The following is a 71593-nucleotide window of genomic DNA, read 5'->3' as shown; positions in this document are numbered from 1 at the left end:
GCTGATGCTGCTGAGGTGGACGCTGGTTCTGCCTGAACTGCTGAGGTTGATTGCCTGAGAAACGAGGACGATTGCTGCTTCCAGGCTGGGGTCCACTGATCTTGCGCTTACGATCCTCCATCTCCTTATGCTTCATCTCTGTCATGATTGCTCTGTCAATCAGGTGTTGAAATGTCGGGAAGGTGTGATTCATCAGTTGATAGTGCAGAGGGTCAACCAAGCCTCTCAGGAAACGGTACTGCCGCTTGGCGTCGGTGTTGACATCTTCAGGAGCATAGCGAGACAACTGCAGAAACCTGTCCCAGTACTCACTGACAGACGATGGCCCTTGCTTGAGAGCCAGGAACTCCTCCTTCTTCACTTTCATCAGACCTGCAGGCACATGGTACTGACGAAAGCTTCCTCTGAACTCTTCCCAGGTGATGGCGTCAGGGTGGGCATGGGTGGCGAGGTAAGACTGCCACCATGACTGAGCTGCTCCTCTCAACAGACAAGGACCATACAAGACTTTTTCCCTGTCATCGCACTGAGCGGTATGCAATTCCCGCTCCACAGTGCGCAGCCAGTCTTCAGCAACCATGGGGTCAGAAGAGTGAGCGAACGTTGCTGGATGACCTCTCATGAATTCAGCATGCTTGTCCCTGGGCATCTGAGGCATCTGAGGCTGAAGTGGTGCCTGCTGCTGTTGCTGCTGCTGCTGCTGAATGGCGGCCAGAGTCTGACCGATGGCTTGAACTGCCTGAGTCTGCATCAGAAACATCTGCTCGATCGACATCGGGGGCGGGGGTGGTAGATGCTGTTGCTGGGGCACCTCTTCCTGCTGAGCGGCTCGCTCCTGCTGAGCACGCCTTCCTCCTCTGCGCCTGTTCTCTGACATCTGCAGAATGCAACCACACATCAGAACTGATCTAGCAAATCTTGCAGCATAAGAAAAGAGTATAGAATCCTTCAACAACACTGAACAGATGAGCATCTTCACTGATCTCCAACACAGACCACACAACTTCTCAGATAAAGAGGAAAATGGAATAAAAGGTTTCCCAACTATATAACTAACTCCTTTAACATATAACAGGTAAACCAAAATGCAGGGGATACCCACATTCTGGTGACAGTCATTACAAAGATCCAAACCAAGCATAGTTCATCATGACAAACATAAATGCACATGATATAGCAAACTACCCTGTCTAACTAAGACTAACTAAGAGCGAGACTAACGCTAAGACTGAAGCTTCTACGTATATATATTTTGTATTAATTACAAGATCCAACTCTAACGATCTATGGTTCTAGATTTATCTTGGTCTTGCAGTCGGGATTGCCATAAGGCTGGTGTCCACGCCGAGGTGAGCGGTACGGGTGCTGAGTCCCAATGGGAGCGGGGGAACCATCGTCTAGGTGACGACGTTCCGCGCGCTCAGCCCGCAGCAGGGCGATCTCACCACGAGCCCTACTCAGCTCGTCTAATGCATGGTCCAGCTCCGTGTTTAGCACGGCGGCTAGGTTGACTGTGCTGCTCAACCTAGGATTGTCCTCACCGACGGGTGAGACAATCACGCCTCCTGTGCTGCCAGATGGACGGCGGGGGTAATACTTCAGGTCGAGACCGTCAGCTACCCCACCGAGAACCGAGCAGTAGTGCGAAAGCGCACGTCGTGCAGCATCTTGCATGGCCGCCTCAGCTGAGTCCCGCTCAGAGATAGAATAGTGCTCTGAGCAGGCCTCTGCACCCTGGAGACTGTTCTCCGGACGGCGCACCAAGCAGGTCGCCTCCCAGCGGTCCGGGTAGACCCCGCGACTATGTTGGTAGACCACACTGCGATACTCGATGGACCAAGTACGCCGGTTAAGTGCCCGACGTAGCAGGGTGTCGAGCGCATCATGGAAGTGACACCCGGGAGCAGCGTCGCGAGCGATGGGTCGAGCAACCCATCCTTCCAGCTCATGGTCAGTAGAGAAGTCGGTGTCGTGGCTCGAGCTGTCGTCGCCACCTCCGTCGTCTAGGTCTCCTCCAGCAGCTACTCCAGAAGCTGGGGCGCCCAATGGTGGTGCAGGGGGCGCCTCCAGAGGAAGCACGGGGGAGCAGCTCCTCACAGACTCTATCTCCTGCTGGAGCGAGAAAGAAGAGCCCTGCTGCTCCTGTCGTCGACGTTCCTGCTCCTCATGCAGGCGGTGGTGCAGTCTCTCCAAGTGGCTGGACTGTCCGGCCACGGGACGGCGAAGCGGACGCTCAGCAAGGCGGGAGGGTAAGAAGGGGATGACGGACTTTCGTGCAGTGTGTCTAAGTCGAGCCATCTACAAAGGACATCGCAAGCAAAAGGGTGAGAACAGAATTAATATGACCAGCAAATAATGAATCATAAATAAATGAAGGATTAGAATAAAACACAATTTTCAGCAAGGTATAATGTATAGTAGAACATAGGTTTGGTCGGTATGACCAACTTTTGAAGGGATATCAAAGTCAAGGCAGGGACAAAGGTCTATAGTCCTTAGAACGACCATTCTATTCTAGGTTAGCGGTCCTACAGTCAGCACGGCTTTGATACCACTTATGTCACACCCGGTTTTAGAAGGCAAACCGAATGCGAACCATGTACGTGCCAGGATCAGTTATTCACGTACACAGCAGTTACATAACATGGACATCATCACACAGTGCTCAAATAGTATTAAAAAGGGAAATAATAGTCGATTACATCATACGTCTGAGACGTCCACATAGTCCTTACAATAAATCAAAGTGCGAAAACGAAACGTAGATAATCGCGGCCTTCACAGGCAGCCGACTGGGGGTTGCCGCTAACCCACGCCTAGAACTCGTCGTAGTCTTGGAACTCCTGGAAGTCTCCTTCCACAGCTTCATCTTCTCCTGAGCAGTGGTTGCAATGCTGACAACCTGGGGATGGGGGGGTTTGGTGTGTAGAGCAAGGGTGAGTACACATCAACATACTCAGCAAGTATCATGTTTGGCTGTAGTGGACTAGCTTTATATGGGGATAAGTCAAGCAGTTGCTTTTAGTTGGTCAGATTATTATTTACTAATAGAAAGCCAGGTTTTAGCATTAACCCAAGTTATTAGCCCGATGTACCCTTTCCAAACGGAAAGAATACCACTTACCAGCACCATAGTCATAACCAAAACCATCGATCTCATAGCCACCTGTACCATAATGTCTCTGATCAAGTACCACTAATCACTGGAGCTCCCTTGGCCGCTCATAATCGCGAGCACGGCTGATATATCAGTTTTCAAACACTCTGCAGAGGTTGTGCACTTTACCCACAAGCCGTGATTCCCATTCTGCCCGGAGAGAGCTACTCCCCGTTGACCACTACCTAGGTGGCCTAGCAGGGCATCACTATGTAGCCTTTACAAAGATTCCTCGGGGTTGTAGCCACCCGTTAGGTTTCCTAAATGCACCGCACTCCTCCCCAAGGGGCGAACCCAAACTTGGCAGAGCGAGCCGCATACACCGAGCCCCATTAACGGCACGACGGCTAAGTGAACTACACCCCGGATCCTCTAATTATTCAGCTAAGGGCATCCCATTCCACCCTCATGGTTGCACTGTTTTCCCGGGCGGTCATCCATAGAACAGGTCCTTACGGAGAGGCACTCGAGAAACCGCTCGAGCCCCCTTGAAGACCACAAGTACAACATCATAATAAGAGAAGGGAAAACAGCGTATCATAGATAATCTCATCATGTTAATTGATTAGAGTTAAGCAATAGCATAAAGCTAAGCAATAATAATCCAACCCAAATAGGTAAACAAGGACATGGATAACAAAAGCTAGTCAATCCTTAAGTATAAATGTGTAATGCGGGAGGTGAATTAAAGAATGTATAGGACAGAGATAGGTCAAGGGACACTTGCCTCCACCAACCGACTGCTGCTCAGGGGCTTCTCCTGCGAGTTCCTCGGGCTCTTCGATCGGATCGTTCTCTATGCGATTGCAAGCATACATACATCCATCCATTCAAATTAGGGAACAAACAGTACACCATACAAGAGAACAAATGAAGTAAATATGCATAGAATATCACATGCGATAATGAACTTACCATGATTGGAAAGAAATGAGAAAAGGTCTCGCGAGGGTTAGAGCTTAAGCCCGAGACGCACTATGGGTTGATGAATAACTAGACGTCACGTGTTCTAATTCCAATTGGTCTTAACAAAAGAATTAGCTACATGCACTAATGTAAACGTGACCACTTTTAGTAGATTATCATTGAATGAGATAGATGATTAGCTATACAAATTAACTGACGTAACCAATTTCCAAATTGAGACCCCTATCTTATTAATATGAACAACGGGATTAGCGTGCATAGGACACGGGGGGGTAGACGGGGCGTCTGGGGGTAGACGGGGCACGACGGGTCATGCCAAGGCACGCGAGCACGCGCGCGAGACCGCACGCACACGCCACGAACTAGCCATGCGCACGTCGGGGCCGAGCGCTAGCCGACCTCAAAGCCGCGCGCTAAAGGCACGCTAGGCCGAGCTCGAGGCCACGCCGGGGCCATCATGACGCGAGCAAGGCACGGCGGGGCGAGCGGGCGAGCACGGCGCACGGGCGGGGCGAAGCACGGGCGGGGCGGGGGGCACGGCCGGGGCCGGGACGGCACGGGGCCGAGGCGGGCACGGCCGAGCCAGGCGCGGGCGCGGCGGTGACGGCCGAGCCGGGGCACGGGGCGGCCGAGCGGGGCTCGCGCGGGGGCGGCCGAGCCGGGGCAGCCGGGGCGCGGCGAGGGGCGGGCTCACCGGAGCGAGGCGCGCCGGGGCCGGGCGGCCGAGCCGAACTCGCCGGAGAGCGGCGCGGGGAGGGCGGGCGCGGGCGCGACGGGGGCGGGGCGGCGCGGAGCGGCCGGGCGCGGACGGCCGAGGGCGGCCGAGCCGACGGCGGCCGGGGCCGAGCTCGCCGAGCCGGGGGCGGCCGGGCCGGGGACGACCGAGGGCGGCGCGGGGAGGGCGGCCGAGCGGGCGGCCCAGCGCGGGCGAGGCCGGGGCGGCCGGGCGCGGGGCCGGTCGGGCGCGGGCGAGGCCGGGGCGGCCGGAGCCGGGGCCGAGGCCGAGCTCGCCGGAGCGGTCGAGCTCGTCGGGGCCGAGGCGGGCGCGCCCATGGCGCAGGGGCGGGGGACGCCGGCGGGAGGGAAGGAGGAGGGTGGGGAGGAGAGGAGGGAGGGGGGAGGGAGAAACCTCACCGGAGAGGGAGGCCGGCGTGGGGGCGGGACGGGGGCGACGGCGGCTAGGGTTAGGGTGAGGGAGAGAGAGAGAGGGGATGACGAGCGGGGCCCGCGGGGAGGGGATTTTTGGAAAAAAGAAAAAAAGGAGGGGGCGGTTGGGTCGGCTGGGCCCAAAGGGGGAGGGGGGCGCGCGGCTGGGCCGCCAGGCGGCCCATGGCGGGAAGGGAAGGGGGGCGGCTGGGCCGCCGCGAGGCCCACGCGGGGGGGAAGGGGGGCGGCTGGGCCGAAAATGGGGAAGGAGGGGGGAGAGGAGAAGGAAAAGGTTTTCTTTTTCTAAAATCTATTTTCCTCTAAATGAATGCATTCACATTTTTAAACAATCAAAAGGTATGCATGGTCCGGCATGGTGCATCACACAAAATAGAATATTTTAGGGTTTTGCTTTACATGGGACTTCAAGCCGAATCCCGCTATATTTTGGAAAAGATCAAGGTTTAGCGAGGAGAAAAGGAAAAAGGAAAGGGTAACGCCTGAATTTGGTGAGGGAAAAGAAGAAAAAAATCTACCCCCAAATTCAGGGCATTACAAGTAGCAGTAGTAGCAGCAGTAGCAGCAGTAACAGCAGTAGTAGTAGCAGTAGTAGTAGTAGTAGCAGTAGTAGTAGTAGTAGCAGCAGCAGCAGTAGCAGCAGTAGCAGTAGTAGCAGTAGTAGTAGTAGTAGTAGTAGTAGTAGCAGTAGTAGTAGTAGTAGTAGTAGTAGTAGTAGTAGTAGTAGTAGTAGCAGCAGCAGCAGTAGCAGCAGTAGCAGTAGTAGCAGTAGTAGCAGTAGTAGTAGTAGTAGACAGCGCCAGGATAACCCCACTCCCGACGGCACTATGCGCACTTGTAGTTCCGAGGGCGCACCGCAAGCACCACCACCAGGCTTCGCTCCCCCAGAGGGCGAAGACACCATATAGGTTGGAGAAGTCATAGGCATCTTGGCCGAAGACCAGCTAAAGTTGCGAGCCCTGCGCATCAAAAACAACCACCTGTAGAAGCAGAAAGAAATACTTGAAGTCAAGCGTCAATGAGTCACTATGCAAGCCAAAGTGCGACAGATGATACAAGATGAGGAGCAGAGAGCTCGGGAGCTAGAACAAGAGATCACGCTCATGCAAAGCGAAGGCCCATACAACCTGCAACGCGGCCCCCCGCACCGCTAGTGGCTTTCCAGCAAAACACACAGGCCGGAGACCCATTCCACTCACAACGCGGCCCCTTCATCCCCCCAGCTATCGCCTTCCACGGAATCAACTATCTTGACGAGCGAAGTCCTCTGGCTCCACAACTCCAAGCATCACCCTAGCCTGCCAACTTCAGGACCGGTACCTACCCCAAATACAATGGCAGCACTGACCCGGCTCAGTACATCATGAGCTACCAAGTCGTCGTTGCATCATCTAGAGGGGACGACGCCACTATGGCTAAGTCCTTCATTATCGCACTCGAAGGCCCGACCTTAACTTGGTATACCAGGCTACCGCCACTGTCAATCGAGTCCTGGAAGGGACTTCACGACAAGTTCCTGCTCAATTTCCAAGGATACCGGCCCGACATAGATGCACTGGCCGAGTTATCCCTCTTCAAGCAGCAGGAAAAGGAAACCCTTCACGAATACTACAGAAAATTCTTGACACTTAAATCGCAACTGCCATCAGTTGACGATCACATAGCAATCCATTACGCCATCAGTGGTCTTCGGGCCGGTGTCCTGTACAGTCATTGTTTCAGGGATCCACCCAAACACCTACAGGAGCTCTACCAACTATTTGAGAAGTATGCCAGGCCTGAGGAGCTCCATCAGCGCAAAGTTGAATCTCAGAGGAAGCCCAAGGACCCTCTGCAGTCTAGTAGAACTTGGATCCGGTGGCGCAGTCAAACTCTGGCAGGGACAATCGCAACCAGCAATAGGTGCACACCATAGCCAATCAGCACCCAGCCGGAGAGCCCACACGCCATCAGGAATACCCCCTCAAGGCCGCAGCAACAGCGCAAGAGGAAGGGGCAGAGGACGGACCCAGCAGCCGTGATGATTGTATTGCTTGTTTCATGGCGAAGACTGCACGCGTCCAATAAGGGATTGTCTGGAGACTAAGGCCACCAAGGACAGAATGGCCAGAGCCAAACCAGCCGACAAGCAGCGGGTCATCGTGCACACTTACCACCCCCAACAACACCACCAACAACCCTACCATAATGAGCAATTTAGCACCAACTCAATCATGCTTACCATAACCATCAAGAGGTGCAGGTTCTACCACCACTGCCTCCGCACCACCCAAACCCTCCACGTCACAACCCACCACCGCCAACGCCCAAACAGGAAGACTTCACCGAGCCACCATACCGCGGAGTCATCCACATGATCACTGGGGGATCCAGCGTGGACTTCGACACCAAGCGATAGAAAAAGGACCACTATCAAAGTGTGAACCATGTCGCTCTCACTGGCCCAGTGGTGCAAACGAAGTGGTCCCATGTACCGCTCACCTTCGACGCCAGGGATGTCGACTTGCACAGCGCTCCACATGCAGACGCCATGGTAATCAACTGCAGGGTAGCAGGATGGGATCTGCACAAAGTGCGGGTCGACAATGGCAGTTAGGCTGACATCATTTTTCTGCACGCCTTCGATCGTATGGGAATCAGCCATAGCCTCCTCAAGCCCGCAGATAATCCTCTCTATGGATTCGGTGGCAAGGGCATTGTCGGGGACCATAATTAGGGGTACCCTCAAGACGCCTAATTCTTAGCTGGTAACCCCCATCAGCATAAAGCTGCAAAGGCCTGATGGGTACGATTAAGTCAGGGATCGGTCCACACGAGTGACTCGATCACGCTTCACCCAAGCCTAGCCTCGACCAAGGGCAGCCGACCTCGAGAGACTTCCGTCTCGCCCGAGGCCCCCCTTTTTACGGCGGACACATCACCGGCTCGCCCGAGGCCTTGGCTTCGCTCAGAAGCAACCCTGACTAAATCGCCACACCGACTGACCAAGTTGCAGGAGCATTTAACGCAAAGGCGGCCTGACACCTTTATCCTGACACGCGCCCCCCCGGCAGAGCCGAAGTGACCGCTGTCACTCCACCGCTCCTCTGACCGGGCTGACAGAAGGACAGCGCCGCCTGCGCCACTCCGACTGCGGTGCCACTCGACAGAGTGAGTCTGACCGGCAGTCAGGCCTTGCCAAAGGCGCCACGGCGAACTCCGCTCCGCCCGACCCTAGGGCTCGGACTCGGGCTAAGACCCGGAAGACGGCGAACTCCGCTCCGCCCGACCCCAGGGCTCGGACTCGGGCTAAGACCCGGAAGACGGCGAACTCCGCTCCGCCCGACCCCAGGGCTCGGACTCGGGCTAAGACCCGGAAGACGGCGAACTCCGCTCCGCCCGACCCCAGGGCTCGGACTCGGGCTAAGACCCGGAAGACGACGAACTCCGCTCCGCCCAACCCCAGGGCTCGGACTCGGGCTAAGACCCGGAAGACGGCGAACTCCGCTCCGCCCGACCCCAGGGCTCGGACTCGGGCTAAGACCCGGAAGACGGCGAACTCCGCTCCGCCCGACCCCAGGGCTCGGACTCGGGCTAAGACCCGAAAGACGGCGAACTCCGCTCCGCCCGACCCCAGGGCTCGGACTTGGGCTAAGACCCGGAAGACGACGAAACTCCGCCTCGCCCGACCCCAAGGCTCGGACTCCGCCCTGGCCTCGGCCGAACGACTTCCGCCTCGCCCGACCCCATGGCTCGGGCTCGGCCTCGGCAACAGAGGACAGACTCAACCTCGGCTTCGGAGGAGCCCCCACGTCACCCTGCCTAGGGCACAGACCCGCCACGTCAACAGGAAGCGCCATCATCATCCTACCCCGAATCGACTCGGGTCACGGAGAACAAGACCGACGTCCCATCCGGCCAGCTCCGCCGGATGGGCAATGATGGCGCTCCACAAGCTCTGTGACGACGGCGGCCCCAGCTCTCTTACGGAAGCAGGGCGACGTCAGCAGGGACTCGACCGCTCCAACAGCTGTCCCTCCGCCAGGCTCCGTCGCACCTCCGACAGCCACGACATCACGCCAGCAAGGTGCCAAGACCTCTCCGGCTGCCACATTGGCATGTACCTAGGGCGCTAGCTCTCTCTCCGCTAGACACGTAGCACTCTGCTACACCCCCCATTGTACACCTGGATCCTCTCCTTACGACTATAAAAGGAAGGACCAGGGCCTTCTTAGAGAAGGTTGGTCGCGCGGGACTGAGGACGGGACAGGCGCTCTCTTGGGGCCGCTCGCTTCCCTCACCCGCGTGGACGCTTGTAACCCCCCTACTGCAAGCGCACCTGACCTGGGCGCGGGACGAACACGAAGGCCGCGGGACTTCCACCTCTGTCACGCTCGACTCCGGCCACCTCGCCTCTCCCCCCTTCGCGTTCGCCCAAGCGCTCGACCCATCTGGGCTGGGGCACGCAGCACACTCACTCGTCGGCTTAGGGACCCCCCTGTCTCGAAACGCCGACAGTTGGCGCGCCAGGTAGGGGCCTGCTGCGTGCTGACGAACAGCTCCCCGTCAAGCTCCAGATGGGCAGTCTCCAGCAACCTCTCCGGCCCGGGGCGGTGCTTCGTTTCGGGACTCTTGAGTTCATGTCCTTCGACAGCAGCAACGACATGATACTTCTTCCACCGCCGCGCGACGACGACAATGGCGGCCGACAGCCCGCCCGCCGGCGGCGGAATCGATGACATCTTCCCCGCGTGGTGGAAGAGCAACATTCGAGCTCGCTCCGTTCTCTCCCCCGCCAACGGAGGAGGAGGCGGGGCCGTCAAGGCCAGGCGGGAGGCCGCGCTTCGTTGGCCGTCGAGCGAATCGACGCCCCCGACGCCCCGACGGAAGGCACGCCGGACGTCGACCTCGCGTTCAAGACGGAGGCAAGCGCCGTCCCCCCGCGACACGCCGACCCCGAACAAGAAGACGACGCCAGCGCGCTCGCGGAAAGCCTGCAGGACGTCGCCCTCGTACCTGAGATGACGGTGCAACCAGTCCCCGATGTGACTACGTCGCTCCTCGTCGACCAAAAGGTACCAACTAACTCCCATCTTGCGTCATTTCGACTCGGCCTCAACCCGCCAAACGACCTCGTTTTGGCGGGCGCTCTCATTGAGGCGAGTGCAACCCCACTAGGGTTTCGTATGCGGTCGCCTTGGGACCGGCTGACGGACGTCTCGACCTACGGGCCCTCTGGGTCCGAGGAAGATGACGATCCCAGCATCTGTTGGGATTTCTCCGGACTTGGCAACCCCAGTGCCGTGCGGGACTTCATGACCGCATGTGACTACTGCCTCTCCGACTGTTCCGACGGAAGCCGCAGCCTTGGCGACGAGAGCTGCGGCCCAAGCCGCGAATGTTTCCACATCGAGCTAGGGGATCCCTCCGAAGGCAACCATCTCGGCATGCCGGAGGATGGTGATCTTCCTAGGCCGGTGCCTCGCGCCGACACCCCACGGGAGCTAGCTGTGGTCCCCGCTCCGGCGGGGGGTTACGACCCACAACTCGAGCAAGTCCGCGAGGCGCAGGCCAGGCTCAACGAGGGAACAGGAGCGCTTGAGCCGATCCGTCGGGACGTCGGACAGGCATGGGCGGGCCAACCCCTGGCCGGAGAAATACGTCACCTGCCCCAAGGTCTCCAGCACCGCGTCGCCAACGATGTCAGGGTCAGGCCGCCGCCCGCACCCAGCGGGGTTGGTCAGAACCTGGCAGCCGCAGCGATGCTCCTCCGCGTGATGCCGGAGCCATCAACCACCGAGGGTCGGCGAATCCAGGGAGAGCTCAGGAATCTCCTGGAAGGCGCTGCGGCCCGACGGGCCGAGAGCACTGCCTCCCGAAGGCAAGGATACCCCTCGGAACCTCACGCCGCGACTTCCCGATTCATGCGGGAAGCCTCGGTCTACACCGGGCGCACGCGCAACACCGCGCCTGCGGCCCCGGGCCACCTCGGCAACGAGCACCATCGACGCGACCATCGGGCTCACCTCGACGAAAGGGTGCGCCGAGGCTACCACCCCAGGCGTGGGGGGCGCTACGACAGCAGGGAGGATCGGAGTCCCTCGCCCGAACCACCAGGTCCGCAGGCCTTCAGTCGGGCCATCCGACGGGCGTCATTCCCGACCCGGTTCTGACCCCCGACTACCATCACGAAGTACTCGGGGGAAACGAGACCGGAACTGTGGCTCGCGGACTACCGCCTTGCCTGCCAACTGGGACCCATCAAGGACTTAAAAGGTGTACAGAGGGTCATGGGATGCCTCGCGGCCCTGAGCCGCTTCATCTCGCGCCTCGGCGAAAGAGGTCTGCCTCTGTACCGCCTCTTAAGGAAGGCCGAGTGTTTCGCTTGGACCCCTGAGGCCGAGGAAGCCCTCGGCAACCTGAAGGCGCTCCTTACAAAGGCGCCTGTCTTGGTGCCCCCGGCGGATGGAGAAGCCCTCTTGGTCTACGTCGCCGCGACCACTCAGGTGGTTAGCGCCGCGATCGTGGTCGAGAGGCAAGAGGAAGGGCATGCATTGCCCGTTCAGAGGCCGGTTTACTTCGTCAGCGAAGTGCTGTCCGAGACCAAGATCCGCTACCCACAAGTTCAAAAGCTGCTGTATGCAGTGATCCTGACAAGGCGGAAGCTGCGACACTACTTCGAGTCTCACCCGGTAACTGTGGTGTCATCCTTCCCCCTGGGGGAGATCATCCAGTGCCGAGAAGCCTCGGGCAGGATCGCAAAGTGGGCGGTGGAAATCATGGGCGAAACGATCTCGTTCGCCCCTCGAAAGGCCATCAAGTCCCAGGTGTTGGCGGACTTCGTGGCCGAATGGGTCGACACCCAGTTGCCGACGGCTCCGATCCAACCGGAGCTCTGGACCATGTTTTTCGACGGGTCGCTGATGAAGACAGGAGCCGGCGCGGGCCTGCTCTTCATCTCGCCCCTCGGGAAGCACTTGCGCTACGTACTGCGCCTCCATTTCCCGGCGTCCAACAATGTGGCCGAGTACGAAGCTCTGGTCAACGGGTTGCGGATCGCCATCGAGCTAGGGGTCAGACGCCTCGACGCTCGCGGTGATTCGCAGCTCGTCATCGACCAAGTCATGAAGAACTCCCACTGCCGCGACCCGAAGATGGAGGCCTACTGCGACGAGGTTCGGCGCCTGGAAGACCAGTTCTTCGGGCTCGAGCTCAACCACATCGCTCGGCGCTACAACGAAACCGCAGACGAGCTGGCTAAAATAGCCTCGGGGCGAACGACGGTCCCCCCGGACGTCTTCTCCCGGGATCTGCATCAACCCTCTGTCAAGCTCGACGACGCGCCTGAGCCCGAGGTACCCTCGGCTCAGCCCGAGGTACCCTCGGCTCAGCCCGAGGCACCCTCGGCACAGCCCGAGGTACCCTCGGCCCCCGAGGGCGAGGCACTGGACGTCGAGGAAGAGCAGAGCGGGGCCACGCCAGATCGAGATTGGCAGGCCCCGTACATGCAGTATCTTCGCCGAGGAGAGCTACCCCCCGACCAAGTCGAGGCTCGGCGGGTAGCGCGACGCGCCAAGTCGTTCGTCTTGCTGGGCGATGAAGAGGAGCTCTACCATCGCAGCCCCTCGGGCATCCTCCAGCGATGCATCTCCATCGCCGAAGGTCGGGAACTGCTGCAAGAAATACACTCGGGGGCTTGCGGCCATCACGCAGCACCCCGAGCCCTTGTCGGGAATGCTTTCCGACAAGGCTTCTACTGGCCAACGGCGGTGGCTAACGCCACTAGAATTGTCCGCACCTGCGAAGGGTGCCAATTCTATGCGAAGCAGACCCGCCTGCCCGCTCAGGCTCTGCAGACGGACGACACGGCTAGGCTCCGGCCAACCAGGTTCCCATTCTCGAGCCAACTCCGCCTCTGTTCATACTGATATCGCTACCCCTGGCCTCGGCTCATCGAAGGGCGGCCGAGGGGTTTCTTTAACTAAGCTAGAGGAGCCCCAGACAACAAGGCCGAACGGGCCGAGGGATTCCTACGCCTCCGGGATACGGATACCTCACTCGTCACCTTGACACGGGGCGACTCATGGTTGGCAAAGCGGTTCAGATAATCAACAGGCGAGACTTAGTGCTCGAAAATGAGGAAAAAACACGGCTCCGTGCCGAAATTACATACATGTTCAGGCCCCGACAGCCACAATGAACAAAAAAAACACTGGCATTCGAGATGCCATTACGAACGGAACTCCGGTTCCCCCTCCGCAGGTACGAACAACCCCACTCCATGGGGAAGGCCTGCGGAGCAACAGAAGACCGACGGGCGGCTCGCCGCCGCCCATTCTGACTACGGCGACAGTGGGCCGGCGCTGCTGCGATCTTGCCCTCGCCCCCGCCAGCGCTCGAGGGGCGAGGACAAGCACGCCGGCACGGTGGCCCGGGGCGCGGGTGGTGGCAGTGATCCCGTCGGCGACGAGGACTTCTCGATCCGCCACCGCCTCGGCGCCGATGGCAGGGGACACCAGCCCCCCGGCAGATCCCCACTCAAATCCTCCCAGACGAGTGGGGCACCGGCCTCTGCGCGAGGGCGCCGTCCCAGTGCAAAAGCAGGACCACCCCAGAACACGAACGCCGCCCTAACAGCGCGCGGCATCATGGGTGGTCCTCCCGTGCACACGGCGCGGCGGTCGCCCTCCGGCAGGAGGGGCCGCCGGAAGCCCGGCCGACGACTCCGACACGCTGGAGGTGACGACGCCCGCCGTCGATCAGCCCCACGCTGTCTAAGTCCGCGCCGTCCGCAGGGCCAGCGAGCGCCTCCACCCCCAAACGCCGCGGAAAAGGGTGACCGGCGGACCCACGCGGAAGGTAGAGCGCCGGCTCAGCGTGGCCCCCACCCCAGCGAGGATGATGAACATCCTTGAAGCTGAGGGTGGGACCAAGATCGCAGCCCGGCTTGCTCTTCCCCACCCAGAAACTGGTGGTCACCATCCTGGGTGATCGCCGGCATAGGGGTGCGACCGGGCCGGCCGATGAAAATCCTTGAAGCCGAACGATGGCTGAGAGGTACCAACTCCCATGGAGTTGCGTTCCTCCAACGAGGAGGCGGAACGGCGGCGGATACCCCCCATCCGGGGGCTTGGAAGATGGAAAAACACGACGCATAAGGGAGGAAGAAGACATGGTTGCCTTCTGAAAGGAGTCTCCCTCCTTTTAAAGGCAACTCTCCCTACGAGCGCCCCCAGACGCCGCGGGCTAAGTCTTCTCCAACACGCTCCAAGGCCCTCCCCTGCGACTCGGGGGCTGGGTCCCGCATGTCATGCAAACCGGCTCAAGGCAGAAGAAGCCAAACCGCCGCGCGTGGTGCGCACGACCGCCCAGCGGTTACAAGCGACCCCCCACTTTTGCCCAGACCAACGGGCGGAAGGGGCGGGCAGCCATGCAGGCGGCATGCAACCGCGCCAGGTGGATGCGCTTCTCTAACTTCTGACACGCCAGCTTGGAAGCCCAGGCCCACGCGTCAAGCAATCGGCGCGCCAGTTGCTGCATGCAAGCAACCGCACCGCCACTCGTGCCACCGTCGCGCCTCTTCGGTTGCGGAGCCTATGCCGCGACTCGAGGCGACCCAGCAGCGCCAGCCTGGCGCGTCGGTCAAAGCGACCGAAAGTGGGCCGGCAGCAATGGCAGTGGCAGGCGGGTGGGCGCAGCAGTCGCGTCGTCAGCCAGGCTCACGTCTCATCCTGGGACAACAAGAGAGCCTCCTCTCACGGCGTGAAGACGGTGCACCCGTGACCCGTTCCTCGAACGGATCGCGCACGCGCAACGGCCGCCCCGCCAACTACACGCCCCGTCGCGTTAACTCCGCGGCGGGACGCGCGGCGCCTCTGGCGGGAGAAGCGCGCGACGCTTCGCCTTCACCGTAATAACCGCGTCAAAAAGAGGTACGCCACGTCGTTCGATTTCGTATCCTTTTCCTTTTTCCTCTTTCTCTATCTCTTGCAACAGGGACCGGGAAAGGGGGATACCCCGAAAAGGACCCTTCTCCGTGAAGGAACCGGGCTCCGAGCCCCCCCCTACTGATCAGGGGTTCGAAGACTGGCCCCCGAAGGGTTCAACAATCGCCTCAGATCGCGTGGGCCCGACACCCACTACTGGTCAGGGGTTCGAAGGCCAGCCCCCCGAAGGGTTCCATGGCCGCCTCAGGCTACTCGGGCTCCGCGCCCATTACTGATCAGGGGTTCGAAGGCTGGCCCCCGAAGGGTTCACAGTCGCCTCAGACACCGAGCGAGGGATGACCAGGGGTACGTTCGATACATAACCGAGGCTCGGGCTGCGCTCCCGAGGTACCCTAGGACATTTCCGAGACCAGCGGGAACGATCTTGTAACGGAATCCCATCGGAGGGAGGCATCGAGCCCTCGGACCCCGTCGCCAGGGGACCGGGTCCGGCAAATCACCCGCAGGTACTTTTGGGCGTGCCTCTGGGCCCCTAGCCGACCCCCAACGAACGGGGCACGGACGCCCACTCGGATTACCCGCTTGCAGCTCACCGGAGACACCATGTTCGGTGCCCATCGAGGGTAACATGGCGCACTCCCCCCCTCCTCCTTGCGGAAAGGCGGCGTAGGGGCGTATGTAAAAAGCCGAGTCTGTCCCTGATCGTCCTCTCGCCCTGTGCAGAGGCTCGGGGGCTGCTCTCGCAAAAACCGGCTCCGGCCGAACCGTTGACAGCGTCAACATACCAGCCCGAGAGCTTGGGCCCCGACCGTGCACCCGGGCTACGGCCAGTTCGCATGAGGGAACGACCAGACCAGCCGAAGCACTACGCAAGGTATTAAGACCTCGAAGGAGTGTAACCACTCCTCCGAGGCCTCGGGGGCTACACCCGGCGGGTGCGCTCGCGCGCACCCACCGGAACGAAATGCAACCGAGAAAGGCTGGTCCCCTTGCAAAAAAGTGCGACGAAAGCCTCCAAGCGAGTGCTAACACTCCCTTCGAGGCTCGGGGGCTACTGTCGGGGACCATAATTAGGGGTACCCTCAAGACGCCTAATTCTCAGCTGGTAACCCCCATCAGCATAAAGCTGCAAAGGCCTGATGGGTACGATTAAGTCAGGGATCGGTCCACACGAGTGACTCGATCACGCTTCACCCGAGCCTAGCCTCGGCCAAGGGCAGCCGACCTCGAGAGACTTCCGTCTCGCCCGAGGCCCCCCTTTTTACGGCGGACACATCACCGGCTTGCCCGAGGCCTTGGCTTCGCTCAGAAGCAACCCTGACTAAATCGCCACACCGACTGACCAAGTTGCAGGAGCATTTAACGCAAAGGCGGCCTGACACCTTTATCCTGACACGCGCCCCCCCGGCAGAGCCGAAGTGACCGCTGTCACTCCACCGCTCCTCTGACCGGGCTGACAGAAGGACAGCGCCGCCTGCGCCACTCGACAGAGTGAGTCTGACCGGCAGTCAGGCCTTGCCAAAGGCGCCACGGCGAACTCCGCTCCGCCCGACCCCAGGGCTCGGACTCGGGCTAAGACCCGGAAGACGGCGAACTCCGCTCCGCCCGACCCCAGGGCTCGGACTCGGGCTAAGACCCGGAAGACGGCGAACTCCGCTCCGCCCGACCCCAGGGCTCGGACTCGGGCTAAGACCCGGAAGACGGCGAACTCCGCTCCGCCCGACCCCAGGGCTCGGACTCGGGCTAAGACCCGGAAGACGGCGAACTCCGCTCCGCCCGACCCCAGGGCTCGGACTCGGGCTAAGACCCGGAAGACGGCGAACTCCGCTCCGCCCGACCCCAGGGCTCGGACTCGGGCTAAGACCCGGAAGACGGCGAACTCCGCTCCGCCCGACCCCAGGGCTCGGACTCGGGCTAAGACCCGGAAGACGACGAAACTCCGCCTCGCCCGACCCCAAGGCTCGGACTCCGCCCTGGCCTCGGCCGAACGACTTCCGCCTCGCCCGACCCCATGGCTCGGGCTCGGCCTCGGCAACAGAGGACAGACTCAACCTCGGCTTCGGAGGAGCCCCCACGTCACCCTGCCTAGGGCACAGACCCGCCACGTCAACAGGAAGCGCCATCATCATCCTACCCCGAATCGACTCGGGTCACGGAGAACAAGACCGACGTCCCATCCGGCCAGCTCCGCCGGATGGGCAATGATGGCGCTCCACAAGCTCTGTGACGACGGCGGCCCCAGCTCTCTTACGGAAGCAGGGCGACGTCAGCAGGGACTCGACCGCTCCAACAGCTGTCCCTCCGCCAGGCTCCGTCGCACCTCCGACAGCCACGACATCACGCCAGCAAGGTGCCAAGACCTCTCCGGCTGCCACATTGGCATGTACCTAGGGCGCTAGCTCTCTCTCCGCTAGACACGTAGCACTCTGCTACACCCCCCATTGTACACCTGGATCCTCTCCTTACGACTATAAAAGGAAGGACCAGGGCCTTCTTAGAGAAGGTTGGCCGCGCGGGACCGAGGACGGGACAGGCGCTCTCTTGGGGCCGCTCGCTTCCCTCACCCGCGTGGACGCTTGTAACCCCCCTACTGCAAGCGCACCTGACCTGGGCGCGGGACGAACACGAAGGCCGCGGGACTTCCACCTCTCTCACGCTCGACTCCGGCCACCTCGCCTCTCCCCCCTTCGCGTTCGCCCACGCGCTCGACCCATCTGGGCTGGGGCACGCAGCACACTCACTCGTCGGCTTAGGGACCCCCCTGTCTTGAAACGCCGACAGGCATATTCCCTGTCGGTAAGATAGAGCTCCCCTTGTCATTGGATGTAGCGCCCAATGCGCAGAGTGGGCAACTCACGTTCGACATTGTCGACATGGTCTACCCGTACAACGCCATGATGGGGCGTGGCTCAATCAACAAATTTGAGGCGGCCATTCATGGGCTCTACCTCTACATGAAAATCCTAGGCCCACAGGGCGTGATCACTGTCTACGGCGACCAACAGACAACGCGCAACATTGAGAGAGACTTCATTCTAGGGCAACGAAATGTTCACTGCCTCACAGCAGAGCGTGAAGGCTTCGAGAGCCAGCGCCCAGTAAAAGGCAAAAAAGTCAACGCCCAGCTACAGAGTAACGACGGGACAAAGACAATACCCCTCGATTTAGCAACCTCGAAGCAAACAGTCATAATCAGTGAAGACCTGACATCGCGAGACGAGGAAAAACTCCTTTCATGTCTCACCCGTAACAAGGATGTCTTCGCCTGGTCCACCCTCGATCTAGTCGGGGTCAGCCACTCCATCATCGAGAACAGTCTAGGCATCGACCCCTCGGTGTGCCCAAAAAAGTGGCGACTGTGGAAAATGTCCGACGAAAAAACGGAGGCAGCCAAGGCAGAAGTGCATCGCCTGTTGGAAGCCAGAATCATCGAACCAATCGCTTACCCGACATGGCTCGCCAATGTTGTAATGGTGCAGAAGAACAGCGGCAAATGGCGCATGTGCATCGACTTCACGAGCCTCAACAAGGCGTGCCCCAAGGACAACTTCCCTCTACCGCGAATCGACAAAATTGTCGACAGCACAGTAGGCTGCGCAGTCATGTCCCTCGTAGATTGCTTCTCGGGCTACCACCAGACCTACATGAAAGAGGAGGACAAGGCCAGTACCAGCTTCATCACTCCCTTCGACATATACTGCTTCGTACAGATGTCTGAGGGACTCAAGAACGCTGGCTCAACTTTTTCTTGCCTCACCAAGAAGGTCCTTGAAAACCAAGTAGGCCACAACATCTTCACCTATGTGGACGGCATTGTCGTAGCAAGTAAAAGCAAAGAGGACCACCTGACCGACCTCGCAGAGACATTCGCCAACATACGCGACGCAAGACTACGACTCAACCCAGAGAAGTGTGTCTTCGGGGTACGTCAGGGAAAAATACTTGGCTACTTGGTATCGCACCGAGGGATCGAAGCCAACCCAACCAAAATCCAAGCAATCATGGACATGGCACCACCGCAATCCACCAAAGACGTCCAGCGACTAACAGGAAGACTAGCGGTCCTGAATAGATTCATCTGCAAGTCCGTCGAACGAAGTCTACCTTTCCACAAAACATAGTGCGACGCGAAAGACTTCGTTTGGGGCCCAGAGCAGGCAGCGGCCTTCGAGTCGCTCAAACAACACCTGCTAACTTAGCAACCTTGACAATTCCAGACCCCTCGCTCCGACTACTTCTCTACATCATGGCCTCGCACTGCGCAGTCAGCGCAGCGCTAGTCCAAGAGCAGGACAGGGATGGCAAAAATCAGCAGTGTCCGGTATACTACGTCTACGAAGTCCTCACAACTTCCAAATGCAACATGATGGAGCTCGAGAAGATTTTAGGAAATCGGAGCATCCGCCAGAATTGCAAAATGGGCAGCGGAATTGTCAGGGTACAACATCATTTTCGAGCCCAGAATAGCAATCAAGTCGCAAGTCTTGGCATACTTCATCGTAGACTGGACAGGACCCGTGGGCCACAGCAAGAGCACTCAGAAACAGTCTAGACTATACACTGCGATGACGCATGGTGTCGCGCGAGGGAAGGCGCCGCGGCGATCATCACATCACCCGCCGGAGTCAAATACAGATATGTTGTGCGCCACAGCTTCGCTCTAGAGTCCGACAGGTGCACCAATAACATAGCAGAATACAAAGCTGTCATCCTCGGTCTTCACAAATTGCGTGCCCTCGGCGTCACCACATGCATCATTAGAACAGATTCCAAGGTCGTCGCCGGTCAAATTGAAAAGGAATACTCAGCCAAAGAGCCCGTGTTGATGCAATACCTCACCGCTGTCCGTGGCCTCGAAAAGCAGTTCAAGGGCTTCACTCTACAACACGCTGAGCGAAAAAAAACGAAGAGGTCGATGCATTGGCTAAAGCAGCAGCCAAAGGCAAGGCCCTGCCCTCCGACGTGTTCTACCATGTCATCGGCACACCAGCCATCCGCAGTCTCAAAGGCTTGCAAATAACGCAAGACACTGACAGCCACCGGATCGTCAACCTTATAATGGCTGAAGACTGGCGGGCCCCAATAACATTGTACCTCCAAGGCCATTACCACCCATCCGATCGCAACGAGGCCAAAAGGCTGCAACACAAGAGCAGAGAATTCGCAATAGTCGAAGGCCAACTTTACAAAAAAGGAATCAGCCAGCCTATGCTGAAATGCATAACTGAAACCGAAGGCCTAGAGATCCTACGCGAAGTCCACGGTGGAGCCTGTGGGTCACACTCAGGACCAAGGGCCCTCTGAAAGGGAAATGTGCCCTTGGGCCATTTCTAGTATATTTTGGTGATTAAGTGTCCAACACATATTAAGTGGGTTATTATATGCCAAATGATGAATGAAGTGCAAATCAACAAGAAGGTATGTTTCTAGACTTAGTACATTTGTTTTGGGTACTAATGAAGTTACCTAAGTGCTAGAAACAGGAAAAGAAAAAGATTGGAAGAGAGTGCCTGTGTGCAGCCAAGACTCAGCACAGTCTGGCACACTGAACAGTGTCTGGTGCGCCAGGCTGGTCTCCGGCGAACTTGCCACTCTCGAGAAAACTTCGGCGGTGTACGGCTAAAATTCACCGGACTGTCTGGTGGTGCACTGGACTGTTCGGTGAGCCAACAGCCGCCAGTGCAACGGTCGGCCGCCAAATCCGTGGGCAACGTGTGGCCCGCTCCAACGGTCGGCAGGGGGCATCGGACTATCCAGTGTGCACCGGACAGTGTCCGGTGCGCCAACCAGCCCGAAGTTGCAACGGTCGGCTGCACCGGGAATGGAAGGAAATCGCACACCGGACATAAACAGTGGTTGTCTGGTGGCACACCAGACTGTCCGGTGCGCCACCCGACAGAAGGCAAGATTAGCCTTCCAAGAATGCCTCCAACGGCTCCTAACTGCCTTGGGGCTATAAAAGGGACCCCTAGGCGCATGGAGGAGTCACCTAAGCATACTTTGAGCATTCTAAGTCTTCCACACTCCGTCTCCACGCACTTGATCGATCGTGTTAGTGATTTGAGCTCTGTTCTTGTAGTGAACTCGTTGTGCTTCATTTTGGGCTCAAGTCTTGGCTTGCGTGCGTGTGTATTGGTACGGATTTGTGTGTGTTGCTTCTCGTCCTTACTCTTGTGTTTTCACCGTGATCTTTATTGTAAGGGCAAGAGATTCCAACTTGTGGAAAGTCCTCGCGAACGGGAAAAGAGATAAGCAAAGAAAAGTTGTGGTATTCAAGTTGATCATTGGATCACTTGAAAGGGGTTGAGTGCAACCCTCGTCCATTGGGACGCCACAACGTGGAGGTAGGCAAGTGTTATACTTGCCAAACCACGGGATAAACTCGCGTGTCTTTTGTGATTGTTTTTCTGTGATACTTGTGTTCGCAAGAGCTCGCTACTTAGCCATACTAACACTTAACCAAGTTTTGTGGCTATTGGTTGTTGAATTTTACAGGATCACCTATTCACCCCTCCCCTCTAGGTTCTCTCAATTGGTATCGGATGCCTACACCGTTGGTAGACATCCCTCAATTAAGGATGGGCTTTGATACAACATCTTCGAAGTGGCAAGTCTTAATGCCCAACTTAGGACTTGCAAAAATGACTTTGATAATTTAAAATTTGCTATGGATGCCTACACCGTTGGTAGACATCCCTCAATTAAGGATGGGCTTGGCTTTCGAAAGGAAGCCAAGAACTTAACAAGCCAAAGGGCTCCAATTCCCAACAAGGAGAAAGGGAAGGCCCCTATGGCTAGTAGTAATCAAAAGAATCATGCTTTCATGTATAATGATAGAAAATTTTATAGAAGTTCTCATTATAATAGGAGTTATAATGCTTTTGATTCACATGACATGATTGCTTCAAGTTCCACTTTTAATGGTAGGCCTAGGAGAAATTTTGTGTCTCATGCTCCTAGGAAAATGTGTAATAAACCTACCTCTGTCTTTCATGCTTGCAACACTACGTATGTACTCTCATGTAAAAATGAAAAAGTTGTTGCTAGAAAGATGGGGTCCAAATGTAAAGGAGACCAGACTTGCATTTGGGTCCCAAAGACTATTGTAACTAACCTTGTAGGACCCAACAAGAGTTGGGTACCTAAAACCCAAGCCTAATTTGCCTTGCAGGTTTATGCATCTGGGGGCTCAAGCTGGATTATCGACAGCGGATGCACAAACCACATGACGGGGGAGAAGAAGATGTTCACTTCCTACGTCAAGAACAAAGATTCCCAACATTCGATCATCTTTGGAGATGGGAATCAAGGCAAGGTTAAAGGACTAGGAAACATAGCCATTTCATCCGAGCATTCCATATCAAATGTGTTTTTAGTTGAATCGCTCGGGTTCAATTTATTATCTGTCAGTCAACTATGTAATATGGGATATAATTGTCTATTTACTAATGTAGATGTGTCTGTCTTTAGAAGGAGTGATGGTTCATTAGCTTTTAAGGGTGTACTAGACGGCAAACTCTACTTAGTTGATTTTTCGAAAAAAGAGGTCGTTCTAGATGCATGCTTAATTGCTAAGACTAGCATGGGCTGGCTGTGGCATCGCCGTCTAGCACATGTTGGGATGAAGAACCTTCATAAACTTCTAAAGGGAGAACATGTGTTAGGTCTAACCAATGTATTTTTCGAAAAAGATAGACCTTGTGCAGCTTGTCAAGCAGGCAAACAGGTGGGAAGCACTCATCACAGCAAGAATGTGATGACCACATCAAGACCTATGGAACTACTTCATATGGACCTCTTCGGACCCGTCGCCTACCTCAGCATCGGGGGAAATAAGTATGGTCTTGTTATTGATGATGATTTTTCCCGCTTCACTTGGGTATTCTTTTTGTAGGATAAAACAGAAACCCAAGGGACCCTTAAGCGCTTCCTAAGGCGGGCTCAAAATGAATTTGAGCTCAAGGTGAAAAAGATAAGAAGCGATAATGGGTCCGAGTTCAAGAATCTGCAAGTGGAGGAGTACCTTGAGGAGGAAGGCATCAAGCACGAGTTCTCCGCTCCCTACACACCACAGCAAAATGGTGTGGTAGAGAGGAAGAACAGGACGCTTATTGATATGGCAAGGACGATGCTTGCAGAGTTCAAGACGCTTGAGCGGTTTTGGTCAGAAGTTGTGAACACAGCTTGCCACGCCATAAACCGGCTCTACCTTCATCGCCTCCTCAAGAATACTTCGTATGAACTTCTTACCGGTAACAAACCCAACGTGTCATACTTTCGTGTATTTAGGAGCAAATGTTACATTTTGGTGAATAAAGGTAGAAATTCCAAATTTGCTCCCAAAGCTGTAGAAGGGTTTTTACTAGGTTATGACTCAAATACAAAGGCGTATAGAGTCTTCAACAAATCATCGGGTTTGGTTGAAGTCTCTAGTGACGTTGTATTTGATGAGGCTAATGGCTCTCCAAGAGAGCAAGTTGATCTTGATGACATAGATGAAGATGATGTTCCGACGGCCGCAATACGCACCATGGCGATTGGAGATGTGCGACCACAGGAACGACAAGAACAAGATCAACCTTCTTCCTCAACGATGGTGCATTCCCCAACTCAAGATGATGAACAGGTTCCTCAAGAAGAGGCGTGTAATCAAGGGGGAGCACAAGAAGAACAAGTTATGGAGGAAGAAGCACCACGGGCCCCTCCAACTCAAGTCCGAGCGACGATCCAACGGAATCACCCCGTTGACCAGATTCTAGGTGACATAAGCAAGGGAGTAACTACTCGCTCACGATTAGCAAATTTTTGTGAGCATTACTCGTTTGTCTCTTCTATTGAGCCTTTCAGGGTAGAAGAGGCCTTGCAAGATCCGGACTGGGTGTTGGCCATGCAGGAGGAGCTCAACAACTTCAAGCGAAATGAAGTTTGGAGCCTGGTGCCACGTCCAAAGCAAAACGTTGTGGGAACCAAGTGGGTATTCCGCAACAAGCAAGACGAGCACGGGGTTGTGACAAGAAACAAGGCTCGACTTGTGGCAAAAGGTTATGCCCAAGTCGCAGGTTTGGATTTTGAGGAGACTTTTGCTCCTGTGGCTAGGCTATAGTCTATTCACATTCTATTAGCCTATGCCGCTCACCACTCTTTCAGGTTGTTCCAAATGGATGTGAAGAGCGCTTTCCTCAACGGGCCAATCAAGGAGGAGGTGTACGTGGAGCAACCCCTGGCTTTGAGGATGAACGGTACCCTGACCATGTGTGTAAGCTCTCTAAGGCGCTCTATGGACTTAAGCAAGCCCCAAGAGCATGGTATGAATGCCTTAGAGATTTCCTAATTGCTAATGCTTTCAAGGTTGGGAAAGCCGATCCAACTCTTTTCACTAAGACTTGTGATGGTGACCTATTTGTGTGCAAAATTTATGTCGATGACATAATATTTGGCTCTACTAACCAAAAGTCTTGTGAGGAGTTTAGCAGGGTGATGACATAGAAATTTGAGATATCGATGATGGGCGAGTTGAACTACTTCCTTGGGTTCCAAGTGAAGCAACTCAAGGATGGCACCTTCATCTCCCAAACGAAGTACACTCAAGATCTTCTCAAGCGGTTTGGGATGAAGGATGCCAAGCCCGCGAAGACGCCAATGGGAACTGACAGACATGTCGACCTCAACAAAGGAGGTAAGTCCGTTGATCAAAAGGCATACCGGTCTATGATAGGATCCTTGCTTTATTTATGTGCTAGTAGACCGGATATTATGCTAAGTGTATGCATGTGTGCTAGATTTCAATCCAATCCAAGGGAGTGTCACCTTGTGGCCGTTAAGCGAATTCTTAGGTATTTAGTTGCTACGCCTTGCTTCGGGATCTGGTATCCAAAGGGGTCTACCTTTGACTTGATTGGATATTTAGACTCCGATTATGCTGGATGCAAGGTTGATAGGAAGAGTACATTAGGGACGTGCCAATTCCTAGGAAGTTCCCTGGTGTCTTGGAGTTCTAAGAAACAAACCTCCATTGCCCTATCCACCGCTGAGGCCGAGTACGTTGCCGCAGGACAGTGTTGCGTGCAACTACTTTGGATGAGGCAAACCCTTCGGGACTTTGGCTACAATCTGAGCAAAGTCCCACTCCTATGTGACAATGAGAGTGCAATCCGCATGGCGGATAATCCTGTTGAACACAGCCGCACTAAGCACATAGGCATCCGGCATCACTTTTTGAGAGCCCACCAGCAAAAGGGAGATATCGAAGTGTTCTATATTAGCACCGAGAACTAGCTAGCCGATATCTTTACCAAGCCTTTAGATGAGAAAACCTTTTGTAGGCTGCATAGTGAGCTAAATGTCTTAGATTCGCGTAACTTGGATTGATCTATAGCATACATGTGTTTAATGCCCTTGATCAAGTTACTTTATGCATTTATGAGGTTTATTTATGGTGCTCAAGTTGTGCAAGGGATCCCCGGACCTCAAAAGTCCATGTGTGAATGATGCACATATTTAGGGGGAGAAGTGCTACAACTTGACCCTTTGAGACTAACATTTGTGTTGAGTTTACTTAATGTAGCCTCAAAGGTGAATTGAAAGTGAAATGTGAACTTGGACCATGCAAAGACTTCCACTGCACTCCGGTATTAACTCCAAGTTCATATCTATGCTCTTATTGCCTTTTTGCTCTTAATTGACAATTTTGGTGAGGCAATGGGGTTAAAGGGCTAAGAATGATCCCTTTTGGTGCTTAATGTCAAAGGGGGAGAAAATAAGGTCAAAGCAAATGGATCAGCTACCACTTGTGAAATTTTCAAAAGAGTAGAAATTTTCAAAAGAGTAGAAATTTTCAAAAGAGTAGAGTAGAACTTTTGATTTGTCAAAATACTCTTACTGTCAAAATTTGGTCTCTTGTGGGGAGAATGTTTGATTATGGGAAAAAGGGAGAGTTTTTGGCTCTTAATCATTTTTACTCTTGGATTATCTCTCTTTGTGCCCAAACAAGTGTGTTTGACTTAGAGATAGGAAAATGAATTTGATTTGCAAAAACAAACCAAGTGGTGGCAAAGAACGATCCAAATATGTCAAATCTTGTCTAAGACTATTTTTGTTCTCAATTGCATTGATGTTGCACTTCTATTTGTTGCTTTTTGATGTGTTGGCATAAATCACCCTTGGGCCATTTCTAGTATATTTTGGTGATTAAGTGTCCAACACATATTAAGTGGGTTATTATATGCCAAATGATGAATGAAGTGCAAATCAACAAGAAGGTATGTTTCTAGACTTAGTACATTTGTTTTGAGTACTAATGAAGTTACCTAAGTGCTCGAAATAGGAAAAGAAAAAGATTGGAAGAGAGTGCCTATGTGCAGCCAAAACTCAGCACAGTCTTGCGCACCGGACAGTGTCCGGTGCGCCAGGCTGGTCTCCCGCGAACTGGCCACTCTCGGGAAAACTTTGGCGATGTACGGCTAAAATTCACCGGACTGTCTGGTGGTGCACCGGACTGTCCGGTGAGCCAACAGCCGCCAGCGCAACGGTCGGCCGCCAAATCCGCGGGCGACGCGTGGCCCGCTCCAACGGTCGGTAGGTGGCACCGGACTATCCAGTGTGCACCAGACAGTGTCTGGTGCGCCAACCAGCCCGAAGTTGCAACGGTCGGCTGCGCCAGGAATGGAAGGAAATCGCGCATCGGACATGAACAGTGGATGTCCGGTGGCACACCGGACTGTCCGGTGCGCCACCCGATAGAAGGCAAGATTAGCCTTCCAAGAATGCCTCCAACGGCTCCTAGCTGCCTTGGGGCTATAAAAGGGACCCCTAGGCGCATGGAGGAGTCACCTAAGCATACTTTGAGCATTCTAAGTCTTCCACACTCCGTCTCCGCGCACTTGATCGATCGTGTTAGTGATTTGAGCTCCGTTCTTGTTGTGAACTCGTTGTGCTTCATTTTGAGCTCAAGTCTTGGCTTGCGTGCGTGTGTATTGGTACAGATTTATGTGTGTTGCTTCCCATCCTTACTCTTGTGTTTTCACCATGATCTTTATTGTAAGGGCGAGAGATTCCAACTTGTGGAAAGTCCTCGCGAACGGGAAAAGAGATAAGCAAAGAAAAGTTGTGGTATTTAAGTTGATCATTGGATCACTTGAAAGGGGTTGAGTGCAACCCTCGTCCATTGGGACGCCACAACGTGGAGGTAGGCAAGTGTTATACTTGCCGAACCACGGGATAAACTCGTGTGTCTTTTGTGATTGTTTTTCTGTGATACTTGTGTTCGCAAGAGCTCGCTACTTAGCCATACTAACACTTAACCAAGTTTTGTGGCTATTAGTTGTTGAATTTTACAGGATCACCTATTCCCCCCCCCCTCTAGGTTCTCTCACCCTCGCAGCCAAGGTAATTTGTCAGGGATTCTACTGGCCTGTAATAATATGCACGGCCAACCGAGTCACCAGATCATGCGAAGCATGCCATAAATTCTCTCCTCGCTCAGGCGCCCCTTCGCAATTTACCAAACTCATCGCCCACACCTGGCTGCTTCAGCGATGGGGGCTAGACATTATTAGACCACTGCCTACGACACAAGGGAACCTAAAATTCACCTTCATCGTCATCGAATATTTTACCAAATGGATCGAAGGCAGAGCAATCTCCATAATAACAGCGAAGACCGCGTAGAAATTCTTCTGACAGAACATCATCTGTCGGTTCAGAGTCCCATCCGAGCTGACGGTCGACAACGACAAGCAGTTTGACAACCAGGACTTCCGAGAATTCTGCAGTTCCATCGGCACCAAGGCAGTGTTCGCCTCTGTATACCACCCACAGTCCAACGGTGTCGTTGAGCGCGCCAACGGTAAGATCTTCAGCGCTATCAAGAAAAGGCTCCTCGACGACAAAAAGGGCAAATGGGCAGACCAACTACCCGAAGTCATATGGGCGTTGAACACAACATAGTGTCGAGCAACTAGGTTCACACCCTTATGTCTGATGTACGGATCCGAGGCAATGACACCGCCAGAGTTAAAACACGGATCCCCACGAACAAACCAATTAGCCATCCCCGATGTCGACGAATCAACTTCCAAAGATCTTATCGATGAAGACCGTGTCCTCGCCTTGCAGGCCCTAAATAAGTATCAAGCTCAGACCAAGGCATGACGTGACAACAATGTCGTCCCAAGAGAATTCAACGAAGGGGACCTAGTACTCATAAGAACCATCAGAACATAGTCCCGAGGCAAGCTTGAGCCAAAATGGGAAGGGCCATACATAGTCAAGACGAAAGCATCGCCAAACGCTTACAGGCTAGCCACATCATCTGGCGAAGACCTGGAGCATTCATGGAATCTAGAAAACCTACGTAAATTCTTTATTTAAGTTCCAAGGCCCATGTGCCTTTGTAATTCTTCAAATAATGTCGCTCAGGCCCGCACTCTTTTCCTCCCGGGGGTGAGGTTTTTAACGAGGCAAAGCCATGTAATATAATGCCGAAAAGCCCCCACACAAACAATCCAGCCAATATCATGGTCATGGGTGTCGAAAAAGACCGTGGCAACAGTCTTCGACATTCAACGCATAAAACAGCCACCGGAAGAGGCAGCCTAAATTGCCCTTGCGTGCAACACGTCCGAGCAAAAGATGCCTAAGGGTGCAGCCAAGCATGCACAATAAGTGCGCGACATCACCCACAGGGTGCGAAGTCTTTACTATAAGACACGTCCGAGCAAAAGCCGCCTAAGGGTGCAGCCGTGCAAGCACAATAAGTGCGGACATCACCCATAGGGTGCGAAGTCTTTACTATAAGACACGTCCGAGCAAAAAGTCACCTAAGGGTGCAGCCGGGCATGCACAATAAGTGCGCGACATCACCCACAGGGTGTGAAGTCTTTACTACAAGACATGTCCAAGCAAAAGCCACCTAAGGGTGCAGCCGGGCATGCACCAGAAGCACACGACATCACCCGCAGGAAGCGAAGTCCTCATCCCACCCAACTGTCGTGCCAACACGATTACAAATCGAAACAATCTCGCAATAAATGCAGCACGCGATATGCCATCATAGTTTACATACATAAAACAAAAGGCTCGTCGGCCACATCGCATAAATAATACAAATCATATTTTGTCGCCCTCCCTCTCTATTGCGAAGCAGGGGAGGGCAGCGTTTTCACTCACTATCGCAACACGAGAGCGAGGACAACAAAAATGTCACATCGGCTCTGCCTTCGGAATAAGACCCGTCTCCCAGAAATTAAACAATATCATCCTCAACTCTTTGCCCTCAAATAGATTCCGCAAGTCCCCCTCCGCAATACACGTCCTGGACGTCAAGGATAGTAGATCGCGTTGGCTACCCCGATCTAGTCGAAGACGGGATCGCTCCATACCCATCCGGCGACGTCTCCCACTTCGTGACATCCCACCAACACTCTGCTTCGACACCACTTTTTGCCTGTGGCGGTCTTTGGCCATTGCCCTGGCCGGGGGAACAGACTCTTCGCGCACATCAGATTGCGGCAGGACTCCGATGCGACCAAATCCAACACAGCGAAGTAGTCTAAATCTTCCTCAGAGGACTCCTCAATCCACGAAAGAGGGCTCCCAAAATCATCCTCGTCCGAGGACCACGACTCAGTTTCAGAACCCTCATACACATTTCCATTAAAGGGCATTGCATTCGCAGCCGCCAAAATACTAGTATCAACGTTAGGGGGGTTGCTTGTGCAGGCCCAGACGTCGGAACCTACGCAGCAATCGACCTTCAGTATCACAAAAAGAAACCCAAAACCTAACAACCCTAATGCGACCCTACCACCTACGCCCGAGCAGCCGTCGCTACAGAGTTTTAGTCAGGGCTGGCTTGAGGCGCTAAGTGCCCTTCAGCCCCCGTCTCCACGCCCTCTGTCCGGGTCATCAAGCTTTCAAGGCACCGAAGTCCTCGACTTCTTCATCATTCATCATCTACGAAGACAACAAAAAATTTCAAAAAAAAGAATGATGATGAAAAAATGCAGAGACAACATACCTGCGCCAATGCTCGGTCAGCCCTCTCCCGGACAGTGTCACGGCCGTGAGGGCCCCACATCCTGTCGTAAAGCGCCCCAGCGGACCGCTTTAACACCTCGTCTCCAACCTGGAAGATTCCACAGTCGAAGTCCTCGGTTACCCGATCGAAGACTTCGAAATGCCTACACCCCTCACGGGACAAGGCATTTGCCGCCCCCTCGCAGGTAACGAGCGAGGCATAGGACATGAGGCCTGTCGCGATAGACGGGAGCGACTCCAGCTCCTCCTGCAGCCACCCAAGAAAGCGAAGGCCCACCTCCTCGCCAGACTTGTCAAAAGGGGCGGTTCGCGCGCCGAGCTCGCGGTACGCATCCACGAAGAGCGCGTGCGCCCATTCAACCCCAGCGCGGGTGGAGGCCTTCGTCCTCTCGGTGTAGCTGCGCAAGCTCTTCAGCCCCGACTCTGCGTCGGCGGCGTGTTTGAGGGCAAGGCTGGCCTCAACGTGCGCGGCGTCAGTCTTAGCACGGGCAGCCTGGGCCTTTGCGCGGGCCTTTTCCGCGCCCTCCCTCTCCTTCGCAAGTCGACGGTTGAGGTCTTCTTTCTCTGTCTCCGCCGCTGCCAGCTTCTCAAGCAGGTTGTGGCTCTTGTTCTCCGTCGTCGACTTGTCCCTGACCGCCTCCGTATGTTGCGTCCGGAGGCGCTCAATTCTCCCCTCAAGTCGCTGCCTCTCGGCAGAAAACTCCAAGGTCAATGCCCCCGAATCAATGCGTTCGGCGAAGGCAGACGCCTGTCACAAAGACTGTCAAAGCAGGACTACGAAAATGATACAACAACAAGCACTAGTCACGCTCACAAATTTCAGCTGTTGCGCAACTGATGCGGCCACGCCCTTCGCAGCGGCGGCCGAGGCAATCTCACCGCCGGCGCAGAACTTGGACCACGGGTCCTCTGGGGCCCCCATGTCACCCTTTGCCATGGTCGTCGCGGCCATCGGGTCGGCTGACACCTCCGCTGGAACAACAGCCAGTTGCCCGAACTCTGCCCCTACACCATGGTCAGGTCAGAAACGCATACCTCGTCAAAAAAACTCACCAGCAGGAGCCAGCCCTATTTGGGCGTCGAACATAGCGACCCTGCCCACTAGGTAGTCGTCCACGGAGAGCTCCATGGAGACTTCGGCGCCCGCCACCGCTGTCTCAGCAGCGCGTACTAGCGAGGGAGGCCTTCGCTCACTGGTTGGCGCAGCGGGCGGAGGCATACTGGAACTCGAGGCAGCAGGCTTCGCACTGGGCCGCGCCACCTTCGCCTCGCGCCTCGGGTCCGCCAACCGTGCCACCTTCGCCTCGCGCCTCGGGTCCGCCAACCTGGCGTAAGCCCGACGCTTCCACGGCGCATCTTGGCGATCCTTCTCCATCACTGCCGATACAACAGCACCAACTTTCCTTTCGTAAGGAAAAATCTTCATGTCACGAGCTAATCGAGACATAAATATGTCCTCGCCGGTCGCCCGAGGTATCAAAACATTCCTAGGCCAGCGACCCCCGGTAACCTTCAGCATTCGCGCAGAAGATTCCCGGAGCTCGGGCAAAGACATCATCTCCTCGGGAGCCGCGCACGTCTCCAACAAATCCACTGCAAAATGATTGGAAGCCCTCAACACCTCAGCTGTTGTACCTGATTTCCTTTTCCTAGCGACCGCACCTGGAGCCTTGTCCCATGAGGGGCCCTCGTCGGCCGTTGACATCGCATGTTTCCCCCAGCGGCCAGCAACGTCGGCATAGTCCCCCCCGGGTAACCACCATACGGCAAATGGTTTAACTCAAAAACACGGTTTAGCCTAACATTTGAACTGTGAATGTCCCAACTCCTCAAAGTCTCCGCCTTCGGCACATACTTCCCTACAATTTTCACGGCCTCGGCCTCGACTTCACGCATAAATGCGGTTGCGTCGCGACCGCGTAGATCCACTACGAAGGATGGACTTCGCACCATCTGGCCGCCCAGGGTAGGCATCCGGCGGGGGGTCACTTCGCCCAACGCCCAACCATGTGCCAAGGGTCACACCCCAAAGGCAATAAACTCTTCCACCAGGTCGCTCCCGCTACTAAGGCGGGCAGCATATCAGGGGGGCCTTCGTCTTCATCTTCTTCCGCCACCTTGAATCGAGGAAATGCCACATAACAATGTGAGCACAGGATGGCCGGAGGCAGACTCGATAAGCCTTCGTCATCCTTGGGCGCCACATAGAACCAAAAGTCCCACCAGTTACCCCACTTGTTCCTAGCACAGGGGACTATCTCCACAACCTCAGCCGAAGTCTTCCCAATCATCGACATGAAGGTGCACGATCCAAATTGCGCTATCTTATCCCCTATCTTCCTCTTCTGCCAATGCAGGCAATAATTTCTAGCGAAGACCTCCACAGATGGCTACCCGTCGTAGGAAGAGACTGCCCACACGTACTTCGCAAGCGCCACCACTGCGTTCGACGTCAACTGGTGGACTTGAACCTCAAACCTTCAACACCTCCACCACGAATCGATGTGTCGGGAGGCGAAGACCAGCAGCAAAAAAGGCCTCAAAAACTATCAACTCGCCCTCAGGCTCGGGGACCTCTTCTGCACCCGAGGCCCGCCCGACACCGTTACCAAAGTAACCAAGCTGTTGCATCTCCAGCATGTGGCCCGAGAAAATCCTTGAGGTCCTAAACTCCACAGTGTGGCCGAGCTGCAACTCAACCACCGCCAAGTCACTCAAGGTCTCCTTGGACGACGGCGCGGCCGGCGATGCGCTCGCAGCAGACGAGGAAGAAGACATTGGAACGTACCGTCGGCAGCGGCGCGCGGTCTGCTTGATACGGGCCAGATTTCCGGCGCAGAACGAGCAAGGACGGCAGGCGAACAACTGTAAAAGCTAGGGTTTCCGCAGCGCAAATGCAAGCAAGCGGCGGTCTCGGCGAGGTCGACTTTTTATAGGCACGACGTGACGCCTCGGGTAACCCGCAGTCCAACAGTAACGCGTCCATCAACGGTCACATTTCAAAAAAAACTCGCAAGACCACTTTGAGCGAGGGCAGCGTCTTCACCATCTCACGGTGGTCTTCGGCACCAGCTGACTTGGTCGAACTGGCCCCTCGGAGGGCAAATGTTAGGGCGAAGGCGAACACGCCACCCTTCGCTCGACGGCTTCTACCTTGCGCTGCACGGACGAAGACCGCATCCGCAGGCCCCACCGGACAGACCAAGGAAACCGTCCATACGGAGGCCTGTCCGGCCCCCTTCGCTCCGGCAAGACAAGACGAAGGCCCCGCTAAGACCATAGGGCCTCCTCCGCCTCAGAGCAGGGGGAGGCCCGTGTACAATTCGGCCCATGTAGCAGGGCTATGTGGGCAGTATGGGTTGGGTCGTGTCTGTAATAAAGTATGTCGTAATGACTCGCTGTAACCTCCCCTCGTGGAAATATTCTGGGGATAAACTAGGTAATAGAGGGTCTAAATGTCCTTGACAGGGTCGGGCAGTCCCTTGATTACCTATAAATATCCTTGTACTGTGCCAAAGCGTAGGGAGAAATTTTATGGCTTTGACACCCCATGTAAGCATTACAAATCCATCTCCCATTTCCCGTTAGATCTACTTGTCCTAAGAGGCAAGTTCCAACAGTCCCCTTTAGTGGAATTATTATGTGGAAGTGTTAGTTATTTTAGTTTACAGATTAGGATCCGTAGCTCAAATTAAAGCCATGAAACAAGTAGCTGGCAAATCAAAATTAGAACTAGCTCAATTCGCAGAATTACAAGCCTTTGCACAATTCGCCTCCGCTCTGGATAAAACAAGTCAGAATCAATTGGCAAGGGGTCGACGATTATGGGAATTGCTTAAACAATCCCAATCAAACCCTCTCCCTGTGGAAGAGCAGGTAGCTACTATTTATATTGGAATGAGAGGATATCTTGACTCGTTAGAAATTGAACAGGTAAATAAATTTCAGGATGAGTTAGGTAAACACCTAAAAGATACTAAACCTCAATTCCAAGAAATTATATCTTCTAATAAGACATTTACCGAGCAAGCAGAAACCCTTTTGAAGGAAGCTTTTTAGGAACAGCTTGAACGGTTTTCCCTTTAGGAACAAACATAAATATGGCATGTCTACTCTTATTAGTATAACTCGTGTTTGTAGAAGAGGAATCAAAGATTTTTCATTTGAATCATGCAAAAAAAATTAGTTTTTAGTATAGTTCACCTAACTAGTAGTACCTTAAGTCACTCAACATTCATGGTTAACATTTTATTTTGTTTTTTATTTCTCGGTGGTCAGCGAAAACAAAATTGCGACTAAAATCCGCCAATTTTGAATTTCTCAACCGGGTGAATTTTCAAATTTGCAAAACAAGATCAGATATTCGACCGAAAAATCATATCTCTTTGGTGAAATTCGATGTTTTTTACCGAAAGTGATGCTTTTGTACAAAAATCTGATCATATTTTTTATTATATTTTCCTAATAAAACATTTGACTTTTTATTATATTTATGTTTTTAAATTTTTTCAGAATTTTAAAATTTGGAATGAAATTCGTCAAAACTAGAGCGGAAAATGTTTCTGGCCAGTGCCGAGAACGAAAAAAATTACCAAATTTCGTCCAGAAAATTAACCATGCTGGCAGTATATCTGACAGGAGCTGATAGCAGATTATATATAGAACACACACGTGATGCATACAAAAATATGTCGCAAATATGTAATAGGGTAGATCCTACCCGTGGCTGGAGGGCCTGCAGCCCTGGTCCAACACTCCAAGATGTGATTAGAGTATCACTATTAATTTGAGCATTTAAAGTTGTATTTAAAGTGTTTAGTACAATAAAAATAATTTGAGCTCCAATTGCTATATGCTAATCATGTATTTTAGAAAATAAATTACATTGTTAGAAAAAATTATTAAAAATGATGTATAAAACAAGGATATGATACTAATTCGGTGTGTATATTTGGATCGCTTCATGATCTATCCAATATTCTTTATAAGAAAAATATAAAATAGAGCATTGTTTGGAGCTATTTTTTATGAGTTGAGCCCTATTTTTAAAAGTACACCTACTTTTATGAGTCGGGCCCTATTTTTAAAGATACAACACTGATTTAAGGTACTGTTAGAGATACTCTTAGGGCCTGTTTGGTTCAGCTTTTTTCTGACCAGCTTTTCTGAAAATCTGGCTGTGGGGAGAATCTAAGTATCATTACGATTACGTGTGGAGGAAGATAAAGTTGTTCATAGGGCTCAGGATCTAGAAAGTGACGGATTCCTACTATTACAACGACTCAAACGATTATGTGTTTATGTTGATTTTGGATGGTTTTTGCCCCTACGAATTTTATAGAAGCTGGCTGAAAAGCTAAGCGTTTGACAGTCCGCAGCACCTTTTTGTGGCCAGATACAATTTAAATATTTTAAAATAGATATACATATAATTTAGGGTTAACCTTTAATTATATTGCTAACGACATATTAAAATAAGAATAGTTGTTTAAAATTTTTATGTATTATTTGCTTCGTACAACAAAAATGGTGAAAAACATTAAATATGAATCAATGTTCGGATTTTATTTCTATCATTTAAGAAAATATAGGACAAATTCGATATTTATTTTTTAAAATCTTAAGTAGCTCAATGCTAAAAACAAAATACAAATATGCATAGTAGATCATGCATTCTACATATTCACAACCAAACAAAGAAAACCAAAAATCTAACAACGAAATAACAACAAAAAATCTAACAACCAAATAAGTATCTGGATCCATAACATGTATAACAGGTTGTGTGGCCCAGCATGGATCGAATCGCAGTTGCAGGCATCAGTCGCAGTCCCATGGATGTCGTCGTGTGAGCCAGCCTCGCAGTCTCAGTCTCAAGGACACTTGGGCCTCTTCTTGGGGCCGGCTGTGAGCATGTTGCGGTAGCAAGGGCAGTCATGGATGTCGCGCGGCGGCTTCGCAGTTGCACTCCTTGCAGCAGAGGCCGCAGGAGCTCATGTACGCCTCACGTGCCCGTCGTGCGGGTGCCCTCGCGCACCGAACGCAACACTTGCCCCAGCAGAACCTTGCAGCATGCATATGCGCGCGAGCACCGGCGTCAGCGGTCACCAGCAGTCACGCACGGGATTATAGATGAGCAAACGTGCCGCCCGGCACGGCACGGCCCGGGCCCGGTCTAGGCACGGCCCAAAAAGGCACGGCACGCCCAGGCCCACGGGCCTACCGTGCCGTGCCTGCACAGTCCTGCGTGCCTTGCATCAGGCCCAGGCACGGCCCAGCGGGCCGTTTTTCGGGCCGGGCCAGCCCGAAAAGCCCTGGCCCAAAGCAGTGTCGGGCCAGCCCGAAGCCCGATAACATACAAAATACAGTAAAACACAATTCACATAGAAAATATACACAATATTGAGCTGTTAGTGCAATGCCGCCTCATTAAAAACCTTTCTAGGTAAAACTCACACCTCGTGAGAAACCCTAGAAAGGAAAAAAGAGTACGGCCAGCTCAGTTTATAATTCAAATGTTCAAAGTTATTACAATGTACAAGCCAAAGTATCAGGACAGGTCAAGCCAAAGTATCAGGACAGATCAAGCCTAACTGCCTAAGTATCAGACTATCAGGACAGAATGACAGATCAAGACAAAGTATTAGGACACATCAAGCCAAAGTGTTAGTAGCACCAGCATCTTCATCCAGCCAGAGGTCCTTGAAGGACTCCTCTAATTCATTGTCCACCACAGCATGTTGTGCCCGTTGTTGGCCTAGCTCCCAATCTTTGATGCACACCAACATCTCCACTGTCTCTGAGTTCAAGCGCCGTCGTCGATCCTCAAGAATCCTGCCAGACAAACTGAAAGTAGACTCCGAAGAAGTAGTTGAGGCAGGAACAGACATAATGTCTCTAGCCATAATTGAAAGAATTGGATAGGTTAGTTTATGCTCATGCCACCAATTTAAGATATCAAAATCATCCTCATAGGCAGCCACATTGTCACTGTCAAGGTAAACAGTTAGCTCACAAATACCCACACCATGTCCACTACTACCTGAAGAACCTGATGCAGTTGAGGATCTAGAAGCACTTGTTCCTCCAAAAATTTTACCCCAAGCCTGTTTTCTTTTACCTGTCATACCTGATTGATGTGTGGTTCTAGATGGCCTAGCAGCACCAAACTTAGTTTCATACTTGGCATATAGCTTATACAACTCAGTCTTAACATCAGCAAAATAAGTACTGTAATTATAATTGTTAGATTGAGAAAGCAGTTCAAGAACATTATACAAACCCCTCATTTTAGCTCTAGGGTCTAGAACAAATGCAAAGGAATATAACATTGGTATAGACTTCCAGTACTTCATGAACTTAGCTTTCATTGGAACAACAACATCACTTAGATTAGTATCATGTTCATGTTCATGCAAGTGGCTAGCAAATTCAAGTATGTGATGGATTACCAAAGGACTGGTGGGGTAATAAACACCAGACAAGACAACAGTTGATTCATAAAACAGCTCAAGGAACTCCAAAACCTTTTCAGCTACATACCAATGTTGTTCATTCAGTAGAGGATAGCCATAGTGTGTATTAATGAACACAGAAAACACAGACTTATATGGCAAGAGATGTTTTAGCATAAGATAAGTTGAATTCCATCTAACATCCATGTCTAAACCAAATTTTCTAGGTCTACAACCTTTTGCTTTGCAGTAATTACTAAATGAACCAATTCTCTGGTTAGAAGAGTTTAAGAAATTAATAGCAGTCCTAAACACATCTAAATAATCCTTAAGCCTTTTCAAGCCACACTTCACTATCAAGTTAATAATGTGACATGCACAACGCTGATGAAGCACACTATAAGTTTTGTTACTGGTATCTGTTGGATCAACATCAGCACCCAAATAACCAACTGTTGGGGGCCTTCGGCTTCCGAAGGTCCTCAAAAACATGATTTAACAGTGTTTCTAGAGTGTAATGTGTGAACAGGTACCTTCGGACTTATATCAAAGAGGGAGAACCTCAAAAGATACGAAGGTTGGCAGTGCCGAAGCTGTGAAGCAGGAAAGCTTCGGCATGTTCGCAGAAAAGGGAACCGACTTAAAGATGAAAAGGCCATTTAGACCTCGATAGATTGCTATGGAATTATCACCAAATGTAAAGGGCATGTATGTAATTTTGTATGGGTTGTATCCCGTGCCTATAAATAGGTGAACAGTACCCCCGTACTGTTCACGCTGACTTGGCATTCGCTTTTTGCGTCACACTTGTACTTTCATCTCCTTCCAAGCCGAAGGTACACTTATAATACAATATTGTTTCTATTTCTCTATGATAATATAACAAAGTTAAATGAATAATATTATATAAATATTCATGTTATTTTTTATGTTTTATATGCTTCGTCTTTTGTATACTGTGATGATGAAGGTTCGTCCTTCATGACCTTCGTCCGGAGATCGTTATATCCTAAGGGAAATAATGCTTCAAAGGACGAAGGACTTTATCGTTTAACATTTTCTGTGTTGCCTTGTTCTTAACTCATAGCATTTGAGAACAAGTCCCCAACATTGGCGCCCACCTCCGGTGAACTCACTTCCATTTCCTGAGCTTTTCGACACCTTCGGCAAGCATCAGCTTCGTCATGCCGCCGAAGAAGGCTTCAGCACCAGGGGCTGGCACGCTGCAGCCGCTGGACCCCAATCAAGACGTCCTTTCTCTCAGAGAGGCACGAAGCCAGAAGAGGAAGGCTACCAGTCCAACACATCCGGAGGATGATCTAGATCAGGAGATTCAGAATCTGGAAATCCTTCAGCAGCAGGTTCAACGCAGGAAGGAGAAGATGGCCAGGCTAGCTGAACTGCAGAGGCAGATAGATGAAGCCTCTGAAGAAGTTCGTCATCTTGCTCAGGATGAGCAACACCGAAGGCCTCAGCATCAAGACCTTCATCAGGAGGGCTTTCACAACGAAGACGACTGGTATGACAATTTCCATCGTGGGAATTTTGTTTTTGATGATGCTTCTCCCCTGTCCGCTGAGTTACAGGCTACACCTTGGCCTCCGTCCTACAAGCCGCCTCAGCTCCCCGTATTTGATGGCCATTCAGACCCGAAGCAGTTCTTGATGAGCTACGAAGCAACAGTGTCTTCGTACGGTGGCAATGCTTCAGTCATGGCCAAATCTTTCGTTATGGCTGTCAGAAGTGTTGCTCAAACCTGGTATTCCTCCCTTCGACCAGGAACGATCACTTCATGGCAGAAGCTGAAGGATTTGTTGTTAACCAGCTTTCAAGGATTTCAGACGAAGCCGGTCACTGCTCAGGCTCTGTTCCAGTGCACTCAGGACCACGAAGAATACCTTCAGGCATATGTCCGAAGGTTCTTGCGTTTGAGGGCACAGGCACCAACGGTGCCCAATGAAATTGTCATTGAGGCCATGATCAAGGGGCTTCGGCCAGGTCCGTCAGCTCAGTACTTCGCCAGAAAGCCTCCTCAAACTTTGGAGAAGCTTCTCCAGAAAATGGATGAATACATTCGGGCCGACAATGACTTTCGCCAAAGAAGGGAGGAGGCTTTCAGATTTTCTGAAATGACCAGGGGCTTCGGAGGGAGGTTTTACCCGAGGCATGTGAGATCAATTCACAATTCTACGCAAAATGATGACAGAGGAAGCCAACAGCAAAGGCCACAATGCTCCTCGCAGGCTTCTGGACAACAGCAAAGCTCCTTCCGGCCACCAGCTCCAAGAGGCAGAGGCGCCAGGGGCTTCGGAGGAAGATTTGGCGATCAACCAAGAAGAATCTTTTGCTTATTCTGCGGTGAGAACAAAGGCCATACTACCAGGATGTGCCATGTTACTATACAGAAGCAAAAGGAAATAGCTGAAGCAGCAGCACAACAAGCCCAGCCGAAGCAGGTCATGCATACAGCTTCGTATCATTCGCCCTACATCCCAGAATATGTGGGCAACCATCCTGCAGTCTCTGCTGCTTCGGCAAGTCAGCCTTCAGCTTCCTGGCAACAGCCTCCGCCTCCACCTCCGTTGCAACAAGGTCAGCAGCCAGAAGGGAGCCAATATGCTCCACATCAAAGGGACTTCAGAGAACAGTCCGAAGCTCGCACGGTCAACAGCACCGTGCCAGAATCAAAGCACATCTATTGACAAATATCCTACCTTAATAGCAATCTTTTTCATTCAGTTTTATTTTCTGCAATAAAGGACATTGTTCAGGTTTTCATGTAATTAGTTTCGTTGATTCCTACAAGAAAAATATGTTTTCTTCACAGGTTTGTGATAATAAAAAGGACCTTCGGACTACCGAAAATCCTTCGAAGCAACAAAAAGTCGTTCTAAGGAACGCAGAGTAAGCCTGACGAAGTCACAAAAAGTCGTTCCGAAGGGAGCGCAGTGTAAGTTTTCTGCTCCAAAGTCGTTCCTAAGGGAATGCAGAGCTTATACCGCCTAAGTAAAAGGCGAAGAAGCTCCAAAGACGTTCCTAAGGGAATGCAGAGCTTATACCGCCTAAGTAAAAGGCGAAGAAGCTCCAAAGACGTTCCTAAGGGAATGCAGAGCTTATACCGCCTAAGTAAAAGGCGAAGAAGCTCCAAAGACGTTCCTAAGGGAATGCAGAGCTTATACCGCCTAAGTAAAAGGCGAAGAAGCTCCAAAGACGTTCCTAAGGGAATGCAGAGCTTACAGCGAAGAATCAGTGCTGATACAAAAATATTGTGTGGGGATATGTGTGTATCTTTCGGAACAAATGTCATCTACGTAGCATAACATCATCACATCATTTTGCATAGCATAAGCATCATACATCATGTTGCATATGGCACAAGAAGGGGACACAATATTGATCTTCGGAAGTATGATTTGAAAGAGTGAAAATCGTGGTCACAAGAAGGGGACACAATATTGATCTTCGGAAGTATGATCTGAAAGAGTGAAAATCGTGGTCACAAGGAGACACAATCTTCATCTTCGAAGTATAGCTTCGAGAATTTTTTTTACGAAGCTTGGATATTCTTCACGAAGCATGAAAAGAAGGGAAGGTGTTTTTTCGCCAGACTCAAAAACGGTACGTGTGTAAAGTTTCATGCATCGTAAAGAATTGAGTAGCAAAAATAGATATATTACATTCGGGGTTACAAAGTGTTACATTATATTACATTTCCGAGGTTTTTTACAAAAATGTTTAATCCTCTCTCAAAACGACTTCTGCAGCTTCATTCAGAAGCCGATTGACGACTTCGTCCATAATATCTTCGGCCATCTTTTTAATTTCGTCGTCCCCCTTCGGCTGAGGGCCCGAAGGCGCTTTAGTAGGATCTGAAGCAGGACACGACTACATTACTATTACAAATCGCAAACAGATCTTAAAAGCCTAAAGATTACAACACGGTAAAAACTATTATTTAGTACCTAATTGACCTTCGGGCTCTGTGCTCTTTTCAGCAGCCTTAGCCACTTCTCTAGCATCATGGATGCCCTTTTCACTTCTCTGAATAATTTCTCTTGCCATTTCTCGGCCACCGTTATCCCAGATATCAGTAAAAAACTTTCCACCAATTATGCTAGCTTCGGCCGAAGGATCTTTTGTATCTTCAAAGGACAAAGCAGCTTCGGACTGTGCTAAAATTTTCACATGCTCACAGCCCTTCTTCTCTAAAATGGTGGCAATCCCTCTGGCGCCAGAGAAGGCACATATATCTCCTCGGCTATTTAAAATTTCTTCGAAGGCTTCGGCTTCGTGGTCAATCCATTCAATGACACTTTCGGGATTGCCCCTCAAAAAATTTTCTTCACTTGAGAATGCGCCGACCTTGGCGAAGCTAGCCTTTAATTTTTTAACACAATCTACAGATTTATTGTAGCATTTCTTTTTGGACGAACGAAGCTCTTCAACAGTCACTTCTAGATGATCTGCCCATTGATCGCTGAGTTCACGCTTTGTTTCTTCAAGTATACGTTCTTCTTTGGCTCTGGCCAGTTGTTTCCGAAGGTCTTCAATTTCGCGTTTCTGAGCTTCAGCTTGACTTTTGAAAGCAGCTTCGTCCTCCTTTATTTTATCTATCAATGAGTATAATATTTTGTCTTTTTCGAGACCTTCGTTCCTCAGTTCAATTACTTCGGAACGAAGGTTGCTCAGGGCTATAGTACATCCTTCGTCCTCAGCATCTTTCTGTGCTCTGAGGGCATTGCTGAGTATCAGGCCCTGCAGACAGGAATATGTCTATGTCAATAGTTTTAAACAAACGAAAAATTTTGAATTCAACAAAAATATAAGAATTCCATTTGTCGCACCTTTAAACTGTTGTAAGCTAGGCTGTCAGCCAGATCGTTCTTTGACAGCACCGAAAGTCCGTCTTCTAAAGTTGGAAATCCGAAGCTTCTGCTCATCTCCCGACAGACAGAAATTTCCTTGCTGTCGGGGAGGCAATACAAGAAATCTTCTTCTCCACTGCCATTAAATATCAACGCCCCCTTTGGATATTTCAACTTTTGGGCATAGTGTTGGGCCTCTTGTTCTTCTTTTTCTGTTAATTTTTTCCCCGAAGCATGACGAAAAATATAATCACGAATTTTGGATGCTTCGGGGGTAACAACACCAGTTCCTTCAGCAAAAGTTGGCTTTGTTATTTTTTCTGCCTCACTTTCCAAGGTTTTTGCCTTTGAGGGCTCTGAGGGCCCAGCTTCGGCTTCAGTATTTTGCTCTGGAGCTTTAGAACCCGAAGCTTCGACTGTTGTTTCAGGAGTGACGGCAGCCTTCTTCGGAGGGGTGCTTGAAGATTTGATCGTTTCCAGCACATCTAGCACATTAGCCATTCTCCTTCTTTTCGGAGTCACTGCTGGCACTTTTTGATTACTTACTGTTTCAATGTTTGCCACAGGACTCAAAACTTCTGATGTTTTGGAGTCCTCGGTTGCTTCCTTTACCTCTTCCATTTTTTCTGTGAATGGCGCTTCGGCCTTCTCTTTCGTTTCTGGTAACAAAATTTTTGATTGCTCCAATTTTGTCTTCGTTGGTATTTCGGCTGTTTCTGTGACTTCTGGCAGCAAAGTTGGCTCGGCTGGTTTTTCAGCTTCGGTGGCCGAAGAAGTCTCTCCGGTAAACTCAGGCACCGAAGCTGGTTCAATATAACGCGGTCGATAAGTAAGAACCTTTATCTTCTTCCTTTTCGGTTCTGGCTCGCTAGGAGCAGCTGCAGTTTCTTCTTTTGCAGAGGTTGTATTTTTTCTCTTCTGCCTTCGAATGGGGTAGCAATAGTCAGGGTAGACAAACCCGATGGCATCAAATACCCGATTCAGCCTTTTCTTTTTTCGGCCTCCGAAGGCTGCTGACATTGCAGTATCTTCGGCCTTCGAGTATGTCCCAAGCAGCTCATCACTTAAATTGTCAATGCTTTTCAACCACTCATCATCTGGCTCAATAAATTTATCTTCAAATTTAAAAGTGTACTTAAACCTGACAAGTCCACCTTCGTCGGCCTCTTTAATGGTTTCTTGTGGCATTTCCCATTTCTCCGCAAGCGGCCACACCCTGAAGGCAATATGCTCTTGTACTAAGTCCCTTGTTCCTATAAAAGAGCAGACAACGCCGAAGGCTCTTTGGCACTCTTCGGCGGCTTCGTTCATTTCAACCTTCGGCCTCCGAAGGCCGAAGCTTTGCCAAATAGGACGCATAATTATACCTTTGATGTCTTCTCGTGCTGATAAGTCATTCTTCACATAAAACCATTCTGTCATCCAATCCCCGGGCCATCTCTTCCGAAAGGTTGGTACGGGACAGCTTGCCCCGGACCGAGAGACGAAGCTGTAGCAGCCAAAGTTGTTATGGTACTGTTCTTTGCCCCAAGGCTTTGTTTCATATAATAATTCATGAACATTACAGAAGCTTCTTGCGTCAGGCTTCAGACCTTGGCTTCTCGCGGCCCACACGAAGATATTTAGCCTTATAATTGCCTCGGGAGTAAGTTGATGAAGATAGACTTCGAAGATTTTCAACACCTCCACGACGAAGCTGCTCAAGGGGAATCGCAATCCAGCTTTCAAAAAGCTTCGATACACCACAACTTCATTTTCTTCAGGGTGTGGACAAGTTTTTTCCCCTTCGTCCGCCCTCACAATGGACAGGTCCCGGAAATACCTTCCTCTCATATTAACAAGATGATTCTCTTTGATAGTTGATTTACCATAAACTGAATGGCTTGGTCGCCAGGGGCGATCTTCGGAGTCTTCGCCACCGCTGTCCACATCATAACTTTCACTGTCACCAGTATCTTCAGACAGCCCTTCCAGAATTTCCCTGGTGATCTTTTCTGTGTTGGTCTTCGACATTGCTATAAGAAACCCTAAGTTCTTCTCTTCATCAAGACTCAGCTTCATCTCAGCAGCAGCCTTCTTAGCAGCTTCAGACATCTTCGGAAACACTAAAAAACTGTTTTTAAAAGCCGAAGCTTCAAAGCTAAAAACTTAGCAGATCACAGTGCACAAGAGCTAAAAAATGAGTGAGCAGGAGTGGTTGGCCAGAAAGCGTGCAAAATAAGTTTGCGGTATGGCCGTATTTATACGCTTGATGCGTTGAAAGTTGAAAGACCCCACTTGTCATTGAATGTTGCTATTCTAGCAAAGGGAAGGTGTTTTTTCGGACCTTCGGCATAAAGCCTTCGTTCATATCGCAATCTGAATTTATTATTTCAAACAAATTAATATTGCGAGGGGCTACTGTTGGGGGCCTTCGGCTTCCGAAGGTCCTCAAAAACATGATTTAACAGTGTTTCTAGAGTGTAATGTGTGAACAGGTACCTTCGGACTTATATCAAAGAGGGAGAACCTCAAAAGATACGAAGGTTGGCAGTGCCGAAGCTGTGAAGCAGGAAAGCTTCGGCATGTTCGCAGAAAAGGGAACCGACTTAAAGATGAAAAGGCCATTTAGACCTCGATAGATTGCTATGGAATTATCACCAAATGTAAAGGGCATGTATGTAATTTTGTATGGGTTGTATCCCGTGCCTATAAATAGGTGAACAGTACCCCCGTACTGTTCACGCTGACTTGGCATTCGCTTTTTGCGTCACACTTGTACTTTCATCTCCTTCCAAGCCGAAGGTACACTTATAATACAATATTGTTTCTATTTCTCTATGATAATATAACAAAGTTAAATGAATAATATTATATAAATATTCATGTTATTTTTTATGTTTTATATGCTTCGTCTTTTGTATACTGTGATGATGAAGGTTCGTCCTTCATGACCTTCGTCCGGAGATCGTTATATCCTAAGGGAAATAATGCTTCAAAGGACGGAGGACTTTATCGTTTAACATTTTCTGTGTTGCCTTGTTCTTAACTCATAGCATTTGAGAACAAGTCCCCAACACCAGCAAGCATAGGTGACAATGTGAGCATGGCAGTTGAATTAGAAAAAGCATTATCTAAGGTAACAGAGAACACTTTATCAATCATGCCAAAGTATTGAATCACACAAGCAATGCGTTCAGCAATGTTAACACCATTATGAGACACTTGGATCAATTTAAAGCCTATCACACACTTCTTTAACTCCCAATCAGCATTAACAAAATGAGCAACAACAGTAATGTAGTCTTCCTTGGCATTACCAGACCATATATCAGAAGTCAAGCAAATAGAAGACACAGTAGGAAAAACATCATCTTTTAAGTTCTTTAATTTGTCATTGTATAACTTAACCATGTCTCTAGCAGTTGTAAACCTAGATACTCTAACATATCTAGGGTTGTGAGCATGCTGAATGTACTCATCCCAAGCATCTGTGTCAGCTATCCCTAAAGGAAGATCAAGTCTAGCAATCAAACGACAAAGCTCAGTTCTAGCCACTTGAGGATCATATTCCCAGTTTCTAAAAGACCCATCAGGGTTCAAAGCAAGTCTAGTTTGAACCATAGCAGCATGATCAGACTTCTTTTTACATGATTTCTGGTGCCTAAGCAAATGTCCAGTGCCAGCATTAGAATTAGCACTCAACCTAGCTTTGCAAAATTTGCAAATACCTGCAATGCGCACCTTCTTACCATTACGGTTTTCTGTGACTTCAGTGAAGTCATCCCAAACAGCAGATCGACGTTTACCAGTACTAGAAGAAGTCAATGAATCAAGTTCATTAGAGCCAGCAGCATCACTTACTGGCCCCGGATTAGGAGTGGTATCGACACCGAACAAGGCAGCAGCAGCATCTCCCATGTCATCGACGTCATCGGGAAGCTGCCCTAACTCAATGAGCTCCTCGTTGATGGTTCTAGGGTACCGACCGTTGTCGTCGTCGTCATCCATAACCGACTTCTATCTCGGCACCGTTCCTCGACGGCAGTGGCGGCACTAGCACGACTCCGTAGTCGGCCGGCGACCTACCAAAGTCCACAAGCAAGCAGCGAGGGTTAGGGTTAGGGATTGGAATGGTCAACTGGTGAGGAAGCGAGGAAGAGTGACATACCTGCCAAGCCGGAGCCCGGAGCCGGAGACGAGGGTAAAGTGCACGACGGTCGACGACGGACGACGCGAGAGGGAGAGTCGGTCAGCCGGAGAAGAGGAGATTAGGGTTAGGGTTAGGGATTGGGATGGCCAACTGGAGAGGGAGAGCCGGAGAGGGACTTATCTCTGCCAAGCCGCAGCCCGGAGCCGGAGACGATGACGGGGGACGGTGGGAGGGAGAGTCCGGAGCGGAGATTAGGGTTAGGGATTTGTGATTAGGGTTAGGGATTTCACCGATCAACCGATGCAGAGCCGGAGTCTGGAGAGGGGCGCCGCAGAGCAGAGACTACGGCGACGTAGATCCGACAGAGACTACGGCGACGGCCGACGGTGAGGCGGTGAGCAGCAGCCAGCAGAGCAGGAGGAGAGACGGAGAGGCCGAGGGCGAGAGCGAAACCGCGAGCGCGAGAGAGTGACTGAGTGAGAGAGGAGACGGAGTGTCGGGTCGGGAGCCGAAGCCGAGGCTATGCGCTTCCCCGTACCGGGCCGGTCCGTGCCTGCCGCTCTCTGGCGGGCCGGGCCGTGCCGCCCGGCGGGCGCACCCAGCAGCCCAGGCACGGCCTGGTAAAATGGGCCGGGCTGGCCCGGGCACGAAGCCAACCGGGCCGGGCCGTGCTTGGGCCGGGCCAAAAAAACGGGCCTCGTGCCGGGCTACCGTGCTCTGGGCTGCATGCTCATCTATGCACGGGATCAAGACGGATGACAACCACGCTAAGGGTGTCGCTCGCATGTAGTAGTAGTATGTACGCACTTACCTAAAGCGACGGCGTCGACGGTGTGGAGGCACGACGCGGCCGCGAGGAGCGCGAGCAGGATGATCGTGGCCGTCTGAAGCGGGGGCTTGGCCATGGCCACCGGGAAGAGCTCTGCTGGCGCTTGTAGGCTGCTGTCAACTTTGGCTGAGGAGAGAGGGAGAGGGAGTGAGGTGCCGCTTGCTCGTGTCCGGTCTCCTTTGTATTCATGGCGTCGCACTGCACCACACCACCCCACCCCACAGACGACCCCAACTCATCCACCCTGGAAGTGAGGATCTCATCGCCACACACACCGGCCCTCCACCCGACTGAGGTCAGCAATCCTCTAGAGAGCGATCCACGTGTGGCGTGGTTAACCATCGTGATTGTCCGATTCCTGTGGAGGATGATGGCGCTATTAGACTGCCTCCAAGCGGGTAATGTAAAACAGAGAACATAAAACTATAGATAACACTGTTTGACCACTGTTTAACATTATTTATAGTGTAAAGATAAAATAGGAAATGTGATAAGAGATCTGCTAAAGATAGCCTTAATGTCTGTCGAGAAGGGACACGGCCATTGTGGGCCGAGGAGGCAGCAGCCAGCCGTACCTATTCTTGTGGGTGCGTGCATGTTAGTGCTGCCCGTAGTGACCCGCTAAGAGTATCTGCAACGGTTCTTCTTACAGAGCTACGGATTGGATGCTGGTAGAACTTTCAGCATAAATAAATAGATCGAGTTAGCTACCAAATAGCTTCTCCAACATCCTACAGAAATACAGAGAAACATAAACGTACAAGGTGCGTTACAAATATCCCATGCATCCCTTCCCCTTAGAATGCTCTTCATTGGATTATCTTCGAAATGGCTAATCCCATCTGCACCACCCCACGGCCACGTATACACACCTTGTGTGTTATAAAGAAGGGCGAGCGCGGTGAAGGAGGTGACTGGCTACTGGCTGGCTCCGCGTCGGAGGTTTATAGCGTGTTATTTGCCTCTGGCAGATAAGTTTTATCCACCAGCATCATTATCCCTTGCTGCTTACGCAAGGCGACGGTGGAATGGAACCGTCAAAAGGTAAAAAAAATTGGTATTTTACATACATGCGTAATGCGTTTATGACAATATATATATATAGCACAATAGTTCATGTACATTAATTAGTACAGGCAGCCTAACCATGACACACACTGTCCCGAGGAACAGCCCGTTCTACCAACTACTGAGGATTCAGTACCTCTCTAGTCGCTCAGCTTATCACTAACAGTACATCTGACGGGACCTGGTAGCAGATTATATATTATAGATCACACGGACGCGCGATGCATACAAAGATACGTACGTACACAAATACGTAGTAGTAGGGTAGGGATAGCATAACAGGTTGCCTGGCCCATCAGCATGGATCGGATCGCAGTTGCAGGCAAAGCAGTGGCAGTCCCATGGAGCACGTGTCTTGGGTTGCGCCGTGTGTGAGCCGGCCTCAGGGGCACTTGGGCCTCTTCCTGGGGCCGGCGGTGAGCATGTCGCGGTAGCAGGGGCACTCGTTGACGTCGCGCGGCGGCCGCGTGGGCACGCAGTTGCACTCCTCGCAGCAGAGGCCGCAGGACCTCATGCACGCGCCCCGCGCCCGCGCGCTCGCCGCCCGCCCGCACCGGACGCTGCACTTGCTCGAGCAGAACCCTGCAGCATATATGCGCCGGCGTCAGACACGGCCGGCGACCGCCTAGCTAGGTACTACTAGGTAGTAGTACGTACCTGAAGCGGCGTCGACGGTCTGGAGCCACGACGCGGCCGCGACGACCAGGAGGAGGAGGAGGAGGACCGCGGCCGTCTGAAGCGGGGGCTTGGCCACCGCCATCGGCAAGAGCTCTGCTGGTGCTTGTATGCTGCTGTCAGCTTTGGCTTAGTGAGTGAGGGAGGGAGAGGAGTGCCGCCCGCTCGTGCCCGGACTGCTTTGTATTCATAGCACAGCACCGCCCCACCCCCACACACACAGACAGTCACACAGACGCCACGGCCCCCGACCCGACTGGGGTCTGGAAGCCTCTGGAGAGCGACCGACGTGTCGCGCGGTTAGCCGACGTGACTGTACGGTCCCTGCGTAGGACGATGCCGCAATTAATGTCCGCCGAGAAGGGGACACGGCCGTCCTGGGCCGCGGCGCGCAGCAGCAAGCCGTATCTGGTTCTGCTTCTGCTTCATGTGGGTGCGTGATGTACTGCACGTCAAGTACTAGGATAAAACGGTCGTTACTTCATCCAGCAGACCCGGGGGCCGGGGCCCCCGTCCCTGGTTCATCCCAGAACCCGTGACGCTCCAGGCCGCGCTGGCGGTAAGCGGGGTTCGCGCGCGTGGGCGGTCACGCACTCACGCCCGCGGCCTCGCAGATACGCCGGCAGCACAGACACCGATAAAGTTATATGCCCCGTGATACCCCGTTCAGTATGACTGTTTTACTGTCTACTACTACTACAGTACGTTCCAACTGGAATCCACGGCTGGATCTACGTAGGGCCTTTCCGTTATTTCCATTCAATCCATATAGATTGAATGGCATTAAAAAATTAAGTAAATTTTGACTTGATAGAGATTTAAATCCATTCAATTAATCCCTTAGGTCTCTCTATCACTGTTATTATCGTATAGATGCGAGTTTCTGCAGTAACTGTATTTACCAACTATGGAGACTAGAACGTTTCACGTCGACGTTCGCGTCTCAGATATGCACATGCACCTTACATTGCTAGCTCCAAAAAAAACCGCGTGTATAATCACAACCAACCCAACAGTACAGGTGTACATTGCTCTCAACACCAAGCGTGCTACACGTCAAAAAGGCTACATACAATACAAGCTGCAACGAATCGAATGTAATGAACGCAAACTGAACACTATAGATACAATATCAGGACCGATGGAGGACGAAAGGAGCAGACTCGACCTTCAGCCGAAAGGTGACGGCACGGGTCCAGGCCCACCAGCGAGGGCGTCGGATCTCTTGATGCTCCCCATGCCACAGATGACGCAACCGGGTGCGGAGAGCGCCGAGAACTTGGCGCCGCAGAGGTCGCACACGTCGTGGCCGATGGTCGACAGCCGGCTGAGGGTCACGGAGCAGAACTGCGAGGGGTCCTCGAACGGGTCGATGGATTTGTTCGTCAGGCCCCTCTGGACGCACATGTCGATCAGGCTCTTGAGCTCGTCCTGCTTCGTCGGGGGCGCCTTGGAGTAGAGGAGGTCCAGCATCTGCTTGGCGTAGGCGTAGTTCTGGACCTCCATGTTCCGCTTGATGGCGGTCCTGATGCAGTTGATCCTGTGCTTGGCCTGGATGGGCAGGGAAGCAAGGTGCCGAGATAGCCTGGCCATTTCCTCCTTCGCACTGAGAGCACCAGCTCCTTGAACCCTTTGCAGACGAGCAATTTCCTGCGCGGAAACAAAGGATGCTAAGCTCAGGCAAGAATCTCAACGGTTAGAGGTGAACGACTTGCGAGTTGGTCTTAACCACAGACGTATTCCTCGCTGGATGCAGTTGACAAAACAAATTTTACCTGCAGCAGAGCAACTGCGATCTTGTACTGAGCACAAATGGTGGCCTGCGCTTTGATGTCGGCTTCACGTGACTGGTCCTTTGCAAGGGCTAAGAATGCTTCGTCCAAACAAGATAGTGCATCGGTAAGCTGATTCTGCTCAAGATGAGCAAGAGCCATCTTGTAGCATTCTGCAGCAGGGGCCCCGCGTGGTACCTGTAACAATGGAATACGGTGTCTAGGAAACTAGGAAAGCAGTCCAGACCCATCAGATCTCTTCAGGAAATACACAGTACCTGGCCAGGCCGCACAGCAGTAGGTGCTGGAGGGCGAGCAGCTTGCTTCGCCGCTCCAGGACCCTCGAGAGCGCTGAGATCAATTGGTTGTGATGGAGCAGGAATACCAAGTTGAAAGCCCTGTGCCTGTGAAGGAAGAAACTGGCCTTGTGAAGGAAGTGGCTGACTCTGTGGGGGGACACCACCATCAGGCAGGCCAATAGAATCCATAGGAATGCCTGGTTGCTGAGGAAACTGGGACTGCTGCGGAGGAAACTGGGACTGCTGCGGTGGTGCTTGTGGTGGCACCCCATCATCTGGAAGACCAACATTAGCCATCATTTGATTAGGTACTGGTCGGCCTTGTTCAATGCCAGGAGCGGGTTGAGCCATCCGTGACAGGACTATTCCAGGAGGAGGTAGTTGAGCCGCAAGTTGATGCGATGGAATAGTGTTCTGGAAGAAGTCCTCAGGGATCGGCCCAGCCGTCACTCCCATGCCTGCAATAACAGGACCTGTGGAACTAGAGGGTGCTTGCGGCTGCACTAAAGTATTTGTTCCAAATAAATCAATCGCAGAATTTGGCATTGCTGGGGAAACAGCTGCGGCTGGACCTCCTGGTTGTGTAGGAGCCTGATTGAAGTCTTGAGGTGTCCCTGATAATGACCTTGTCCTACTCAGCGGAGGACCCAAGCCTAGCTGTTTAGTGGCTTCTTTCAATTTGTTGACATCTACAGTAGGTGCAGCCGGTTTATCACGTATCCTTATATGTATCTTTTTAGTCTTTGAGGTTGACTCGTCTTCATCACTACTTCCATCATCAACAACACCATATAAAGTCTTCTTGAAGTCCTCGGCAGCTTTTGCCTGTTCATCAGAAGATGCAATCTGGACTCCCAGTTGCCTTGCCAAAGTATCACCAACCGAATCACCACGAGGAATTGCCTTACTTTTCTCTGCTGATGCAGAAGACACCGGCTGTGTGTTCTCACTGCTAGCTGCAGCTATAGCTTTAACCAAACTCTTTTCACTTACTTCCACAACATTACCCCTTCCTTTCATCACACCCAGGTACACACCAATATGATCTGCAACAACAGATGGGATACCAGCATCAGTTGTCTTCATATAAGGCATGACTTCTCCTGCAAGCTCCCACTGAGGTATATTCTTAATGTTGGTAGGTGTTTTGATCTCCCAGTTTCCTCCTGCCCATTCAGGGCCTTTAGGAACCATACTTTCAGCAGCAAAATTGGCGAATACACCCTGTGTCCATCCAGTCGAACGAACTCTTAATATTCTCTCAAGGTATCGCCTCAGCTCAGAATCTGTAGCAGATTCCTCTAACTTTTGTGCAAGGCGTCGCAATGCACTTGGGTTCAGGTGACAAATAAATAGATCCAGCATGCTCTCGTGATCTGTAATAACCTCAAAAGTTTCTTTTGCACTGTCAAACTGACCATACCTGGAAATATTTATCGAATGTTACGCTTTAATTCTTATAAGGGCATATCTCTTTTAAAAATAACATCAAAGATACTAGAAGTAACAGAAATAAGACAAGTAAATTGTACAGAGCAGTAAAGAGTTGAATTATATCAATGGAAGAAAAAAAGAAATCATTTAGTCATTGTAAGAGCTGTCTCACTGAATCACCAGGTCATGAGTTCGAAGCAGTGTCTCCGTATTTGCAGGAGAAAATCTTGCCTCGGTTTATCCCTTTCCCATATCCCATTCATGTGGGAGCCTCTAGCACTGGATCTGCCCTTTTTTGTTTGTCATTGGCAGACAGCACTAACCAAAAAAAAAACTAGACCTAGGGGGTAAGACAGCCCCCCCAGCAGGCGAGCACCGAACCCCTGCCCCACCCATGTGGAAACGACTGCAGCCCATGTGAAAACGACTGCAGCCAAGGCTGGGGTTTTTTTGAACTCCGACCTAAAATTCGCTCCCACGGGAGTCAAATGCAGGACATGAGGAGTGCTACTCAAACTCTAATCAACTCAGCTAGAGGCCCTTTCACATAGACAACACTAACAAAGCATTTTAGTTCCAGACAAGTCCATGTAGGCTAGACCTCAAAACCAGGAAGAACACACAGAGGGAAAACAGAAAACTATTTATAAGTATAAACAGGTATTAATAATAGCAACCACTGATTACATATCGTCCAACTTATCGCGATTAGTCGGTCTGATCGGTTGTTAGTGCTTGATAAGAGGTAGCAATTCGATCAGGGTAGCTGATCGCCCTTATCATCCACCTAATCGCGATTTATAGCGATTAATCGCCGTGTTGGGCGATCAGCCGATAAGCCTGGCAGTCCAAAAGCCATTTTAGGCTTAAATGTTGTCTAGGGAGGCCAAAGGACGCCCAGTTGGCCAGTCCCTTCAGATGCGGCCTGGGTAGACCAAAGGTCGCCCAGTCCAAAGGATATGGAGCTTATCTGTCATTAACAGCAGCTGAGCAACCCAACAGTGGTGCCGGCCCACACACACTCACACACACACTGTCTAACAGTATTGAAATTGAATATTGATATTGTTGTGCTGTTATGGACTATTTAAGCATTTATACTGCTGAAAGCCTCTATACTATATATAAGTATATATCTATATATAGTGTTATATATGACTATATGTCTATATATAACCAGGGGGCGATTAGGGTCGATCAGGGGCGACTAATCGCCCTGATCGACGCCTAATCGCGACTAATCGCCTGATCGCCCAATGGCTTCGATCAAGCGATCTGAAAACTATGATAGCAACAATTATTAACTTTATTATTATATTAAATTATTAATTACTCCTGTTATTAATATTCATCAGTAGAAGGCTCCAATAACGGTCGGATAGGTATCTAAAACATCAACATACAGAACAGATTGGTTTTATACTCCCTCTATTCCAAATTATAAGACGGTTTAGCATTTCTAGATACGTAGATTTTGCTATGGACTTAGATTTACACTATGTCTGAATACATGATAAAAGCAATGCATCTAGAAAAATCAAAATGTCTTATCATTTGTAATGGAGTATTTAATAAACTAAAATTCTATACAGCTAGTTCTGCAAATTCTTCACACCAGAAATTTCGCTAGATGAGTATCTACACTAGCCCATCATGGAACATCTTTAAAAATTAACTAGCGTGGATTATGGATTCTGTCTGGAGCAAAGAAACATGAGAATAACGCGGTATATTTATGAAAGGCTCTGAAAGTATTCAGTGGATGGGCATTGCCTGTTATATTTTGGGAGTGTTTCCTCGCCACTCACTGTGAAAATTCAAAACTTTAGGGCATGTCTCAACGTTCAAATCTATAAAGTATTTGGGAATTGGTTATAATAAGATGTTTTTTTTTCGTGAACGCGCGGGAGAGCTGCGCATCATTAAATTAAGAGAAAAAAACAGTCCAAAATGGACCAAAGTACAATGCCAAAATAGGCAAAACACAAGACCACCAATTCCTGCTGCGCACAGAACTGCAGCCTCCTTCTGCGCATGAAAACAGCAGTACGCAAAAGAAGAACAGCAAAAAGTGCCAGCAGACCACACACACAACTGCTCTTCACTAATCACCCAAAAGAACCCTTGACCTAAAAATTGCAGCACCAGGACCCAAAGCCTCAAGATGTCTAGCACCGGCAAGCCTCCAACACTCAAACAGTCAAACTCATCCAAAAAAACTGTTTTTATTCCATGAATGGAAGGTCTGACACCATCAAAAACCGTCTTATTACGATGAAGCCATAAACACCAAGCCCAAAAAGAATGTTTGTCGATAATAAGATGTAACAAAAACAAAGATTGAACTATCTTCAAAGTACTTGAGATATTTATCGATATGAAAAATGGTACTCCCTTCATCCCAAAAAGAATGCAATTCTCAATTCCTGAGTCAAACAAATTTAAATTTGACTAAATTTATACAATAAAATACTAATATTGATGATGCCAAAAAAGTATCAGTAGACTAACTATAAAATATATTTTATAGTAAACCTATTTGAAAAAATAAATATTGATATTATATTTTATAAACTTGGTCAAAGTTAAAAAAAAGTTTTGACTAATTCCAACCCTACAACTACATTCTATTTGGGGCAGAGAGTATATAATGGATAAAAAAACTCGGCCAGGGAGGGAAATACCGCCGTCCCGGTATTATATTAAGAAGAGACCGAAATATGGTCCCGGTCGAAAAAATCCCCGAACCCTGACCCCCCATCACTAGCAGGCCATCGCCGCCCACTCTGCAACGGCTCAGCCGGAGGGTGGCGCGTAGGACGTAACCTGGGAGCGGGCGGGGCACAGCGAGGGAATTTTTTAGCCAAGCCCAAAATTCGCCCCCAAGGGGATCGAACCTAGGACCTAAAGGTGCTACTCAGAAGTCTTAACCATTACGCTATACTAGATAAAAGTTGTGAATGATTGCAATTTAGCCACAGTAGAGACGAAAATCATGATCAGGCAAATATGCTAGTGAACATACTTTATACATGCATATCCCAATTCTCGGAAACGCTGGAACAGATGAGAAGTGGGAGGGCATTGAGGATAATCTCTGGAGCGCAGGAACTCATCTTTCAAAATTGACAGCGCAGTAGAGAACCGGAGAGCTTTGATTGCATAATTGCAGCGCATGATCTAAAACAATTAGGGAAGATGCATTAGCTCAGGCGAAAAAGAAGCTATCAATAAGAGCAAAGAACAAGCTCACTTGGGTAAACTGAGGTCCTGCTTGAGATAATGATACAGCAAGGTCTCCACAAACAGGAGGTCCTTTAGTTAATATGTCCAATGACCTTGGAGTGATCCGTAAACTATCAAACCTGCAAGAAACAAGTACCAAGAGATACAACGTAATCAGAACATGGAGAACCAGCTAATACAAAAACTACAAAAAAATTCACTAACCAGATATTAACATAAAACATTAACAATCACATAGCCTCTGTGCTAAAAATCAACCAGAGCAATTAACAAGCCTACAAAAAAGTGGACAACACAAGTCCAGAAAAAAAATACCTCGAGGTTATTTGGTACAGGACTTCTGAAAGATCAAGTTTTTGCTCGAAGTGTTGCTGCATGGTAGCAAATCCAATGAGAAGAGGTTCAAGAAGCCCAACTAAACAGGCCCTTATTTCCACTCCCTTTTTCTGTCTTGGGTTTATATCCGTCGGATTTACAAGCAGTAGGCGGTCATTCAATGCACCAAGTAATACTGAAGATGCACAGGAATATGGTTTAGTTCAGCACAGACTGGGCAAGAAGACAAAATTGTAACATATTGATAGCATGCCAGCAGGAGGAAGTGTCACAGAGTTGTATTGTATAGTAACTTAAATGGATCTTACCTGAGCGAGGGAAGCTAGTGGAGAGGATTGATCGGACTTTGTTGTCCCACCCAAGCATACTTATTGCAGTTGCGCTTGAGAAGATAAGTGCTGGTCCAACCCACAACATTGACCGATAGTATAAAATGGTTAAGTGCTCACCAAAGAAATGGTTATTTAGAACAGATAACAAGTGTGATTGCATAACACGATAAGGAGGGGGGTATATGCAAGACTAAGATAAAAGGATATTGATGGGAGACCACGATCAAACTTTGTTGAGCTGCTTGATAGTATATCAAGATCAGCAGAAGCAATTAGCACCCTCTGATTTGTCAATATTCCTACCACAGGACCTCTTAGGGTTGTTTGCCAGTGGGCCTGCATAGATAACAAAATTGATTACAGACAACTACCAGTTTAGTAACTAGCTGCACCTATGATTTTGGTGGTGAAACAAATTTTCGATTACTAGTTACATGAATTTAAGAGCAAAATACTTTCTATAGGGTTTTTAAAATAGTGTATAGCATATACATCCAACACATGTAATAATAAGTGATGGGCGCATGTCTCATGCAGAGGCTGGAATACACATGCCTTCATTTAAAAAGCTGTAGCTCCTCATTCTAATAGCACAGTTCTAGCCTTATAAGTGAAAGAATGTGTTTTTTTCTACCCAACCAAAGCGAGCATCAACACTTCAACAGCACACGAATGCAAGAGAGACCTATATACAAGTTCAATATGTAAACATTCAGAAGTTGCTTGCCTCAGAAAATCAAATTATTGTTCCTATTTGGGTTATAAATTTCAAACTAAACTCCAAGGACTAACCATCTTCAAAAGAAAATATTTGGACCCATGAGACCATGATCAAGCATTATCGGTGAATAATATTCAAAGATCGGAATAGTCCTTAAGGAAAAAATTAGCAAAGATTAAACACCTGAAGAACAGTCTCATTTGGTTTCAACTTAATAAACTTCTTCCCATCAGTTTTTGTTGTAATGGATAGCCCGTTGTCTGCAGACAGCCTATATCCCTGCAGAAGCTTCGCAAGTCCAATATGCTTTCCAGAAATAACATACAACAAGGTTGATTCTGTAGGACAGAACAATGCATCAGTAATTATTCTCCAGAGTTACATATCAATAAATTTCCAAACAAAGCAACCCTAGCATTCTTTCTCTTTTTTTACTTTGATGAAAACGAGGGAGACAAGAGTTGGAAGAAGGATGAGTGGAAAACAGTCCAATCAGCCTACCTAGAGGAGAAGAAAATATGCGATCAACCTCTGATTCAAAAGTAAACTGTAGAGGACCTTGACGTTCCGTTGAGGTAGCACTAGCAGCATTATCAGCAAAAGTGTTTTCTTCAAGCACAGCAGCATTATTTTCAAGAGCTTCCTTTGTAGCTACAGCTTTGAGACTAAAGAGATTCAGACCAGTTCTATCTTCCTCCAGAATAGCATATTGATTATCATCTGGGCCCAAAAAAGCAGCATCTCGACCTAATAAAGAACCACATGCCACATAATGTGTCAGAAAGTCAGGTACTCCCCCATTCCAAATTATAATATGCTTTGGCTTTTCTTGATACATTATTTTTATTATGCATCTAGACATAGTGTACATAGCAGCCATGAATATAAAAAAGCCAAAACATCACATAATTTGGAATGGAGAGTAGAAATACTTAAGGTCTCAGTGAGATAGGTAAGTAAGATTCATTCCAAAGAGAGAAACCTCTTATGGAACTTCCTTTGCTGTTCACTGTCTGTAGATCAGTCTGCTCCCAGTAAAGAACAACTTCATGTACCACTCCATTTGTACCACTTAATTCAAACACGACAAGAAATAAATGCTGTTTTGGGCTGTATGACATATTCGTGGGATGGCATTCCACATTCGAAGGAATCTGAGGATGTTACATGAGAATTAGAGTACAAATAAAAGGTAACAAACAAGAAAACATTGTTCAGATGGACAGAGAATACCGTTGAGTAAAGCTTCTTATAGAGATTGTCAGCCCCAGATGATAAGTTATGGGCCATCAGGTTAAATCCATCCAAATAGAAAGCTCTAACTGGATACTGAACAACACGGGTTTCCTTGTTGAAGAAATTCAGCTCTAGATGGAATGGCTGGAGTTGCAAAATCAACTAATTGTTTAGAGAACAAAAAGAGAGCAAGTAAATAAAAAAATAAATTACTCTAACGGTTACCTGACAAACAGGAACATCTCGCAAAAGGTTGCTAGAATCTGAAATTGTAACAAGAGGTAGGCGAGGGATTGGACCGCTTTGAGCATGCCCTTCCATGAAATGCTGCACAGATAATATATATATAAGAAAATAGAAATGGTCTACAAACACAATTGTTGACTAAGCTAGTAGAATCAACCAATGGATAAGGACTCGACTCAGTGCAAACCACATTAGGAAAGCCTGTGCTTGAATGTGGCAACACGGGTGACATGGCAGGATGGCAGCACTAAAGTATGCACAAGATTCTTTGGAAGGCCTCATTGTCAAGCATTCCTAATTTATTTGTTTTCTGCAGCACTGAGACTACAGGAAACAGAAATAGGTCTTACATCATTTTGTAACCTAGACAGGTACAATAAATGTGTGGAAGCAGTAACAGTTCAGGTTGAGCTACTAAAGAAAACTGGCAAAAAGTACTATGAAGCCACTGTCAAGAGAATTGTCACATACACTGTGAAGGAATGCCTTCCTTGCAACATCTGAAATAGTCAGCTGGCTCTGGCTGACAATAAGAAAACAGGTGAAATCAATACAACAATCAATATGACATGAAACCAATAAAAAATTATAGCTACATAGAATCATTATTGAACCCCCAAAACACTGAATTCAGACAAATAAAAAGTTTTTATGATCTATGTAGGTAGCACTGAATTTTACCCCTTCAAGTGCTGCTCTTGTAGTTGTGCCTGAAGTTGATGCTCTGCTAATATTCCAGATGATCCCAAGGCTAATAGTTTCTCCTTTAAAACAGCAGCTGTAGCACCAGAGTAAACCAAGATGTACTTAGGATTCACAGACTGCTTGAAACATCTATTTTTTACCCAAATATACCATAAGTATGGTGTGGCAAGTAAACCAAGGATTGACATTAGATCAGTGTTGCATAAGTAGCATGATATGATGTATTGTTTTGTCCTGTACGAACCAAGGTTCACATTTCCCTGAGGGCCCCATTAAAGTAAACATGAAAATAACTCAAGGAAAAGGAAGGTTACCAGTTGATCCCCTAGCTCCCTGAAGAAGAGCAAAAAGTTGTCTCCTCCCTTCTCTTGTGTATGCAGCTTTGTTCTTTGCAGCTTCTGTCCCAGACATATCCTACAAATTGAATATGTCAAGTGTTTCTGAAACCCTTGTCATTAAGTACCAAAAATATTTAGGTTCATAGTTAGCATGGTCTAACCGCAAAAATTACTGCAGCCAAATTGAATTTGGGATGCACTGCCAAATTTTTAATTCGGGGTAATGGGTACACTGCTTCTCCACCTTGAAGAGTTAGTATTTTTGTGATATCCATTGTTTCAACAGCTGCAATGTTAACAAGCAAAATTAATGCAGAAATCATTTTCAAACAAAATAAAGGAGTAAATAAACCCTGAAATGTAACTTAAAAGTAAGAAGGGCAGCTTGAGAGGACAGGAGGAAATAGCTAAGGCCTAAAGAAATTCTCAATTTTCTCAAAGAATTGTAAGAATAAAAATAACCTGCACGCTCAAAGAAATGAGTTTCCATTGGTTGTCTGTTAGGGTTTATTATAACTCGTGTCTTCCACACTTGGAGTGCTCCATCCTTTGAAATAGTAACAAGCAGCCGCAGTGTAGGAAGCCAGGATACAGATGTGATAGGATGGGAACCAGCCTGTGTACTAAGTAAAAGTGAAAGGCAAAATTCAGATGGAAAATAGACAGAAAGATGGCTATGTCAGAAAACAGTGTAATTAGAGGGTGAGAGACACCAACAAAGAAAGGTGCATGCAGATGATTGACTAAGACAAAAAAACATCGTTGCAATTTTTCAATATCCATTTGATGCCAAGGAACTGCAAGCATTATGTTAGAACTTTTAGGTTAAAATTCATGTCACTATGTGCAAAGATGCACTAAATCAGATGTGGATGTAATTCAACATAACACAGATGGGTGTCTAATACATATGGCAGAGCAGCATATATTCAAAACTAAGTCCTAATGTGGACAATATCCTAAGGAACTGTTCTAGTTTCACTGGTGCTTTGAAGAACTTGGTGTTTGACTTTGCAGATAATGAATATTTCATTAGCACTGAGATGAAAGTAGCAAGCAGTACTGGAAAGAAAAGAAACAATGGGCAACACACCCATGACACTATAGTTATATTTTCCAACTCTCAACGCTCTATAAGGATACTTACATGCCAATCATACTTGGCCTCTCAGTTGATACATCCCATGCCAGGAGAGTACCACCTCTATCACCAACAAATATCCACTCTAGGGTCGGGTGAAACCCAAAAGCACCAGCTCCAATTAGCTTAATTGTACTGTCAACAGCAACTGAAACATTGTGCGATTAAGAAGCCGATGGGTGGAAAATCACAAAAAAACATATGAATATAAAATACAGCATCGCATCTTACGTTGTAAGGTATAGTGTACAGCATATGTCTGGATATTGTAGGCGCGTATCAAGCCTTCAGCATAAGCTACATACTAAATCATAAGCTTGGTCAGAAATGCGTAAAGGCAGAAACATGACAACATAAAATCAAAAAACAGAAAAAAGTAAAGATATGGCTGTTTACCAAGACAGGGAGGCGGGGATGGCAAGCCAGGTTAACAATGGGTTTTTTAAGATCAGTCTTTATTTTTGTTGGCGGTCTCCCTCCATCAACAGTCCCTACAACTAGAACAAAACAAGAGGTTAACACGTGGAAATACAACCTGTAAAAACAAAACCAAATGGAGGATCACTTTAAGCCTCCCAAGCAAACACAAAAGGTAACCTGCCAAGCTAAGAGAGTAACCTGTTACACTCATTCTTTTGTGGAAACCAAAAAATACAATAGGCTCAAGAGGTGTCAATGCAAGATGGACTTCAGTATCTATTGAAACATGATCTGTTTTTTTCTCAGGCGAATGCAGCACAAGTGTCTGCTCCGTGGCGAAATCACAGGATCTGATTGTAGCATCCTGCAGAACAAGAGATAACAAAGGGGTCAACAGTTGAACAAGCTATTAATAAAAGATGCAAAACTCGCAGCCATTAGCCAATAGCAGTGCATGCATTCAGGCTGCTAGAGAATAATATTATTCACTCTGCATGGCAGATGACTAGATAAAAGTGCTAAAAGTATGCCTAGTTTCCTACTAACAAGAACGAAGCATCGTCACTCTTATGATTTTCTGTGAACAGTATCATAAGCATTTGCCTTACTTTGAAGGCACTTCGGTTCTAGCAATAAAAGGAAATGCTTTTTCAGAAGAAAAAAAACAAGTGAAGCTCTAATACATACCTCAAGAATAGCAATGACAACATGACTAGTTGTAGGGCTATATGCCATACGAACAACACGGGCACCAAGGTCAATAGAAGCTATCTTGCTTCCCGACAGAGCATCGAACTCTGCAAACACATGAGAAAACTGAGACAACTCAAAGGATTTGTATGATTGTATCCACACAAGATAAACATCAACTAGAGAAATCCATTGATTTCTTCAACAAACTTTAGTAGTAACAACGTTTACACTGTATTTAAATTGCCATCTTTGATAGAAATAAGGTTTGGTACTTTGGTTATCACAAAGCAGAAAGTCAAGTGATTTCCACAACAAAGAGTATAAAGGTTAAATGAATGAATAAACAAACTACTTAAATACCATTCAATATTTGAGGACAGCAGGGGCGCAAATGTGATACCATGGTTACGACCAACTAGTCATGATGATACCATGTTTGTAAACATTCTAAGCCACAAGTTTTTTAGTTATCCACATATATCTGCGACGGGTACACACTACACAGTACAAACAACTGAATTATAAAACCTAGTGAGATGTAACCTAGATAGCATTCACTTACATGGTACTTCATACCAAAACCCAGGTGTTTAACTTTGGCTAACAAAATCATCATTGAAAGTACAGATCAAACTATGGGACTGATCCATAAACTAACCAAACTGCTATTGTCGGTTCATGTAATCTACTCTACATGTGAACATTACTCATGAAATGCAATAGTTCTAAAATGGAATCCTACAAAGTTGATCACAAGCTCCCTTTAAACCTAGACTTCCAGGCAGTGGAGATCTGACTCCCCTTCAATTCCTTCGTTTCCATCACCCGAGTCAACCGGATATCAGTGTCCCCCAGATCAGCATTGGTACAACCAACCCGTGCCACAAGCACCCTCAGCTTTACCCCAAGTATCTACAACTACAAGGCTACAGTGACTGGGTAGTCGAAGCGGCGTAAGAGATAACGCACCGACGACGTGGGTGCCGATGGCCACAGCGACGATGGCCTGGGAGGAGCGGAAGGCAGCGGCGTGCGGCTGCATAGGGCGGGCCGAGGCACCGCGGCGGCCGCCGGAGTGGCGGAGATCCAGGTGCTGCACCGTCGTCCACTCCATCGGGGCGCCGGATCTAGACTGCTCCGGCATCAGGGGCTTGTTTGGCTGCCACCCTGAGCCGAATTTGCCTGGCCGGAGACCCTCCCTGTCCCCCACGCCCCACCCTGCGTCCGGCCGCCTGACCACCGGCCTTCAGCAGTCTGCTGCGAAGCAACCTTCTCGAGTACAGATCTCTGTTCTGAAGGAGCAGGCGGATCCGTAGTCGATGGGATCTGGGGATGGGAGACAGGAGGCACCGACTGGAAATGGTGCGGAAATATACAGATTTCTGCTTGAGCCGTCGGATCATGTACCAATGGCTTTGATCATGTGCTACCTTCATCTTCATATCACATTTCACATGTTCAGTTATTGTTATGGTTTCTATGTATATGATATAGATATATATAGAGTTTGATTAAATGTGGTAGTTGTTTAAATATGTTTAAAGCCTTTACAATAAGCATCTAAAGTCTAGAACGGCTTGCGAAGAAGGTGAAGATGGGCCCTGCTTGTATCCTCATAACTTAAAGCCTCGCGGTCGTGAAGGGCGGCGACGCCATAATGAGTGATTGTGTCTAAAGATGGTAATGGGTATCCGAAACATGAAACCTGATGGATTTTTACCCCATGAGGGTACGAGTTTGGGTCAATTTTCATACACATGGGTTTGTTAATGGACATAAATCTATACCCGATAGGTTCATGGGTACGGGTTTGTTCCTACAGTAACCAAACTCATGAACTCGTGAGTTTTTTAAACCCGACCAAACCTAGTACACATTATCATTTTATTTTATAAACGAACAGCAAACTTGTTATCTCCCTATTTACTTCATAATTTTTATCAAATGATGAATGTATAAGTAGTTGGTGAGAGTGTTATTTGGTTGCTATTATAGTTTTTACTAGCGTTATGGATGTGGTGGATGGATAACTTAGTGCAAGGTCACTTGATTATACAACGTATTATTCTCTCTACTAATAATTTTTATACCAACTCGTTAGCTTGGTGTTTATCACATAAATTTTGGACAATGGCCTCATTAATCATTACGATACTTATTGATTATGAGAAGAGCAAGCATATTGGAGATAAAACCCGCGGGTAACCCGTGGATACCCGCTAACCCGATGGTTACGAGTTTGTGCAAAATTTTAAACCCGTCATAGGTACGGGTTTTTTAATGGACATAGATATTTTTCACGGATACGGGTTTGGGATAGCAAAACCCAGCGGGTTTGTACCCGTTGCCATCTCTAATTGTGTCGGTGTCCCTCTCCTAGTAACCCCATCTGCACGAGTTATCGTCTTGATTGTGTAGTTACACGAGTGCAACACTATTACACTAGTTATGGATATACCTATCCAAATGCTTGGGTCTGCTATGTGGCTTGTGGCCTACACAGTTTAGTCTGCCTTGAGCAAGGCTCGGCCCATTGTCCATCGGGCTTGTGCCGTGTTTGGACCTTAGGTGCGATACGGTGAGCTAGACCTGTTATAGATCGTTTTATTTTTTCTATTTTTCAAATAAAAAAATCTCTATATTATGATTGAATATAGAATATAAAACACAAAAATATATGCATATTGTTGGCTAGATGTACGTGGACGTAGAGGTAACGACCAAGGTTCAAACCCCAGGGTGACATATAAATCCCTCAAAGTTTTGTCCGGTTTTCGCCGATAATTCTTGAGGTCCTGTGGGTTGCCTAGGCGTATGTATGTGCCCTAGAAATTCCCAACAAAGACATCCTCGAGTGTTGGAGCGAAGGCCTCTCGCACCCCTCTCTCGGTTTATTTATAACGTGAACAAAACATGTCATGACAGTTGGAGAGCGGGGTCTACCTCAATCAAACAAAGGCTTTGGGCGAAGAGATCGATCGGTATAGGCGGAGGCCATGACATGATTCGAAGACCCGACACCCTAAGATGAAGGCTACAACCATTACCCACGCATGTCAATGAAGTAGGCCCATGCGGCGCCATGCTAGATTGTTTGGGACCATGTGTAAGCCCCAATCGGAGTAGGATTGATGGTGTGTTAGTCCGGGTTGTACTTAACCATATTGTAATGACCTATAGTGGCCCCTGAGGGAGAATATTTCGGAAATAACGTAGGTAACCAAGGGCATAATTGTACTTATAAGGCTGAGACTACCCTCCTGGTTACCTATAAATACTCATGCACTTTACCTTGACGCAACAGGCTGAACAACACTGTTTTTCTCTAATTCATTGTGTTGCTAAGCATCAAAGTGTTCTCATCTCTCATTGCTTGGACCCACTTGGCCACATGTCAGTGAGTTCGAACGTCAAGGTCAGCCCAATTCCTAGGTCTGAGGTTTTCGAGCCATGCTTATGTCGAATCCACTAGATACAAGGGGAGGTTCTAGTTTATGAAGCCGACACAATCTGCCCCTCTCGCCTGGCATGTTAGTTGATAGTCCCACAGCTAAAGGCGGGGATCCAATTCCTAGAGTACCTTGTGATGTTGGTGGGGTCTATAGCATTGCGGCACAGGTGTACGAAAGATGTGATGGCTGAAGGCCCTAGGTCCCAGCAGTGGGGGCTCAGGTATATAAATACATGTGGCTCGGCCTAGCCCGGCACAACACAGGCCCACAAAAGCATGGCCCATAAAGGCACGACCTACAAAAGCACATCCACAATTATAGATCGTGTCGTGCCAGCACGTGGCCCAGTCATCGGCCCACAGTACGACCCACAATTAGTTATGTGTGTTAGGCCGCCCTAAATAGCCCAGAATGCCTTAATGTGCCAGACCGGCCCATATACATACAACAGTAATACATAAACAAAAAGTATAGAATATATATATATGACAAAAATAAAACTAAGATGTTTTGTGGGTGCACATTAAAAAACTTTGGCCAGAAAGAAAAAAAATATTACAACTAGCTCAGAAATAATATTCAATTCTTTGTTCAGTGTTTAGTTGAGTACTATACAGCCATACAGAATACATATACAATTATCATCATCATTATTCACTATCTCCATCTAGGTACTGGTTCTCGAAGGCCTATTGAAGCTCTGAATTCTCCAAGTTGTGCTGGTCATGTGGGATTAGACGGGCCTTAGTTAAATATTGAGTCTATATTTAGTGGGCCTCGATGGGCCTTAGTTAAATGGGTCGTGCTAGGACGGCCTGTGGGATTGACTTGAGGCCCAAGCACGGCCCACATATTGGGTCGTGTCGGGCCAGGCCCACAATTAGGTTGGACCGTACCAGACCTAGACCATGACAGAAATTGTCTGCTTTGGGTCGACCTATTATGCATAACACAAATGTACACCTATAGGCTCAGGCTTTGGTCCTCATCGGGGTTGAAGCAGCCCCGCGATGCCGGTTGTACTGATGGGTACTATTTGACCTCCTCTGTATTTCCTTTCCGCTCCTTGGATCAGACGTGCTCCACAGTCTTCCATCCAACCTCGTGTGCTGGCATGGCGAGGTCTGTTCTATGCCTTGCTCGGACCTAGGCAGTTGTCCCATCGAGGCGTCGTTCCTCGATGGTGTAGATGTGGTGCACTGATCAACCCTCGGCTCCTGATGTCGTGACGCGAAAAACTCGACCTCCTATTGTACGACGAGTTTGAGGAGGCCTCGCATTTCTTGGTGGGTCCATCACTCGCTCGGAGTTTCCTCCTCGAGGAGTTTGATCAAAAGCGCCATGGTGGCCTCAACGTTCTGGCTTGCCCGCGGAAACCATGTCGAGCTGGCCCCGCCATAGGTCAGGCATTGCAGGCGTCAGCCGCTACGACGCGAGTTGGCCAAACGCTCAGTCGTAGTCATCTCGTTCGACATCGTGGCAACCATCACCTCCTTATTACGGAACCTTGACTGCCCTAGGTGGGGCCTTGCCCCCGCGACGGTTCCTAGAATGGTAGGTTGAATCGGGGCGGGGCAGATGTCGTGACATATACCGTGGCACTAGCGGGGCCCCCTTTGGGTTCTCCACGAGCACAGAGGAATCCCATGCCGAGGTGACCATGAGACAATCCTAGGCCCAATCTGGCTGATCCCACTTGATAGGGGAACGAGTCTGCCTTTTGGCCTTGACAGGAGAAGGACGCAGAACGGCCCTAGGCGGGGCCTAGCATCCCCATGACCTCGACAAAAGCGGGTTGTGGCATGCGCCGCCACCGTCACCACCTCTTAGGGGACCAAGCCGGAGGAAGCCAAGGCTTTCGATGATGTTGAGTGAATTGCTCGCCATGTAAACAAGGGCTTCTAGGGCCTTGTCCATTGTTTCCTTGCAGCCGACGGCGAAGTCAAGACTCCTAAAACATATGGTTGTTCCGGGGGTCGTAACCGCATCAACGTCGTTGCCAGCCATACGGAGCTTGAAGAACTTCGTCGTGAAACACGCAAGCCCCCTACCTGGCACGCCAACTGTCGATGTTTCGCACCTCGCTCCGACAAGTGAAATTATTATGCACATTCCGGGATCCATACAATGTGTGCGGTGGGCACAAGATTTATACTGATTCGGGCATAACATCCCTACTTCCAGTCATCGCGTGACCTGCGCTACCGGAACCATTGATGATCAAAGCTTGTAGTAGAGGTTATAAACGGGCGAGAGAGGGAGGAGAGGCTCCCAAGTCTCTTATTCACAGTCGTGGTGGTTACAAGATGGAGTCCTAGATAAATCTTGGCTTGGTGGCGGAGCTCTGACCTCCTAGTCCTCCTCCTGTTCATCGGTCCTTCTGGGTTCCTACTTCCTTCTCGTCTGGGGTCCATCCGTTTGTCCGCTCTAGGATCCCCTCATCCGGGGCCAACCTCTTCCTTTTATAGGTCAAAGAAGGAGCCACCGAGTGAGGGTAAAATTGGGTGTGCCTACCATGGGGTAAAGCCATGCGTGTCCGCGGTCATCTGGCTATCTCATATTTTTATTGTGGATGACATGGGCAGTGTGGGGCCTGAGCGTGATCATTCAGGCTATGTCAACCCTTGGCCTTCGTAGCTTGGGGCTCGACGCAGTTCGTCATGTTGCACCCTGCTAGCGGCCTATGCACTCAAGCCTAGTCCTGATAGGTCATGAGTGTGCCGCTGGCCGAGGGATGCGTGGGCCATAAATGCACCACAGTTTGAGGGGATCACAGGTCATGAGTGCTTTGTGACCCAAGGGGTTCGTAGTTCATGAGTGGGAGGCTGACTCGTGCCTACATTGTGGCTCGGCGCCAGCGCAGTTCATGCAATCGATCATTTATATCATGTCGGTCTTAGCCCAGGTGTGGGATCCACTTGAGTGGTTTTCCTTCAGCACGCCCAACCCCCTGTTAGGTCTCGCCATGCCCGACCCCGAGCTCGGTGCCGCGAGGTTCATCCGAGGGCAGGTTCTTCCAGGGTAGACATTACATGTCTCCACCTGCTGACCAATCAGTCCCAGATGCCAGTGCCCTTTCCCAAGTGTGCTCGTTGATCGATGGGCCCTAGGGACCAGGGAACATAGCCCCAACACTTCCCCTCTGTCAGATGGTCACGGAGGCCGGTTTAGTTTTCTTCACTTCTTGGGGACACCAAGTCCCGCAAGGACATCCACACGAAGAATTAGATCTTTTGCTTCACTTGACAAAATGAGAATGGGGGGTTGAGCGAGAATGAAAACAAAAATCAAGATCACAAGAACTCGCAACACTTGAATGCGCAAACCACTAACTCTCTCAAACTCAAATCGGTCGAATGTGACACATAGATGGCTTTGAATGCGTGGGAGGTGTTGCACTTGATGTATAGTTGATTAGAGTAGCTCTTGTGTATTCAATGTCCTGGTTGAGGGGGATTTATAGCCTCCAACCACCGAAATGGTCGTTCGAAGAAGTGGCTGAAAACTGCTCTTTTTGTGTGTGCACCGGACCATGGTTCGGTGCACATCGGACCCTCTGTCCCAGAAAGGGAAATAGGGTTAACCTTTTCCCACAATTAATTTTGGTGGTTGAATGACCAACACAAACACTGGACTAACTAGCTTGCCAAGTATTCATGTATTACAGGTGCATAAAGGTTCAACACAAACTAATAAATATTCAAGTTAGGGATCCAATTCAAAGGAGCAAAAGGAACCATGTGTGTTGTGGTCTGGCGCACCGGACTGTCCGGTGCACCAGGACCGGACAGGGTCCAAGCAGCCACTCTCGGGTTTTCGCAGGCGCGCTCCGCTATAATTCACCGGACCGTCCGGTGTGCCATCGGACTATCCGGTGAGCCAGCGGGCAACGACTATCTGTGCAACGGTCGACTGCAAAAGTTCTGACGAAGTGAACAGTGCAGCGACAGAAGTTAGAGCCACGAAGTCAGAGGGCACCGGACTGTCTGGTGTGGCCCCGGACTGTCCGGTGCCGCAAGAAGACAAAGCCCCCAATGGTCAACCGAGCTCCAGACCCTAACGGTTGGGTGACGTGGTGGCGCACCGGACAGCCTACAGTGCCTGCCCGATGGCGCACCGGACTGTCCGGTGCGCCCATCGCCAGCAGCCTCCCCAACGGCTATTTTGGTGGTTGAGAGCTATAAATACCCCTAACCACCACAACTCCAAGCATCCAAGTTTTCTGAACATCACATTCAATACAAGAGCTCTAGCCTTCACTCCAAGACACAATGCAAAAGATCAAATCCTCTCCGAGTCCCAAATTCACTCCAAACACTTAGTGGCTTGTGAGAGAGAGATTTTTGTGTTCATTTGAGTTCTTGTCGCTTGGATTGGCTTTCTTCTTTTCCATTCTTATTCTCAAGTGCTTTGTAAGCAAGGCAAGAGACACCAAGTGTGTGGTGGTCCTTGCGGGGTCTTAGTGACCCGTGAGATTAAGGAAGAAGGCTCACTCGGTCTAAGTGACCGTTTGAGAGAGGGAAGGGTTAGAATAGACCCGGTCTTTGTGACCTCCTCAACAGGGACTAGGTTCTTTGGAACCGAACCTCGGTAAAACAGATCATCGTGTTCATTCGCTTGATTTCCATTTGATTTGTTTTCCCCTCTCTCTCGGACTTGATTTTAGTTCTAACGCTAACCCCGACTTGTAGTGTGTTTTAAAGTTATAAATTTTAGATAACACCTATTCACCCCCCCCTCTAGGCGACTTCCAATTGGTATCAGAGCACGGTGCTTCATTAGAGTCTAACAACTCGAAGTGATGTCGGGAGATCACGCCAAGAGGGAGATCGTGACCGGCGACAAGCCCGCAAGCTCGGGGAGGACTTTCTCAAGAGACTCCGACAATAAGCATAAGGAGGAATCCTCCTCCTCCATCAAGTCACATCGGAGAGGTGACAAGAAGAAGAAGATGAAGAAAGTGGTCTACTACGAGACCGACTCTTCGTCACCCTCCACCTCCGGCTCCGAATCGTCGTCCACTACTTCTAAGCGCCATGAGCGCAAGAAGTATAGTAAGATGCCTCTTCGCTATCCCCGTATTTCAAAGCGTGCTCCATTAATTTCCATTCCCTTAGGCAAACCACCATATTTTTGATGGTGAAGAGTATTGTATGTGGAGTGATAAAATGAGGCATCACCTAACCTCACTCCATGAAAGCATATGGGACATAGTTGAGTTTGGAGCGCAGGTACCACAGGTGGGGGACAAGGACTACGACTCGGACGAGGCCGCCCAAATTCGACACTTTAACTCCCAAGCCACATCTATACTCCTCGCCTCCTTGTGTTGAGGGGAGTATAACAAGGTGCAAGGGTTAAAGATCGCCAAGGAAATTTGGGACGTCCTCAAGACCACGCGTGAAGGGGACGAAGTGACCAAGGTCACCAAGCGGGAGATGATCGAGGGGGAGCTCGGTCGATTCGTCCTCAACAAAGGAGAAGAGCCGCAAGCAATGTACAACTGGCTAAAGACAATGGTGAACCAAGTGCGCAACCTCGGGAGCACCAAGTGGGATGACCATGAAATGGTCAAGGTTATTCTTAGATCACTTGTTTTTCGTAATCCCACTCAAGTGCAACTAATCCGTGGAGACCCTAGATATAAACTAATGTCTCCCGAGGAGGTTATTGGCAAGTTTGTGAGCTTTGAACTTATGATCAAAGGCTCCAAACACATTGTCAACTTGGAGCAAGGCGCCACCTCTACACCCGAGGTGCAACCCGTCGCATTCAAAGCGACGGAAGAAGAAAAGAGGGAGTCTACACCAAGTAGGCTTCCAATCGACGCCACCAAGCTCGACAACGAGGAGATGGCGCTCATCATCAAGAGCTTCCGCCAAATCCTCAAGCAAAAGAGGGGGAAGGACTACAAACCCCGCTCCAAAAGGGTGTGCTACAAATGTGGTAAGCCTAGTCATTTTATTGCAAAATGTCCAATGTCAAGTGA

General features: G+C 49.9%; 2 protein-coding genes and 1 pseudogene across 3 annotated transcripts; all 3 read right to left on the bottom strand.

The window, feature by feature from the left end:
• Positions 1–36083: 36083 nt before the first annotated feature.
• On the bottom strand, positions 36084–47566 carry LOC103643756 (peamaclein-like; annotated as a pseudogene).
• Positions 47567–48537: 971 nt separating this feature from the next.
• Positions 48538–49402, bottom strand: LOC100284720 (uncharacterized). The gene is given in 2 exon segments (NM_001157615.1): positions 48538–49140; positions 49216–49402. Coding segments are annotated over 2 exon segments (303 nt in total). The 5' UTR covers positions 49319–49402; the 3' UTR covers positions 48538–48940.
• Positions 49403–50181: 779 nt separating this feature from the next.
• On the bottom strand, positions 50182–63607 carry LOC100384052 (uncharacterized). Of its 2 annotated transcripts, none has more exons than XM_035959741.1 (24): positions 63122–63607; positions 62147–62256; positions 61658–61823; positions 61436–61530; positions 61271–61343; positions 61046–61187; positions 60361–60521; positions 60060–60184; positions 59875–59974; positions 59537–59633; positions 59327–59378; positions 58835–58936; positions 58607–58753; positions 58356–58527; positions 57875–58120; positions 57557–57711; positions 56860–56988; positions 56629–56746; positions 56300–56495; positions 55992–56103; positions 55764–55918; positions 51284–52727; positions 51009–51203; positions 50182–50883 (listed from the first exon to the last, which is right to left on the bottom strand). In XM_035959741.1, exons 1-24 carry the CDS (start codon positions 63294–63296, stop codon positions 50404–50406), a joined length of 4947 nt encoding a protein of 1648 aa, XP_035815634.1. In that variant the 5' UTR covers positions 63297–63607; the 3' UTR covers positions 50182–50403. The 2 variants fall into 2 exon arrangements, with proteins under 2 accessions (XP_035815634.1, NP_001353787.1); NM_001366858.1 differs by having other exon boundaries at positions 50184–50883; positions 61436–61536; positions 63122–63334.
• Positions 63608–71593: the final 7986 nt, after the last annotated feature.

This window comes from Zea mays, chromosome 1 (genome assembly GCF_902167145.1).
Source record: "Zea mays cultivar B73 chromosome 1, Zm-B73-REFERENCE-NAM-5.0, whole genome shotgun sequence".
Classification (NCBI taxonomy): Eukaryota; Viridiplantae; Streptophyta; class Magnoliopsida; order Poales; family Poaceae; genus Zea; species Zea mays.
Note: the sequence above shows the minus strand (reverse complement) of the source record. Positions and strands in the feature narration are given on the sequence as shown.

Excerpts from the sequence above, each read along its gene's own strand:
- LOC100384052 (NM_001366858.1), bottom strand. The coding sequence starts at position 63,296 with ATGCCGGAGCAGTCTAGATCCGGCGCCCCGATGGAGTGGACGACGGTG. Across the intron at positions 61,824-62,146 it reads TTGTCATTGCTATTCTTGAG|GATGCTACAATCAGATCCTG; the intron begins GTATGTATTAGA and ends CTTGTTCTGCAG. Across the intron at positions 61,537-61,657 it reads CAAAAGAATGAGTGTAACAG|TTGTAGGGACTGTTGATGGA; the intron begins GTTACTCTCTTA and ends GTTTTGTTCTAG.